This window comes from Quercus lobata, chromosome 6 (genome assembly GCF_001633185.2).
Source record: "Quercus lobata isolate SW786 chromosome 6, ValleyOak3.0 Primary Assembly, whole genome shotgun sequence".
NCBI classification, from domain to species: Eukaryota; Viridiplantae; Streptophyta; class Magnoliopsida; order Fagales; family Fagaceae; genus Quercus; species Quercus lobata.
The window spans coordinates 50,167,980-50,240,068 of record NC_044909.1 but is presented as its reverse complement, the minus strand read 5'-3'; the positions used below and the strand labels follow the sequence as shown (position 1 = coordinate 50,240,068).

At 31.7% G+C, this 72,089-nt stretch overlaps 3 protein-coding genes and 1 non-coding gene across 4 annotated transcripts; 2 read left to right on the top strand and 2 right to left on the bottom strand.

Moving 5' to 3' along the window:
• The first annotated feature begins 20,599 nt into the window (after positions 1-20,599).
• Positions 20,600-24,041, top strand: LOC115994814 (inositol-3-phosphate synthase). The gene is made up of 10 exons (XM_031119089.1): positions 20,600-20,945; positions 21,125-21,193; positions 21,391-21,526; positions 21,611-21,858; positions 21,944-22,170; positions 22,269-22,384; positions 22,586-22,762; positions 23,009-23,197; positions 23,295-23,357; positions 23,690-24,041. The coding sequence occupies exons 1-10, from the start codon at positions 20,758-20,760 to the stop codon at positions 23,807-23,809; spliced, it is 1,533 nt and encodes a 510-aa protein (XP_030974949.1). The 5' UTR covers positions 20,600-20,757; the 3' UTR covers positions 23,810-24,041.
• Positions 24,042-28,424: 4,383 nt separating this feature from the next.
• Positions 28,425-28,497, top strand: TRNAA-AGC. The gene has a single exon. It is a non-coding gene; the product is annotated as a tRNA-Ala (tRNA).
• A 9,630-nt stretch (positions 28,498-38,127) lies between these two features.
• On the bottom strand, positions 38,128-39,835 carry LOC115993997 (FCS-Like Zinc finger 5-like). The gene is made up of 2 exons (XM_031118000.1): positions 39,208-39,835; positions 38,128-38,523 (listed from the first exon to the last, which is right to left on the bottom strand). The coding sequence occupies exons 1-2, from the start codon at positions 39,600-39,602 to the stop codon at positions 38,352-38,354; spliced, it is 567 nt and encodes a 188-aa protein (XP_030973860.1). The 5' UTR covers positions 39,603-39,835; the 3' UTR covers positions 38,128-38,351.
• Positions 39,836-50,186: 10,351 nt separating this feature from the next.
• On the bottom strand, positions 50,187-59,971 carry LOC115995219 (3-hydroxyacyl-[acyl-carrier-protein] dehydratase FabZ-like). The gene is made up of 4 exons (XM_031119702.1): positions 59,649-59,971; positions 59,480-59,540; positions 59,240-59,384; positions 50,187-50,712 (listed from the first exon to the last, which is right to left on the bottom strand). Exons 1-4 carry the CDS (start codon positions 59,848-59,850, stop codon positions 50,461-50,463), a joined length of 660 nt encoding a protein of 219 aa, XP_030975562.1. The 5' UTR covers positions 59,851-59,971; the 3' UTR covers positions 50,187-50,460.
• Between the last annotated feature and the right edge of the window lie 12,118 nt (positions 59,972-72,089).

The window sequence follows — 72,089 nt, the reverse complement described above, 5'->3', positions numbered from 1 at the left end:
AAGATGGTTTTAACTTTTAAGTTAGTGGGTTATTTTTTCGACCATCGCATTCTTTTGCTTCTTTCTATAAATGCTTGGTTCCTGGGAAAAGGGAACAATGATAACTGGCTTGCTCTCAGCCTTAACATGGGTGTATTTTTCAGATTTACAAAATCGTTTATCAATTTTTTTTTTTTTTTTTTGAGATAGTTCTTTATCAATTTGATCCAAAGTGAAGTGCACCAGGACTATAGAGACGGTCGCTATTTAAAAATCAAAACTGGACTTGGCCTCCTTTTTATTTCCCTATCAAAATGCATAGCCGCCTTGATTTTTTAGTATTAAACAATTATAACATTGAGACTATGCCAGTGACAGTATTGCCCAGAAGAAAAGGTAAATAATATATACACGTAGTCTAACTTTTGGGACAAAAAACTTTGAAGGAAAACCAGTTAATTTATTGGGGTCCAGAACTTTGTTCTACAATGATGTATACCAAACTTTTGCGCAGAACACATGCTATAAATTATACATGAAAGCTCCTTTACTTGTCTACACTATAAGCTAAAACGATATTGTTTTCGAAAAGAACCAGAGCCTTCCTTGTCACATGCACTTAATTTTACAGAATAGTCAAGTAATGTGGCCCATTGAGTGTTAAGCCCTTGTAAATTCCAACTTAGTATTTATCATGAATTTAGAATTAGCCAAAAAGCCTTTTGATCTAATGGCATAATCTAGTATTTTCTATGAGGACGGATCGTCTTCATTTGAAATTAATTCATCTTGTGGTTCATATTAAATTTTGTAAATCTAAAAACTCATCTAATATTAGATTTACGAAATACTAAAATTATAACTGTGAAATGGGTTTTATCCATTTCAATTTCAAGTGAAATATAAATAATCCAACTAATAGTGAAGAAAAAAACTCAATACAGAATTTAGGTGAAAAAATTTTTCAAAATAAATAACTAAGGATAATTGTTTTGAAATAATTCGGCCTCTGCTTTAACAAAAAACCTGAGTCTACTTTAATTTCAAACATTATTTTTTAAAATGATTTTACCATAAATTCTCGAAGAACAAATAAAAAAATAAAAGAAGAAGATGATATTAGACCATTTAGTGATATTTGATGATATTAGATTATGTGACCAATCATAACTATTTTTTTGAGGATCCATTATTGATCTCAAAATTTTGAGACTAAGTTTACAATTTAGCAAAATTACAACAAAATAAAAACAAAAACAAAACCAAACAAAACAAAATTTTAAATTTTGAGACTAAAACTTTATTGTTATTATAGTGGGTTTTTTTTTTTTTTTTTTTTTTGAGAAAGATTATTATAGTGGTATGTATTTAGGGTTTAAGTTTAGGGCAATTTCATACTCAGTTCATACCCATAAGCAGTTCGAATGCTATGGGACTTACAAAAGACCAAAAACAGTCCCAAACAAGTTTGAGAACAAACAAGAAGTTTCTAAAAGCTGTCTTCTGAAAATTTTCCAACATCAAAATGTACTGATTTTCTACTTACTTAGTTTTAGTTTTTGTTATGAAAAAACAATTTCAGAACAATTTTATGAGAACAGTGCCAAACATTTTCTAAAATAGTAATGCAGAGCCAGCTAATTAGCAGAGAATGACGTTTTAACAAAAGAAAGAAAAAGTACTAATAATTGGACTGAAAATGAGATTCACGACGAAACTGTACTAGAGCCGAAAAAGAAAAATAAAAATAATGACACCATAGAATATACTACACCTGATTCTATTTCTAATTCTACCTACTAAAGTAAGTGGAAATTAAGCTTATAAAGAAAATGACAATAAAGAACAAACACATCCTACTCTTTCGTTTTCCTACTTCAACCATATAAACATAAACTTCCAAAGCACTTTTTGAAAAGTTTTTTCACTGAAAAATAAAAAATGTCACCTCCTTCAAAATTGTTTCACGTCGTGACTTTTAATTGAGGTAAGCTGCATAATGCAGACTGCATACAGGGAATGCCCTTTGGACGTGAAGTAACAATTATAATAGCATTTCATCTTGTTCTAGATACCCTAAATTCAGGCCGGCTCAAGGCCTAGGCAAGTTAGGCCTAGGCCTAAGACCCCACCAAAAAACAAAAATTTTCTTAGAAAAAAAGGTCTCACTTTTCATAGTTAAAAACCCAAATTTTTATAAAACTATATATATATATATATATTTTTTTTTTTTTTTCTAAAAGTTGTACATTTTTTTATTAGTGATGTTAAGAATACTACAAATTTTACTATTGGCTTACAAATTGACATGTTATTAATCACAAAAAAGTGATATAAACATTCATTAGTTAAATTGATGAAGTTCATCAATGAGAGACAATGTCACATTATATTTTGAACATTTTATAGTGGTTTTAATTAGCACATTTTTCTTTTTCATTTCTGTTAAGACACTCAAATTACGAGACCAATAGAACCTTAACTCAATTGAAACCCTAAAATATTTCAAAAATATGTTGCAAATGTGTTAAATCATCAATTATAAATTAATCTCTCCTGATAGTTTGAGACTTTGATTTTTGTAAACTAATATCCTACAAAGCCACACACTAAATAATATCTATCTCTCTCTCTTAAAATCAAAATATAAAATTAAAAATTAGATTACAACTTTATTTAACTATGCATCATCTTATATCCAAAATAAAGTATTTTTTTCAATCGCAATATATTTTTATTTCTTTTTATTAATATTTATAATTCAACTATGATATTCAATTCTCTATATGAAATTAATATTAGTCTAGTTGGTATTATTTATGTATTTAATGTATCAAATTAACCTTAATTTGATTAGTATTAAATAATTTTGTTTAATTAATATTTACATATTAAAGGCCCCGCATAAATTTTTCGCCTTAGGCCTCAAATTATATTGGGCCGCCCCTACCTAAATTCTAGATAAAAGACCTAACAAAGGAGTGTTGTCAATAGTGCTAGATCACCGTAATCAAAAGAGTGTTGTTAGTAGTGCCAAATCACGGTGAAGTGCGTTGTTCTAATGGATAGAAATGTACAGGTCGATTCTTATGAATGAGCGTGTAGGGTTGACACATGGTTTCCATGGATGGCGTATGAAAGGCCCAAGGATTACATGCTGGAGTTGGAAAAAACTCATAGCTAAGGAATGTGCTAGTAGGGTTTGGTCAAAGCTTACAAAGATGCAGAGACTCACACTGTCACACATGAGGTGGAGATTGTTGGATATACAAGTATAAGCGAAGTCCCACATTGAATAATGATAAGAAGAATGAGTGATTAATATAACATTGTTGAACTCATACTTATTGGGCTTAGGCCTTTTGGGTTAAATGTTTTTTTATATGTTATATTAACTACTCAATGAATCTCCCTAAGGTCTTATTAACCTCCAAATGTACATGGAAACATTCAATATTGACAACATGATGAGATGGTCTTATCTAGTTGAAATAAAATGATCACTTGGTTTTGCTGTAAGTAAATGGATGGGTTACTTGGTACTAAAATTAAAAAATTTAGTCTTTAAGTGTTGTAAAATGGTATATACTACATTCACACACACATAAACAACCACCATTATCAAGAAATTAAAAACTTGAAAACTCATTCAACCACAAAGTTTCTAATGAATTTTTCTTATAATGGGGGAATTAAAAAATCTTACTCCATGTCAGGCAATATCAAATTACGTGGCAGTAAACAACATTTGTATTACATTTGGTTTAAAAAGGTTTGGCACTAATTGTTTTTTCCCCCTTAAAATTCTGTAAGGTAAATTATACTTGGAAACAAGCATTACATTTTTTTTTTTTTTTTTTTTTTTTTAGGGAGAGAAATAACCATTACATGGAATCAGTTCCAGCCAGGGACGAAGTCAGAGCTTTGAGTTAAGGGGGGTAGCTGTTGGTTGTGTGCATCGGTTTCAACCTTTGACTCTACGACTACTTAGTTGCTAAGATTTTTTTTTTTTTTTTTTTTTGTGTTGGTAAGAACAAAATTAATTTTGTTTAGAATTTTTTAAATGACAAGGTTGTTTATTTTAAATTAAATTGATTAACTAAGCTTAATTTTTTTTTTTAAGTTTTACTATTGGTAATTTTTGTTGTTGAGCTATTTTTTTGGGGCTTGTATATTTTGTTTTAGATTTTAGATCTATAAATTTTTTTTATAGTCACTAAAATGAGGAAAATACTAGCACTACAAACTTTTTTATAAATTATTGATGTAGTAAGTGGTTACTAGTAAGTAAAAAAATTATATGAGTGGTGGGTCCATGTGTGAACCAATAAGAATTTGCTACCAAAACAATTTGTAAAAATGTAGTAAAAAAATTTATGAGTATAGCATTACTTTTAAAAGAATCAATGATATTGTTTAAGGGGAAAAAAAATGTAATTTTATAGAACAAAATTGCTAAAATTAGTATACACATATATATAATTTTTTTTTTTTTTTTAAATTAGAGGGGGGCATTGCCCCCTCCCCCCGGATCCAAAGCTAGCTACGTCCTTACTCCCTAAATTTCCCCATTAAAATTTTTAACCATTTTTTCTAAAGTTCTTGAGGTAGTGATGGCTTTATCTCTTGACCTAGGCAAGCATGAATGATTAAGGCGTTGTTAGAAATATGTTAGACATTTCAAGGAGTTGTTAGAGATATGTTAGACATATAATATATCTCTAACAAGGGTAAAGCCATCACTACTCCTGCAACTAAAAATAATGGTAAAAAAATTTAATGGAGAAATTTAGGGAGTCAATTGTCTATTTTTTTTTAAGGTAGGAGTGGTTTAAGGAAACCTTTTGTACTTAATTGGGATTATGTATATATTTTACCCTTTTTTTTAGTTGTTGAGGTAGTGATGGCTTTACCCCTTAATCATTCATCCTTGCCTTGGTCAATTAACTATGTCATTATTTCAATTAGCTTACAACCTCATATACATACATGAGTATATAAAATATTCAATTAGATGCATTTTATCATTCATAGATAAACTAAATAATGGTCATTTATATGTACTGGAACTGCTGGCACCAGCTATTGGGCCGTCGACTCTAGTCGCCGGCTCCGATAACCAAACTAGCGACCCAGCCACCAAATTAAGAGGGGGGGGGGGGCATTATGTGTTTTTGTAAAAAAAAAATAATTAAGTTTTTAAAAATTAATACTTTTTACAACATTTTACAAAGAATTTAGTGGAAAATTTTTAGGTTTTACCAAATTTTACATTAAAACAAACACGATAAAATGTTAAAAATGTTTTTCGTAAAATATTTTACAACAAAATAAGTAGAATGTTAGAGACTAAAACTCATATAAGAAAGTCAAAGTGAGTATATATAATAATTATTTTAATTTGCGCCTTGAAACGTAATAATGACATCCTATGATAATTTTCGGACTTTAAAACCTTTCAAATATGATAAGTGCTTCATATACAACACTTTCATAACAAATTTTAGTGTGTCAGGTTGTTATTAGTTTTAATCTAAACTGACTATGTAAGTACTTTTTGGCCACTAGAAATAACAAGTAATAACTTGCGATCTAGAATTTATTGTGAAAGTATTGTAAAATTGTTGTAGACACAAAATTTCTCTTTAAATATTGATTTCTCTATGGATATAAAAGTTATAATTATGGTCACCCCTGGCTATCTAAGTAGGATAAAAAAATCCAAAATTTTTCTTTTTCTTTGATTGTAAGGGTGAGGGACGATCACATTTATTAGATAGAGAAAATCTAGGACCACAAATTGTTTTGCACAATTTCGATGTGGTTGTGAGTGATGAAGAAAAAATAATGGGTCCTTGTAAAAATGATAGGTAACCACTAATACTCTAATGGTCTACCACATTTTGAGCACTAGCAATGGGGGATGTAAAAAAATATCTATTGTATATTCTCAAACACTATTTTATCTATTTTATCAACTCATCCAACAATACACCCAACATCCTAGTTTTTATTCTTACATACAACCCAATAAAATAATATAAATTACCTTATCAACTCATCCTCTCTCTTCTCTCCCATCTATCTCCTTCATCTTTTTTGTACTTTCATGTACTTTTATATTTTCTTTTATTATGTTTAGCAACCATGAATAGTAGGTTGTATATATACAACCTTACTATTCATGAATCATGATTGCTAAAAAAATTTAACAACTCACACTCAAATGAGCGGATGGGTTGCTAAAATAGCAACTTGGAGGGTTTTACTCCCCCAATATTGAGTTAAACACAAAATTGTGTTAAAAAATAAATAAATAAATATATATGATTCTTGAATATCCATTAAACAAATGGGTGTGGATTCAAATGTTCCAATATAATTGGAAAAAGAATTGTCAATGTCACCTACAGTATTTCGTAATAAAGGTTCTATATTATTTCTGCACAATTTTTACAAAATCGTGTTTCACATATGATGTGCGAGGATTGTTAATATCATGGAGTTTGGATTTTGGGTCAGATTTTGTAGGACCAAAGGGCACCGGACACAACACCTTCCATTTCATGTATAAGTGCATTCATATCACCGTCAATGAGTTTAATTATTTATCCCTTTTTTATTTTATTTTTGACATCACTCATTAAGTTCTTGAAATTGAATATCATGGTACGTAGCAATCATTCAGAAAATATATAAAAATCCATCCCAGCAATCAAATAGCTCTATATTGTTCATAATTTTTTTTTTTTTTAAAGCTCTATATTGGTACAATGATGTTTATGAATTAAAAATGCATTTTTTTTCTTATAAAATGGTGCACGTGATCCATGTATAGTGCCATTTATTTATTATTATTATTATTATTATTTTATCAAAGTGCCATTTTAATTTTTAAAACATAAAGTTCACGACATTGTTATAAAATGTAACATAAAGTTCAAGATAAATATATTAAAATTCGTTTTATATATGACAATTTACAAATTGTTTTATATGAAGTGATATTAAAATATGGTATATATAGAAGACTCCAGAGACTGGAGTTTTGCTTTTTCACGCATTCTCTTCTTTCCCATGGGGACGTGTGACTTAAGAAGTAAAAGGCCAAAAAGAAACAAAAACAAAAAAGAAAAGAAGACACACTTTGATTACAAAATACGACCCATAAATAGATGCATATAATTCATTGCACGAGAAAACTGAAAAGTAGAACAGGCAAAACCTTTCATGTGATGCATGGTCCTTTATCACAACCCTTTAGCGAAGTGGCCCCAATCAAAATGAAAGTGATTGCAATTATAGGGACCAGTGGAAGTTTTTTTCTCAATCAAAATTCAGAAAGTAAACAATATTGAAAAACAATCATGAATACCTATGTATATATATATATATATATATATATACGAGAGAGCCCCTTTCCTCGAGAAATGAAATCAATGGGGGTTTATTAAAAGCAAGGAATGGAGTGGGGACTCCCACTATATATACCTACCACTTTTTATACACTATTACATGGCGATGGTGGATTGGTGGTACAGTTTTTTCTATGAACTTTTCACCGGAGGATGTCCATTGGCCACTCAATATCCACCTGTTCACATTACCACTAATCCGTCTCGTGGTTGTTGGCTTTCCAATTTTCATAGAGAGTCTTGTCCTTTGGATATCACATGCATGGTTCTGACAATAACGTACAGTGCAAGGTCTTCATGTCATGTCTCTATGTATAATTTCTATTATGAGGAAGAAACAAAAAAAAAAAAATTTCACAACAATTAAATTGAAAAGTTTTTACTGATTCTTATTTAGAGCGATACACTACGTTTTTACTTTTTTTTTTTTTTTTAGACAGTTTGAACTTATGGTGTTTGTTTTTTATAATAATTCTTTATTATCAAATCAAGACACTAATCAGTTTTTAGTGTAGGCGGAGATTAAACTTCAGATCTCTTATTTAACAATCAGAGATTTTATTAGTTGAGCTAACTGAAAATCATACATTTTTACTTATTACTAACAGTCTCTCGTATCAGTTTGAGTGTGAAATTTTTTTTGTCAAATTCTCTTCCATTCCTAGCAGCCAATCGATAGGGCAAGTCATTAGTACACTTGTTTAACTTAATGAGTGTTCAGATCCAACTTATTTGCACGTCTACGTTTTACATCATGTTTCATTCTTTTTCTTCTTCTTTTTTTCAAGCCTTAACTTTTGATTATTCTCCTATGAATAGTGCATTCATGCACTGTTCATGTACTATTCACGGATCCCACAAACTTCACTTTTCAGTCATTTTTTATTAAAAATGAGTCTCACAACATTATTCACACATTTAAAAATTATTTTACTATAATATTTTCAGATTTCAATTTCCAACAAAAATAAATTGTATCTAAACGAAACGTTAATTATGACTTGCCTCAAACTTGACAACACGTTGAGGGAATTCATTTGGAGCCATTCTGTTGTGGGTCCGGCCCACGTGAGAGCCCATTCGATGGGCTTGTATTAAGAACTCTACTTCAAGTAGAATTAGGAGTCAGTGAACTTCTAGGAAAGCAAAACGACTAATCCTATTTGAAATAAGAGTATGTGTCTAATGGTTGAAAGACTCCTTATTTGACTTATATTGGGATTGTGGTGTGCGGCCAAGTTATATATAAATATAGTTTGTGCTGAATAAGTGTGTGCCGTATAGTGAAGAAGAAAAAAGAAAAAGGAACACACAAGTGAATTGAGAGAGAGGCCAAGAGGGAGGTGCTTAGAGATAAGAAGATAGTCAAAAGAGAGCTGTGCGTGAAGAAGAAAATAAAAGAGAGAGAGCAAAGTGTTACTGTCTTTGAAAAAGTTAATTAGTGTGTGTGAGAGCAAAGAAAATAAGAGAAAGTTTTTCTTTAGCTGTGAGACATACACAAAAATTATTGTAATTGATTTGATAATAGTAAAATTATTTGGAGCTTGTCCCATGGTTTTTCCTTTCAAGAAGGATTTTTCACTTAAATTTTGTGTTCTTGTGTTGTGTGTGATTGTTATTTTTTATTGTTAATATTGTTGATAATATTATTTGAGACCCAACAATTCGTGACTAATTAGTGATAGTGATAAGTAATAACCCCACACGCCTTATTTGAACTTGTTTACTTGAAACTCCATATTATATGCCCGCTTGGTACATCTAAGTCACTCAAAATTTATGAAATGTATAACCTTAGATGACACGTTTGCAAAACACCCCACTTGAACCAGAACAGAAACAAACCTTTTAAAAAATAAATCCAATTGTTACAATTAAGGAGAAAATGAGATTTGAACCCAGTTTTTTCAATTTTTAAGCTTAATCTCAAAGAAATGAACATTGTGCTCTAAAATAGTTGTAAAAAATTGAAATTGCTTTAACTTGGAAGCAGGTTGTGTATGTAGTGATTACAATTTACAAGTCTGACGAAGTATTGAGGGAAAAAATATACATTGTTTTGGGTACATGTATCTTCTTTTTCACAACGTTGTGAGTCTCATAGATCAGTGAAATCTATTTACTATGAGAGATAAGACAGATATACCTGTAATAGGATCTACATTATCATTGCTATGAAGTTTTTGTTTGTGTAATGTCATGTCGAGGTAATAAGACAAAAGACCAATAATGAGTTCCAATGACTAATGCCACATTTCTGCGAAATTCATGCTAAAAAATAATTCTAGACCTTTTTAGAAGCCCTTAAGCATGGAGGGTAGTCCCATCAAAAAAAAAAAGTATGGAGGGTAGAGGCAATGCATTTTTGAATTATTACTCCAATGGCCCTACCCTCCATTATCATGATCTTACCATTCTCACCTATAATATTTGTCACTGTATATATTTGATCAGAAGGATACCACCAAAAATAGTGTTTGGGGAATGGTTTATTTCTAAATAAAGATAGGGTTTCCCAGCTATTATGGTTTGCCTGTTTAACCTCTTCATAGTACAAAATCTAAAACCGCAGCGCACATAGTTTGCCCCACTCGTATTACACATGCCAAAAATATTAATAAGATTTGTATTCTTATTAGGAATAAATGGTTATTTATTCCAATTTCAGTCTCGAAACAAGACGGGTGAGATTAAATTCTACAATGTGATATTAGACCATTCACATCAGCTCTTTTATAAATGTGTAAAATACACATTTTGACCATTTTTACACATTTAAATCAAAAAACACTCCACATCAGTCCATTTAAAAATGTGTAAAGTCTTCTAAATTTTTCACCAAACTACAGTACTCGTGTAAATTTACACGGGCACTGTAACATGTGTATTTAATTTTTTAATAGTTTTTTCTCTCTCTTGTCTCAACTCTCACTCTCACTCTCTCTCAGATGCACAGCACAGCTCTCTCTTTCTCTCATTTCATCAATTTTTCTTCCTCTAGCTTCCGCCGATCACCATCTCCACCAATGAGAACGAGGTCGACCAAGCCGAGTTGCCAGACGAGTCCATCGCCTACAACACGAACAGAGTTCTCCGATGGGTCTGTCGCCTAGAATCTTATGGGTTTTGATCCATTTTTGGTTGAGCTTGAGGCCGATGGCCGTTGCGAAGAGGTGGCGGTGCTGCGAGGCGTCAATCTCGCTCAGGCTAGAGGCCTTGATCTCGCTCCGATCTGTTGGTTGCTGGGTTTTTTTTTTCTGGTTTTTTGGTTGATTATGGGTGTGGGTCGGTGGGTTTTGATCTTGGTCGACTTGGCTTTTTTGGTTCATTGGTGGGTTTTGATGATCTTGCCGCCGATTGGGTAGGTGATGATTTGGCTTGATTGGGTTTCGAGTTGAGTGGGTGATTAATGGGTTTGGGATTGAATGGGTTTGAGATTGAATGGGTTTAGGATTGAGTGAGTTTTCCTTGATGATGATAGCTGGATGGTGATGATGGTGGCTGGGTGTGGAGTGATCGTTGGTAGTGATGGATTGTGGGTCTGTGAGAGAGAGGGGCAGCAAGGGAGGGAATAATAAAAAATTGTAAATAAATGTGTAGAATAGATAAATCGATGTAAGTGTTTTGTAAAGATAGATTTGTAAAATAGAAAAGGTAGGTTTTTTCGTATAAAATAGACGAGAATTATACACTTGATGTGGATGCTCTTAGAGTGCATTAATTCATAAAGATGACATTAGAATGCATAAAGAGAATTACCACGATGTTGTGTACTTTTGACATAATTTTATAAGTACAATCTTTTGTAAAATGGGAGGAAGGGCCGAGTTCAAGTCTATAGGAGCTTCGAACTAGTAGACTTAAATTATTTTAGAATAAAATTTCGATCTCAAAAAATAAAAAAAATAAAAAACGCAATATGAACCTCTCTTCCTCTACTTCTTCTTCTTCTTCTTCTTTCTTTTTTTTTTTTTTTTTTAAATCCAACAAAATTGAAGTTTTCGAAAAGGACAAGTTCGGAGTACCCAAAGAAGATAAGGTTAAAGTAGTGGTCAACACAAGTATTGCACATCATTCCAAGTTATTACTACGTACCTTCCCAAAGCAAAACGTATTTAATGCATGCTCATGCAGTAAGCCGGGTGAAAAATGGTTTTTTAGCCTTAATTTTTTAAGTATATGTAATTAGCAAAATACTATTTCTTCCTTCTCACTTTTTTTTTTTTTTTTTTTTTGAGATATCTCAAAATATTGTTCTGATTCTAAAAATAAAAATTATTAATTTACTAATATTCTTATTATACCCCTATTAATTTACTAATTCAATTTTTTAATAAATTTTTTAAGAGTAGTTTTAGAAACTTATACATTTTTAAAAGGTAAACAAGACAATAAATAATGTTCCCTTAAAAAATTTGACTTTTCAAACAGGATAAAAAAAAGTAGGACAGAGGGAGTATTGTTTTTGAATTTGATATTATTGATGTCGACTTTTGATTAGAACTTGATATTAATAATGTCAATTTTTATGCATATTTTAAGGGAAAGTCAAGTTCTGCACGAAATTTTCAAACAAATTTAAGTAGTAAAATGTGCATAAAACTTGACATTGTTATTTTCTTTTTCTTTTTCTTTTTAATTCATTATTGCTAATGTTGAGTTCTAAAACAGAGATAGTCTGCTACATAGTTTAAAAATTAAGGTTATTTAACCATTTTTGACCAGTTACTTAGCATATCAATAAGTGATACCAATAAGCAACAATAAAAGCATTAAAAGGTTTTGGGTGTAAGTTATTTATTACCATAACACTCCTAGTAATATTACACTATACATGTAATAATTTTTATTGAATGCTTTATTTTGACAAATGTATAATGGATGGTTGAATTATATTTTCTTTTTTAGGTTCTCCAAAAAAAAAAAAATTACATTTTCTTTTATAATTTTTATGCTTGCAAAATTTCAAATTAAATATATATTAATAACTTTCTCAAATATAAAATGTTTATAGTATAAGATTTTTGTATTTTAAAATTATACATAAAATATAATTTTATGAATTGAATAGTAAATAACATTAGATTAATACAAAATTTGACATGTGTATTAAGAATAACAAGAAGGTTCACCCCAACATTTACCCCAACATTTGATTTTATTAAGTGGTGTAACAATACCAAAGAGTTACACTAGGTATATATCTAGTGACAATTAAAATATTGATTGGATGTTACCAATTTGAAAGGTCCTAAAGTGCATAAAACAGGGAAAAATGGGAAAACCTTAAGTATCGTTCCTTAGGTGTCACAATTAAATTCAAATATCTAGTTACTTATCAATAAAATATAATAGTGTTAAATATTTTTAGAATAATTAAATTCAATGCAACAAAATGTTTGAATTCAATTAAGGAACCTACTTCTAAAAGCCTTGTAACTTGGATAATTGGCACCTTTTGGTGTACTACATTTAAGATAATGTATTTTTTTTTAATTTTTTAATTTGATAATTACAATGGATGATGGGAGATTTGAATTTTACCCCACAAAGATAGTCTACTTCAATTTTATTATACACAAAAAAGTGCACTCACCACAAAAATGTAACATTATGTACCCCTTGTAATGGTATAAGCATAATTGTTAGTATCATATCATACATATTGTACCAATGGCGGAGCCAATATTTGACCTTAGGGGGGCAAAATTTATAACTAATATACATGTGTCTCCATAAACAAATACATATTGTGTATGTAGCATACAACATATGCATCATATATACAAAATATTAACCAAACTTGACAATTAAATGCCAATAATATGAATAGTAAGTGATCATTCAATATTGAAAGATCCCCTAAAATCATTGCATATCATTATTGTGGGGTACATAAATTTAATCATGCCACGTGTCATACCCAAGGACGAGGAGTTCATACACTCAGATGGTAAGGCCGCAGAGGCGAGTCATGGCCACGTTAATGGCATGTTACAGGAAGGGGCCACACTGCAGAGGAAAAGTTTCAGAGAGAGGGTTAGCCCTAACGTGATTGGAGGGATGGTAGCTGCCACCACATTTAATGCACCTCACCAAACACCCTAGCTGCATTTATGTGGAAAAGACCTTTGAACAGTGTTGTTTTGGTTGCCACAACTCACAGAAGACTTGGAAGGGCGTCTGATAGAACAAGTACTCGAGTAAAGGCTTGCATGATCAACAAATGGAGGTTAGGATCAGTGAAAGGAGACTATATAATGTGAGAGATCCTTCGGGGAAGGGGTTTTCATCTGAAAAATGGAGGAAACACTGTAGTACAAAGAGCTGAAATAGTAATCAAGTTTAAGAAGAATATACTCCAGTATTACTCTCCTCGGACTTTGTCGAGGAAGGATTTCTTTGCGTAAAACCCGTTTTCCTTTGTTTTATTTCAATCTTAAACCCATTGTGAGCGTTGTCCCATTCATTGAAGCCTAGATTTTAGCCCACTCTTCACAAATTCATTGTATTGGGCTCTTTGGGTCTTAATCCATTTACCTTTCAGGCTTAAGATCCAAATTGCCCTGTTACAATTATATTGTGTATATTTTATTATTATTTTTTTTAATACATAGCCAATAAAATAATCCCCCAATATAATTTATGGAATTTTTCATGTAATTGTTTCCAAATTTTATTGCTTAATACTTTTGAAAGGAAACTTTTTTTTTTTTTTTGGGTGGTATTTTCTTCTCTTCAATTAAGACTTTTACTTCTTTATTTAAGTTTATTTTTTTATCATTTTTTTAAAAAATTTTGAACTTTAAAAAATATTGATAAAGTAAAAAAAGATATGAAGATATATGATAAATCAATTGAGTTTGACTTTTCAAAAAAATAGGGATATATACACACACACAAACACAAAAAATACGCGGTTGCTTACTGTGGCTCTACACTTTACAATTTTATTTTGAAATGTGTAGCTGAAGGGGTTTTCAATGCAGCTCAATTACTCACGCACTATTTTATCACAATGTCAATTAAATCCCCACCTTTTACTGCTACACACAAAAAAAAGGAAAATTCTTTTTGGGGGGGTGGGGGGGGAGTGTCCTCTGCCCCTGTATTATATGATATATAGATAAGTGGGTTTAAAATAATTTTTTTGTTGTTGAAAATTGTGGTTTTATTTTATTTAAACAAATTGTTAGGCTTTTTTTAACACATAATTATTGAGATACTTAATTGAGTCCAATAAAATAACATTTCCATGATATTTTTCCCCCTTTTCTTTTCCTTTTAGAAAAATTTGGACTACACACTTAATACTTTATTTTGGCTTATATATCATGTATTATCACTTCTGAGTTTAATCAATTTGAATGTGTATATTATAAAGATATGTTAATTTGATTTATTTGGTTAGCCTTGTTAAATATTATTACTGAAGTAATTATTAAATTGGTCATTAGTTGAATATATTCCAAATTTATAATGAAAATACCTTATATATATAAATTTTTTTTATAATTTTATTAGGTATTTGTGTATCTTACGATACACAATATGATATGATTGTTAGGACATATATGGATATTGTTAAAGACATGTTATGTAAACTGGCTAATCTTTTGAATGCATTTTACTTGTATTTAGGTAGATATATGATAAATTTATTACTTCAAGGAACAAGAATTCAAGTTTAGTATTAAAGCCATGCAAATCTGTCCAAGAAACAAGTGGAGAAGTGTTGTTCATTAAAAATTAACAGATAGCTAGATAGATGACATTTATCGAGGTTTAATGTTGATATTCAACAGCAGCTCAACAAAAGCTGTATCTATAGAGAATTACAAAATTCAGATTTTCAAATATGATTTCACACATATCCATATGTATTTGTGTAGGGTTTTTTTTTTTCACAACCCTGGACATATATAAGGATTATTTTTAGAACCGTCAAAGGTGATGCAAAGTGATGCAACTCAATGCAAATTGATTGTGCACGCAAATTGTGACCAGAGACAGAATTTGCCCTACTTCATCATATTCCTTGTAGAAGCTGTTACGCCTTTGCGCTAAGGGTTTTATAACCAAGGAGTTTCTTGATCTTCATCGTTGGATGAACTGAAGAGCTTTGCAGCCAACATCTTCCTCAAGTTGATATGTTAGTCACGTACTTGGATCCATACATCGATTGGCTAGTCACGTATTGGGAGCCGTGCATTGAAAGGAGAGGTTGTCACTACATTACAAATCCAATTAGGTATTAGGGTAAGGGTTCAACTGTAGGTTGGTATTAGATACTGGAATTCCTTTTACTTGTAACCGCTTTATTTTAATAATAGTGGATTCTCGGAAGTAGTGACCTTAAATTCATTTGATGGGGTTTTGTCTCGATAGTTTTCCCCATTCATAAACAAATTACCTATATCAAATTTATTTTTCGCTGCATTTAACTTAGTTGGTGACTTATTTGTGCTACCACGCTTATTGCATAAAATTGAATCTAATTAATTCACTTGACTAATTAATTGATTAATTTACTAAAGGGGTCAATACATTCTTGGCCTATCAATGATACACAATACAAAAAATGAAAAAAAAAATTACAATACGATTCACATTTTTTAGTCTTTTGACAACTACGGTACATGTATTATTTCAAACAGGGCAGAGGGAAGGGGGGGGGGGGGATGGTTGGGCGGCCATGTCCCCCTTGGCTTTCCAAAAATCCCTTTTACTTCTTCTATTTTTGATAAAAATATAAAAAAATTATGTATAAATTTAAGTAATGGTCCCCTAGATTTGACTAATACATTATTTTTGTTTTCTAAAATGACTCTTATACCATTCATAACTCATTAATTCAGTATTTAATTTATTTAATGAAAATAAAAATGTTTATAAATTATTGCACTTTATCTTTCCTTTGATTACTCTTATACTATGATAACTCATTGAACTAAATAATATTTATGGCACATCCTAGAAAAATATAAGTAAATATTTTTAATAAAAATTTTCTTCATTTATTTTTTATAATTTTTTTTAGTGAATTAGAAATAAAAAAAATTTTTAAGAAGAAACCATAAATGTGGATTTCAATATGGTATTAAGAGTTAAAAATTCTTTAATTTTTATTAATGTTATATATATACACTTTATAAATACTCTGTTAAATGTAAGAAAATAATATATGTTTAATCATGTTACAAATATATTTTATGTGTATATACAAATATATATAGGCTATTCTTTAGATTTAATTATGTATATAGCTTGGCTTGAAGAAATTTTCTAGCTCTGCCACTTACTTCACACAATTGTGCTCCTTCAATTCACTCAATGAATGGTATATTAAGATACATTTACTAATCCATTTTTTTTTGTGTGTGGCTGAAATTCACTAATCAAATTAATTTATATAAGCACATGAAAGATATATCATGGGCTCCATCCATTAGAAGAAAAAGAAAAGGAAAAAGTATGAGAAGAAAAAAACGAGATTCCGCTAGGAGACAGAGTACAGTTAAAAACGGTCATAGTTGGACCAACATGGCAGTTAAATAATGCCTAACTGTCGTAGTCTCGAATCTTCTACCACGTGTCCCCCAATCAACACCACACAGACCAATAATATTTCAGCAAAAAAACTTTTTTTTTTTTTGATACTTTCAGCAAAAAAAACTTAAAAACAATAACCTTCGGTCCCATCCACACGTGACACGACTCACCGTTTTCATTCTCTCTTTCTTTCGAGTACTTTCCTAAAATCTGGACCCCACTTTGATCTCATTGAAATCCAACAAAATAGCATTATCCAGATTGCGCCACGTGTTTCACTTTTTCCCAATCCTGCATGTGTCCCACCGTCCTGTGGTCCAATGGCATTAACAAAACATTTTTTTTACAAGAGTTTTAACTTATGTTATCATTCATGATAATAGTTTTTTATTATTAGATTAAGACGTTAATTAGTTTTTGATATAAACGAGATTGAATTTCAAATCTCTTATTCAATGGTTAAAAATTTTATCAGTTGAACTAATTAAAACCAAGAATGGAGTTAAGATTTAGAGTTAAGAGTAGTTTTGCTGTTGGCAATGTGCGGCAATTCTAGCCTCCAGCCCTACTGCTTAATTAATTGCTAAAATATTTTCTATTTTTTATTTATTATTATTTAGTGCTTTTGATGTGTTTATTGTTGCTGGGTAAGAATAAAATTATTTTATTTAAATTTTTTCAAAGGGCTAGTTTGTTTGTTTTTGTTAAAATAGGTTGATTAAACTTAATTATTTTTAGCTTTATTATTGGTAATTTTTGTTATTGGGCTAATTTTTTTGGGACTTGTACCTATAAATATTTTTATAGCCTTTAGAAAAAAGAAAATGCTTGAGTTACAATTTTTATTTTACAAATTATTGATGTGGTAAGTGATTATTAGTAAGTAAAAAAGTGATTTAATTGGTAGGTTTAGATGCAAACCAATAAGAATTTATAACTTCAATAGTTTATAAAAATATTGTAAAAGAGTTTGTAATTATAACATTACTTTAAAAAGAATTAATAATATTATTAAGGGGGGCAAAGTGTAATTTTATATAACAAAATTGCTAAAATTAGTAATTATATTGTGGGGCCCGAAATCTGAGGTCCCAGCCCACTTTGTATTAAAAGCCCAAAGCCCATGCCGAGGAGCCCTACTGCTAAGAACGCGCAATGAAAGCTCCTTGAAGGTCCAAGGATGTGGCCGAGGACGACTTTACGCCCAAATCTCACAAAAAAGCCTAAAGAAAATGACAAATTCAGTACAAGAGCAGCACAAGGGAGAAGGCTGCCAACGCCTTAATGTGGAGCTCATCGCCTGACAAACCCATACTCATACCATGCTGTCTAGCTTTTCCCAACCACTCTGATGTGAGGATTGACAAGACGAGTAACCACCCCGAATAAGGAGAAACGGACACGTAGGTGAAGAATGGGAAGGAAATACTAGTATAAAAGGGAAGTTTGTTGCATTGACAAGGGGGGATCTTCCCAGGAACCAGAGAAAAGGGGGAGGACGAACTCATAAAAAAGGACGGCGAGGGCGAGACGCTCCTCGGACTAATTCCGAGGAGATAGATCCTCACACCACATCTGTGTAAGGCTTAGACATACAGGCCAAATCCACCTTCGAATGGGCTTCCATGAAAATCCTGACTAAACCGTTACCCAACGACCAAGGTCTAGCCTTTTCAAACCCACTCTCTACAAATCATATTGTTCGGGCCTTTTACATACGAGCCCAAAGTCACCTTTGGGTCATTAAAAATCGTGTCCCTACATATATATATATACTAATATTTTTTATTAAAAAAAAAAATTAGGGGGTGCCATTGCCCCCCCCCCCCCAAAAATGCCAAAGTTTACCTCCATCCATGATTAAAACTCATAGAGCATTCTCATCAATTTTCTCATAAAAAATGTCATTTTGACATATCAAAAATCTACTTTATCATTTTACCACATTATTTTACAATATCTCATTTATCAGATGTTCTATTCTTCAATTCTATACATTAAAATAATATATTAATTCCTCCCATCGTCAACAACAACAACACCAGCAACAACGGCACAACCACCACCACCACAGCCTCAACAATGGCCACCAACAACCACTGCCGCAACAATATCGACAGCCACCACCGGCACAAACCCACATCCACCAATGCTACCTTAAAAAAAAAAAAAAAAAAAACACCATAATAACCCACCACATTCACAAACCTCAAAACCCATCCCAAATCAAACAATCCAATCCCAAATCATTGTTATCCTCCAATCCAATTTCTCAAACCAAATCCAACCCCCAAAATCAACCATAAACAATCCAAACAAATAAGGGGAATCGGATCTTAGTGAGATCAGGCAAATTTCGGCAAAGACAGATTGCTTGGAGCGACATCGGCGGAGGTGAAGCAAGCTGCTTGGCGAGTAGCATCGGTGGAGGCAAGTGGCATTGGTGCCGAAGGAGAGGCGAGCTGCTTGGCAAGTCGAGGAGGTGAGCTGCAGGTGGAGAGATCATTGTGGCAAATTGTGAAAGAGGCTGAGATAGAGAGAGAGAGAGAGAGAGAGAGGAGAGAGAGGAAGGCTGAGAGAAAAGTGAGGCAGGCGGACGAGAGAGAGAGAAAAAAAAGGAGAGAGAAAATCATTAAAAAATTAATTTTTGCATATAGCATTTCGGGTTGTACCATTCTATTTTTAGAACAGAATTGTTCATATGTGCCAAATGTTTTGGCATTTGGCATACCTCATGAGAGAGGATTTTTGGTGTTTGGTGTGTCAAATGCCAAATATTTGGCATTTGGCACACTTGATGAGAATGCTCTAAGAGCATCCACAGTAGATGTGCCAAATGCCAAATATTTGACACATTTGACACATCAAACACAAAAAAACCCCTTTATAAGATGTTCCAAATCTCATAATTTTTGCCACATGTGAACAGTACCGTTCCATTTTGGAATGGTACGAACAAGAATGCTAAAAAAGAAGAAGAGTTTTTTATTCATTTCTCTTTCATCCTTTTTGACTTTCTCTCTTCTCTCTCTTTCATTTCTTTTTTCATTTCTCTACTGTTGTTGTTGTTGTTGTTGTGTTTGATGATGATGATGGGAGGAGTTAATATATTATTTTAATATGTAGTAAATATTATTTTAATATATAGAATTGAATGACAAAATATTTGATAAATAAGATATTGTAAAATGACATGATAAAATAATAAATTAAGGTTTTGATATGTCAAAATGACATTTTTTTTATAGAACATCTGCTATGGATGCTCTAACAAAACTATGAATGAACGCTAAGAAAATGTGTTTGCGAATTAAGGAATGATGGGACAATTTTTACTGCAATTTTGTTTTATGGTGATATGTGGGGTAAATTTATGGACCCACATGTACCTATTTTTTTTCCATTATTCACAAATGGACTCATGTGACAAGCTGTTGCAAATATTATTGTAAAAATTATGATCATAGCATTTTCCGTGATAAATTAACATGTATCTAAAAAAAAGAAAAAAAAATAAAAAAACACAGGAGAAAGGAAAGGATGTGTTTTTTTTCCATGGCCAATCTCTACCAGCGGGACCCATTGGCCTCTCAAAACTCGCCACGTTAACTACAGTTTCAAAATTTTATCTATATATACGCTTCATTGGAGCAAGTGGAAGGAGCGAACTGGTGTAGGAGTGAGAGAGAGAGGAAAGAGAGGCACACAAAACTTTCTTTTTTTCTTCTCTACCTCGTTTATAACAAAGTCCCTTTGGTTCACTTTTGTTTAGTTAGTTCACCTCCATTTAACCCCCCCCAAAAAAAAAACCATGTTCATTGAGAGCTTTAAGGTAGAGAGTCCTAATGTTAAGTACACAGAGAATGAGATTCACTCTGTGTACAATTACGACACCACCGAGCTTGTTCATGAGAACAGGAATGGGACTTATCAGTGGATTGTCAAGCCCAAAACTGTAAAATACGAATTCAAGACTGATATCCATGTCCCTAAACTTGGGTTTGCATCTAAATCCTCCTCTCTTCTTTATTTTTAGAAAAAAAATGAAAGAAAGAAAGACATTTTCAAGATTGGTTTTTTACCCATTTTTCTGGGTCAGCCTCGTCATTTTGAATTTCCTTTTCATTTCTTTGCTTCATAATTTCGTATTCACAAATCATAATCTTTCACTTTGGTAGGGTTATGCTTGTGGGATGGGGAGGAAACAACGGTTCAACTCTCACCGCTGGTGTAATTGCCAATCGAGAGTGAGTTCCTTCTCTTTTTATTATTATACTGTTTCAGAATTAAAATCAAAGTTATGTTATTGGTGGGTACGATTTGAATATGCAAAAGCAAAATATTCTTTATTTAAATATGATTGTTCTAGATCGAATATATATATATATATATATATTTTAAATTAATTTCCAAGATGTGGATCTTGATCTTGAATAATCTTCAGAGGAATCTCCTGGGCCACCAAGGACAAAGTGCAACAAGCCAATTATTTTGGCTCACTGACCCAAGCCTCAACAATTCGTGTTGGGTCTTTCCATGGAGAGGAGATCTATGCGCCTTTCAAGAGCTTGCTCCCAATGGTACCCAAACTTTCTCTCATTTAATCACTGTAATTAAATCTGTAATTAAATGGTGTTAGAATTAAATTTTTATGTACAATCCAGGTGAACCCAGATGACATTGTGTTTGGGGGTTGGGATATCAGTGACATGAACCTAGCAGATGCTATGGCCAGGGCCAAGGTCCTGGACATTGATTTGCAGAAGCAATTGAGGCCCTACATGGAGTCTATGGTCCCACTCCCTGGAATCTTCGACCCTGATTTCATTGCTGCTAACCAAGGTTCACGTGCCAACAACGTGATCAAAGGGACCAAGAAAGAACAAGTCCAACAAATTATTAAAGATATTAGGTAGTCCTATTCCTATCATCCTATGTTGTTCTGGTAATTGTTTCAATTGGTTTGGTGCTTATTACTATATGAATGTGCTAATTAGGGAGTTCAAGGAGGCAACCAAGGTAGATAAGGTGGTAGTGCTGTGGACTGCTAACACAGAGAGGTACAGTAACGTGATTGTGGGGCTAAATGATACAGAGGAGAGCCTCTTGGCTTCTGTGGAGAAGAATGAGGCTGAGATATCTCCTTCCACCTTGTATGCCTTGGCTTGTGTTTATGAAAATATTCCTTTCATCAATGGAAGCCCTCAGAACACTTTTGTTCCAGGTTTTTAAGCTCACTAGTCTTTTTATTTATTTATTTATTTTTTTTCCTTATTAAGTTCATTGTAATCAAGTTTGTAATGTTGCTTTTATCATTTTCAGGACTGATTGACTTGGCTATTAAGAGGAACAGTTTGATTGGTGGGGATGACTTCAAAAGTGGTCAGACCAAGATGAAATCTGTGTTGGTAGATTTCCTTGTTGGGGCTGGTATCAAGGTATACAAATAGCAAATCTATCTTTTAATTTCTTTTCCTTCTTAATCATTTTGATGGGTATACTAATAAGTTACTAACTAACAAGATTTTGCTTTTAACGTGATGACATGATATTCTAGTATTTTATGGCTGGCAAAAAGTTTAAATATTCCACTTGTAGAATTTATTTTTCTAAATTTTTATATGTGATGGTTGTGACAGCCAACATCCATAGTGAGCTACAACCACTTGGGAAACAACGATGGCATGAACCTCTCTGCCCCACAAACCTTCCGCTCCAAAGAAATCTCCAAAAGCAACGTTGTTGATGACATGGTCTCTAGCAACTCTATCCTTTATGAGCCTGGGGAGCATCCTGACCATGTCGTGGTCATCAAGGTAATTTAGTGACAATAAGTCTAGAATACAATATTTTTTTTTCCTGATTGTGATTGATATATGATAAAAGTATCAGTGGTAGATGAAGTGATATTGTTTCAATCATAACGAATCATATCAACTGTTGTGAAAAAAGTCATGAAAATTGCGTTGTAGTTTAGTAATTTACTCTTGTCACACTCACTCTGTGGCTTTGTTCTACCTCGGTTCTCACACGCTTATGGTGATATGTGGCTTGTTTTATAGTATGTGCCATACGTGGGGGATAGCAAGAGAGCCATGGATGAGTACACCTCAGAAATATTCATGGGAGGGACGAATACCATAGTGTTACACAACACTTGCGAGGACTCCTTGTTGGCTGCACCCATCATCCTAGATTTGGTGCTTCTTGCTGAGCTCAGCTCCCGTATCCAGCTCAAAGCGGAAGGAGAGGTCTGTTTGTCAATAAACTTTAGCTAATTTAGCACCCCACTACACCACACAAACTCAAATATATTAGTGTGTGACACGAAATGTTAACATTTTGCAGGGCAAGTTTCACTCATTCCACCCTGTGGCTACTATTCTCAGCTACCTTACCAAGGCCCCTCTTGTAAGTCTAATTCTACCTCAAAAATTGAAGATTGTATATGTTTTCCATGTGCATTTAGAAGTTATAAACCAAGTGTAAAAAAAATTGAAAGATAAAAATAAAAAGTCAAATGGGATTTTGAAGCTCAAGTACTTGGTGTGAACTTTGACCACCTCTCACTGGGTTCACAATGAAAGTGAGGGAAAGTGATAGAACAAAATAAAGTTGCGGTCCCAATGTCACAATAATGTGTACTTGGTATCATATGATCCATGGATTGTAATCATTTAACTTTTATCACCAAGCGACAAGCAATGCACTAGTTAATAATGATGTTGGATTGATGGTAACAGGTTCCACCGGGCACGCCTGTGGTGAATGCACTTGCAAAGCAGCGAGCTATGCTTGAGAACATTCTGAGGGCTTGCGTTGGATTGGCTCCAGAGAACAACATGATTTTGGAATATAAGTGAATAAGAGGAAGGGAAGATTGGCTCTAATAGTGTTCAAGAATTATCCCCCTAAGTCTATGTCTCATGTTGATGTTGGTGTGATAGGGTTGTTAGTAGCATTCAATGTTTAAAGTTTCCAGTTTATGTTTTGTAAAGCTTCTCAATTGTGATTCTGTTTGCTCAGTTCATTTCTGGAATGGAACTAGATAATTTTATAAAAGGTTTAGTATAATATATCCTGCAGAATTGTCTAGTGCCATATGTGTGCAATAATATTACTTTACCATGGGCTGAATTTCTATCAACAAGAAAACAAAAGATTAATGGCTCTCTATGCCAACATGGCATACTTGATGCTTCCTTGAGTTGATGCACCATTATTGGGAGGGCTAAAGGAAAGAGTAAAAGTTTTATTGGTCCCATCATCGCTCTAAAGCTCAATTAATAGTGTACTCAAATACTTGGGGTGCTCATATATTCTGGTACATTGGCACATCTGAAGGGCTTAGGTCCACAAATGTACTTAACAATACCTGAGATATTCTATTACCGTCTAAGTGCCTATAAGCACAATCAATTTCGCAACTTGGTTGGGTGCAATTTGTGATTGAATTTCAGCATTTACACACAGAACCACCACAAGAACTTAATAATAATAAAAAATTTATGAGCACTAGTCACAAAATGACACTTATACAGGTTGTCGATTTGGGTGTGGAGTTAGGACTGTTAGTGTCCCTTGCATTTTTCCATTACCGTTGATATTGAATTATTGGTTCCATCATTTTTCTAAAGCTCCATTAATGTAGTGTACTCAAATATGTGGGGTGCTCATATATTTTGGTACATTGGCATTTTCGAAGGGCTTAGATTCACAAATGTATTCAATAATACCTGAGATATCTTATTATAATGAAAGTGCTTACGAGTACAATCAATTTCACAACTTGCTTGGGTGTCATTTTGTAATGAATTTCAACGCTTACACATAGGACTACCATAAGAATTTAATAATAATAAAAATATTTAGGAGACTAGTCACAGAATGACACTTAAACAGATTGTTGAATTGGGTGTGGAGCTAGGGCTGTTAGTGTCCCTAGAATTTTTCTATTACCGTTGATATTGAATTATTGAAATTCTATGATGATATATTGCTACATACTTCTCGACGCTAGTTCCTGCTAACCATAGCTTAGCTTTGAGTGGAGGGTGGCAAAGAATGCTGGAGATGGTGGAGGTTTATAAATCTTAGGCAATCTCGGCCTACAACCATCTTGAGTCAAAACAAAGCCCAGTGGTTCTGTATATGCCAAGAGGATTTCTTTTCATAGACATGGTTTCTTGTTTTACCAAATAGTTGGTCATAAGCCCTGTTCATACTCAATAAGCAATTCTATCAATCATACAATTATTTAAGATAGCAAGTGAAGCAATTCGGGCTTTCGTCGATTTCTACTTGGTAAGGATTCACATTTAGTGCTGGGATTCAAAGTAACAAACATGATTCCCCATAAATTGAGTAGGTGTATTTTATCCTGTGGAAGGAATATCAAAATAAAGCATGGTCCAAATAGGATTTATATTTTCTTTTCATAACTTGTTAGGGTGATAAGTGAAACTAAAATCATCTTTATTTTATATAAAGCCGTTTGTTACACATATACTAACCACATACTTTACCCACATAAAAAATGAACTGAAAGAGTAGTGTTTATTACACACACGCCAAAAATGAATTGAAATTATGACTTGAAGTTGTAATGATTGAACTTTTAAGAGGTCAAAATTTCGCAACAAAGCAATGCAGTATTTGAGCTAATACCATTTTTATTACACTTTTATTACCATATGTCACATCAATAATTGTGAAAAAAAAAAAAAGGTAAAAAAGAATTACTTCCTTTTAAAGCTTTTTCACTTAAGGTGGGGGGCATCTAATGATCTATCATGCACTCACTGTCAAGGGAGGCCAATACATTTATGTAAAGGAACCCTATAATTTATAGGCGAACCTTCCACATGCAAGATGCTATATATCATGTTTAGTAAGCATATGAGTATGACTACGAGATTCAGTTATGTGAACTATAATTCTTTTCTGTTGATAGGGTTATGATGTTATTGTCAATGAACACTGATGTTTTGGAACGGGAAGAGTAAAGACAACACCGAAATTGAGGTCCACCTATTTATCTCCTTTTCCTACCGACTGCATTAATGTCACGAAAATTTCTTTAACCAGCACTTCCTGCCATCCTTTTAGGGTCGGTTTGGTTAGAGGGGTGGAAAAATAAGAGGATAAAAAATAGTAAGAAGATGAAAAAGTGGTCGGATAGAAAAATTTTTAATTTCTCTCATTTTTGTTTGATTGAGAGTGGAAAAATAGAGGGATAGAAAAAGTAAGTTTGTATAAATTTACGCATATACCCTTACTAAAAAATTATGCCCAATTAAACCAAAAAAGTGATTAAAAAAAAAATCAATCACCTAAATTTATTAAAAAATAAAAATCATGTCCATAAAAAAAATCACATCTAAAAAAAAAAACACAAAAGAAATCAAAAATAAAATAAAATAAAATACTGGACAAGTCTGCCCAGTAAATCAAAAGAAAAAAAAATGGGGAGGCAGGCAACGCTGCCCAGTAAATCAAAAGTAAAAAAGAAGAAAAAAAGAGGCAGGCAACGCCTGCCCAGTTAAAAAAAAAAAAAAAAAAAAAAAAAAAAAAAAAAAAAAAAAAAAAAAGAGGCAGGCAACCTAGGAAAAAAAGAAAAAAAAAAAGTATGAATAAAGCAAAGTATGAATAAAACAACGTCAGTGAAGGTGCAATGGAACATGGGCATTTTTGTCCAATAAAAGATGCTCAATTTCTCTAGAGTTTTCTCTCTATTTTAGGGGGAAATTACACTTTACCACCCTAAACTATCCACTAGATTACACTTTGCACCCTAAACTATCTGACTGCACACTTTGCACCCTAAACTATCACACTTATCACGCTTTGCACCCCGGTGTTATTTTTCTATTATATTTAACAGAATCTTGTTGCATGTGACAAGCACATGCTTCTTACTTAAGTGAAACAAAATTAAAAGACTAAAATACCCTTCTCAAGATTAATTAAAACAAAACCTAATTTTTGCTTTCCAGCAATAATTTGCATGTTATTTGTACACTTATTAAGGCCATGGTATTGTATCATACAATTTAGCAATTTGTGACAGGTGGTAAATTCTCAGATATTTGCAGATATTTGATTTGCAATTTGTGGAATTCAAAGCATTTCTGCATTGTGATCAGATATTACATTTTATTTTATTATTATTATGTTTTTTTATATTATTTATTTGGTGGTGGTGGCCCTTGTGGGGGAGACTTATGCTAAAGCAGGTACGAGGACTTTGTGTTTGGGACTTTGTGTTTCTCAAAATCAGTCAAGAAGAGAACGATAAAAAGAAAAAAAAAAAAAAAATCAGTCAAGAATTACATCCGTGAATTTGAGACTTTGTGTTTCTCAAAATCACATCCGTGCATTTTGATTTTGCTAACCTTTAATAGAAGATTTGAACTTTGTTAATGGCCAAGGAAGATACAAGAGAAACTCTAAAGCTGCATGAAGCTGCATTTATTTTTTTTTTAGAAACAGTGCAAATGAAGAGGATGGCCCCACGTGAGATAGAGGGAGATGTGGAAAAATTTAGGTTTTGTTTTAATTAATCTTGAGAAGGGTATTTTAGTCTTTTAATTTTGTTTCACCTAAGTAAGAAGCATGTGCTTGTCACATGCAACAAGATTCTGTTAAATATAACAGAAAAATAACACCGGGGTGCAAAGCGTGATAAGTGTGATAGTTTAGGGTGCAAAGTGTGCAATCAGATAGTTTAGGGTGCAAAGTGTAATTTAGTGGATAGTTTAGAGTGGTAAAGCGTAATTTCCCCCTATTTTAGAGAGAACTTTTTGGTAAGTCTGAAAAGAAAATACCTGGGCCTCATAATTTATTTTCCTTTATCCTCATTCAACCAAACACATTTCAATAAAATTTTCATTCCCATTTTCTCTCCAAAATTTTCCATTCACCATATTTCACATCCAAATAAACAAACCCTTAATATCAGTCCAAACAAAATAAATAACAAGTTTCCCGACCCTTGGTACACTCATTATAACTTATTTATTAATGAAAACAAAGAATGCAAATGGGTCCATTTCATTTGTCATGGGATGGCTTGATGCATCATTCTTTTTACTACAAAATAAATTTGAAAAAATATTCTCTTTTACTCATTATTTTACACAATATTCATAAGTGATGCACAATACATAGAAGTTTTGAAAGATAAAAAGAAAGTGTTCATATTTAAAACATGAAACATGAAAGTGAATGTGAAAAAGTAGATCAGTGAGCATAATTGCCAATAAATAAATAGAAAGATAAAAGCTATCACAAAGATACAAAGTGTTTTTTATTTTTTGGGATGCAAAGAGAGGGAGTAATCGGATTTGCGGTAAGTTTTTAAGACTCATATCTTTAACCCAATAGTTCAATGAACGAAGAAAAGATAGGAATAGAAATCGTAGAACGTTCGAAAAAATAGTAAAATATATTTTTTAACAAACAACGAAATAAACGAAAGGGGATGTAGCTCAGATGGTAGAGCGCTCGCTTAGCATGCGAGAGGTATGGGGATCGATACCCCACTTCTCCACTTATTTTTATTCAATTTAATTTTAGAGCTTAAACGCAATGTCGTTTTCACGTTTTATTTTTGGGTGGTGTTGAACTGTTTTTAAAACTAAATGGGTTAGGCCTATGTCAGTGGACCCAAATCAAAGATTAAAACTATATGCTCAATGTATCGTAGCAGGGCCATAGAAGAACCTGCAGGCCCATGTGAATATGTGGTTCTCTGCAGGATATTACAACTAGCCGACTAGGTTAGGGAGTTTATGAGAATGAGCTTTCATTATTATGGCATGCATAAAATATATAAGCCCAATAATTTACTAATAATACATTCTTCAATAAAGATGAGGAGAAATTTAGGAGCAACAAAAATATTTCCCTTTCTTTTTTTAAACAAATTCAATGATATACATTGAGTAAAATTAACAAAGTACAATCACCAACACACACACACACACACACAAAAAACAACAATCCGCAAGAACATGATATTGAAATTTAGACGGGAAACATTTAAATATGAAGAGAAAAATAATAGGAAAACTGGATAAATCTAGTATTTGCCACTGATTCAAAAATGAATTAATAAGGTTATAATTAATATTTTCTATATAGAGGTATACTTTTTTTTTTCTCAAAAGAAGAAGAAGAGAAGATAGAGATATGAATTTATTTTGTTGGAAATTGGAATATTCACATGTAAGTACTATGGTTGGTTAAATAGTAAAGTCCCACATTAGATACTAATGAGAAAAATTAGTGATTAATATATCATAATTGAGCTCATACCCATTGGGTTTAAACCTTTGAGTTAAGTGGTTTCTTCAAATTTAAATTAAAAAAAAAAAAAAGAGAAAAGAAAAGAAAAAAAAGAGAGAGAGTTAACGTGATACATATATATATATATATATATATAAGTAGAACTCAAGGTTGCTACATACCTAAATAAAAAAATTTAACGCCAAAACATACACAATGATGGTAAAATATATATATATATATTTATATATATATGAAGAAGGAAAAAAAAAAATGAAGTGAAGTGAGGAAGGAGAAGAAAATAGTAAATGATCATTTATATGAAACTATTTTTATTTCAATTCAAATTTTTTAAATATAATGTAAACAAAGGCTATTAAAGGAGGTAAGAGAAGCCATACTATTTAACTGTTTACGAATGATTTTGAATGCTTCTTTTGTAGCATAAGGCATCCCTGTCTTTGGATCACAATACCTACAACATGAAATGACAATTCATTAAGAAGTACAATGGTAGAGTATATGAAGGAACCATTTATTTCAAAATTACATTTAAAAAAAAAAAAAAAAAAAAAAAAAAAAAAAAAAAGAGTTAACATGATACATATAAGAAAAAAAAAAAGTAGAACTCAAAGAAAAGAAAAGATAATAAAGAAGAACTTGCAAAAAATAGAACCTGAAATATCTGCAATCTGAAGAAAAATGAGAGAGAGAAAGTGAGATAGAAACTGCAAAACATACGTGAGTTTGTGGTTTTAAAATGTAAAAGTTTTAATTTACATATCTATCCCTGGTAGTTGAAAACTTGTAAGTGGGTATGATGAGGGTATCTTAGGTATGAAAAATGTGGAATCCAAATAGGGGAAGCCCCTTAAATAGTAGTATAGATAATACATTCTTCAATAAAGATGAGGAGAAATTTAGGAGCAACAAAAATATTTCCCTTTCTTTTTTTAAACAAATTCAATGATATACATTGAGTAAAATTAACAAAGTACAATCACCAACACACACACACACACACAAAAAACAACAATCCGCAAGAACATGATATTGAAATTTAGACGGGAAACATTTAAATATGAAGAGAAAAATAATAGGAAAACTGGATAAATCTAGTATTTGCCACTGATTCAAAAATGAATTAATAAGGTTATAATTAATATTTTCTATATAGAGGTATACTTTTTTTTTTCTCAAAAGAAGAAGAAGAGAAGATAGAGATATGAATTTATTTTGTTGGAAATTGGAATATTCACATGTAAGTACTATGGTTGGTTAAATAGTAAAGTCCCACATTAGATACTAATGAGAAAAATTAGTGATTAATATATCATAATTGAGCTCATACCCATTGGGTTTAAACCTTTGAGTTAAGTGGTTTCTCTATATATTATATTAAGTATTCAAAAAAATCTCCCCAAAGTGTTATTTCCCCCAATAATTATGAATATAATTACTAGCTCACAAATTGCAATTACTTCATCACCTAATAGTTTGATGCCAACAAAATCAACAAAGAGTGAGTTTGTATCTTACCTAAAAGTTATTGCAAACTACAAATTCAAAATGGATTTTAATAAATTATATTTATTAGGAAATGAATTACTTCATCACCTAATAGTTTGATGCCAACAAAATCAACAAAGAGTTAGTTTGGAGTTTACCTAAAAGTTATTGCAAACTAAAAATCCAACAAGGATTTTAATAAATTACATTTTATTAGGAAATGAAATTCTTATTCATGTAAAAAAAAATGAATATCACAAAAAAAAAAAAAAAAAAAAATTCTAGCGCGGGTTTTTTGGGTTGATTAATTTTTAGGTGAGTGTAGTCAGGTCTCACACACACAAGAAGGAATCATTAGAACAATATTTTGAAAGAATTAGAATCATTGCTTAAATAGTTTAAAAAAAAAAAAACCTAATATTTTCTAATTGACTTTTAGGGACATAACAAAAATTCACAATATTTTTAAATTAGACTACCACCTCATGCATGTGTTATAAAAAAAAAAATGCAAATTATGGTGGATCCATGTGTAAAGTCGTAGGCTAATTTAAAAATGTTATGAAAACAACAAAATCAACAAATAGTGAGTTTGGATCTTACCTAAAAGTTATTGCAAACTGCAAATCCAACAAGGATTTTAATAAATTATATTTTATTAGGAAATGAAATTCTTATTCATGTAGCAAAATGAATGTTACAATTTTTTTTTCTAGCACAAGATTTTTGGGTTGATTAATTTTCAGGTGAGTGTAGTCATGTCTCACACACACAAGAAGGAATCACTAGAACAATAGTTTGAAAGAATTAGAATCGTTGCTTAAATAGTAAAAAAAAAAAAAAAAACTAATATTTTCTAATTGACTTTTAGGAACACAACAAAAATTCACAATATTTTAAAATTAGACTGCCACCTCAAAAAAAATTGCAAATTATGGTGGATCCGTGTGTAAAGTCGTAGGCTAATTTAAAAATGTTGTGAAACCAACAAAATCAACAAAGAGTGAGTTTGGATCTTACCTAAAAGTTATTGCAAACTACAAATCCGACAAGGATTTTAATAAATTATCTTTATTAGAAAATGAAATTCTTATTCATGTAAAAAAATAACCATCAAATTTTTCTTCTAGCATGGGTTTTTTTTTGGGTTGATTAATTTTCAGATGAGTGTAGTCATGTCTCACACACACAAGGAGGAATCATTAGAACAAAATTTCAAAAGAAATATAACCGCTGCTTAATAGTCAAAAACAACTAATATTTTCTATTTGACTTATTTTAGGTATAAAACAACATTTTACTATATTTCTAAATTAGACTACCACCTCATGTATGGGTCATAGAAAAAACAATTTATAGATTATGTTGGATCTATGTGTAAAGTCGTTGGCTAATTTAAAAATGTTGTGAAATTGTTATAAATTATTGTTGTGTCCTTAAATTTATTATTTTTGACTAAGCCATAGAATTACCAAGATAGGAAATACTACAAAAGTTGACAATTTTTTTTTTTTTTGATTGAACAAAAGTTATAAATTGATATGACAAGAATATAATGAGTGCTACTGCAAAAATATTAGTTATTATTATTTTTTGTGATTGATAACATTTTCAAGATTCCAGAGCCCACACAACAACATGAGCTTCTCTTGCCATGTCTTTTTTTTTGGTAAACCATGATTAATGCATTAAACTAGGAATTCACAAGTTTGTAACAATACAAGTCTAGTTTATCAAATACCAGGATACTTTCAAATGCAGGCGGTGGATTCAAAAAGACAACAAAAGATGACAGGAACTTGCTCCTAGTCTTTTGTCTTGCCATGTCAAAAGGCTATTCCTCTTTCCTTTTTCTTTTTTCTTTTATTTATTGTTTTTAAATAATTGGGCTGGACACGTCACCTCCATATAAATAGGAGGGACGGCCCAGCAATTTTACTAATTTAATAGGAGGGGAAAGAAATTTTATTACAAGACTTGCATAATTGGACCATTTAGTGGGCTAATTCAACTGAAGGGCCATTGACTCTATTAGAAAATTCTTAATAGGCTTCTCAAAAAAAAAAAAAAAAAAAAAAATCTTAATAAATCTTTGCAGTTTTGATGTTCAAGATTCACTTGCAGTTTAAATAACCAAAAAAAAAAAGGACTGAAAGAGAAATGATCAACTAGTTTTGGTAATGGTGTGTAAGTTTAACGAAGAAAAAAAAAGTTTAATTTTGTTCTCTGTCAAGTATGACCCAAGAGGGACTGACTGAATCCACTGGGCTTATAGCCTTATAATATGTTTGTAAAACACTTTTTTTTGTTTGTTTGTTTTGCATATAAGCATTGTTTAACAATTAACATAATGATAATAAGGAATAATAATAAACAAATTAGGATTCGATTAGAGCTGGATTAATATTTAACTAATATTAGCATTCACTTTATTAACACCTGTTCTGTGCGATCAAAATAGGCGGCATTATCTTTAATCTGTCTCACCAATGCAGAGAAAACTCAATAAACTTTATATAATGAAATCAAACTTTAGGGGTTGGCTTTATATGATGCTTTATTTATTGGAGAAAGCTCAATTAACTTTATATATGAAATCATACTTTAGGGGTTGGCTTTATATGATGGTATTTGTTTATTTATCTGTTGGAGGAAGGTTAGGAACACATTTTGTCACTGCCTTTTTCACCACTTGTTAGTGTGATGCATACTAATTTGTTTATGCACCGATTACAAACATATTGCATTAACAATTATAAAATATATATATTTGTAAAAATTTTGTGCTTTATGCTTGTGTTTGATTCTCAAGATAGGCACTTATGAATTCAATTAAACAGGAAACTAAAAATAAATAAGTGATGACATCTCTAAATTATGCTATTAGGCTGTACATTTATTTAAAATTATTCCTTTATTGTTTTTTTAGACACAAATACTTCATAATTAATATAGATTATAGAAGTTTAAATAGTTTTAGTTAGATGTCTAATCCACGGTGAAATGGACGGATTCAATTTTAATTTGATGTTCCGAATAGTTTGTCCATGGCAACCTGGCAAGGATGTGGACGGCCTTACGCCCTTACATCAAGGGGGAAAAAGACAAGACCCAATTTTTTATTATGAAATATTTAAAGAGAAATAAAATTGTCTATAGAATTGATATTTTTGTAGGAATTAATATGCACAATGGTAGCCGCCCAATTTATATTGGGATTTTTTAAAATATATATTTAGAATTGATATATTTTAGATTAAATATTTCAAATCTGAAGGTGTAACTAGTGTAACGTTATTTACAATTTTAAATAACGTGGCACTTTATACACTATTTGATTTTGAAAAATAAAATCTTAACCCTAAAATAGATTCTCTCCATGTCTAATAAAATTTATATAATTGAACATGGAAAGGTTTTGATCATTTGAAAGAAGTTGGTTGGAGGAAGGGAACCATCTTTCTACTGGAAATGTCTTTTGATCCAAACTAAATGTGCGAAACCAATCAAAATCGGTTTGCTTGAGTCATTTGGGTGGGTTGGATTAATTGGTTTGAAATTTTGAATAGTCTTACTTTCACATTATCACTCAACGCGTCTGCATTGCGTCTGCGTTTTTTGGTTGGGTCCCATGCACCGTTCATGAGATCTACAAGTACGAAAAAACATAAATCTAACTTTAAAACTGGATCTCACGGCACTATTCACACCTTTAAAAATTATTTTGCTACAGTGTTTTTAGCAAAAAATTTTTAATTTTTAGCAATAAGCAGTATCCAAACACACCTTATGTATCATTCTCAAATGAGGATAGTTTCTATTTTTGGAAGTCCCAAGTAAGGTCCATTCCTATAAAAGGGTATATAATACACGTCAAAATTCAAATACACGAATAATTTCACCAATCTGTATGGCCTACAATGAACACATATTCTATGGCCAATAGTGCACATATGAAAATGTTGATAGAATTTGCATTCTGTGGATTTGTCATAATAGATACACCTCATTTTTTTTCTTCCTATTCTGGTCATAGATGCACAGAATGATAAAATTTGATTATTTGGCTATTTGCTTCATGATAGTAGTTCTTATCTTTTAAACAAAATCTTATGAACACAACTAAAGACACTACCCAATTTGTAGGTTGGAATCATTTACAGGGACCTACTCCAGTTTAGCTAGTAGTATATGAACCGACAACACAGGTTGAGTTTGGACCCATTTCATCATTTTCATGTACTAGTTTTTACTAGGAATAATATATATTGAAACGTAATTAAAAAATGAATTGAGTTTGGACCATTTGATACTATGAATCAAGTGGGTGTAATTAATACTAGCACTTCAATTTTACAATTAGAGGTAGATCTGATCTTGATGCCCCAATTGCGTGGTCCCAATTGGTGACAAAAAGGATGGGGACTTTATGTGCTTTTCAAGGGTCCCATTCCCATTAGAAGTTTGCAACAAAACACACCAACCCATAATCCCACATCAATCAACAAAAAACTCCAAATCAAAATCTCTTTCAAATTTTAATTGGGAACGTCCATGCCAATCTGACACTTCCACAGATTCCTCAGCTCTTTCTTACTCCAATCAAAAAACACAAAAATTTCAGAAAAATTTTCTTCTTAAAAAAAAAAATATATATATATATATATTTATATATTTTGGATCACATAATAAATAACATCCGATTGACATAAAAATTGCCATGCATGTTAAGCACATACAGAACATATAATTCAACGGTGGGATTCTTAAAATATGAATTTAATAACAAATTATTGGATAGTGTAACACTATTTAGAGTTATATTAGGTGTAACTTGAACCTAATTATATATATATATATATATATATATATATATATATAAACTTAAGCTGGTCATTATTATTAGTTTTTAGACCACAAGCAGCTTTCACTAGATTTTGCAAGTACCAACAAGTTTATCAAGGTTGGAGGAGAACCAGTGAAAGAAAATTAAAGTGCCAAAAAATGGGACCATGTCCTCCTTTGTTTTAAGGGGCAAGAACTGTGATTATAAAAGTAGGCCTTAGATTGGTATAATAAAGCTGATACTGAATTATTTTTGGCATTTTGGGCATCACCGACGTAGGAATGTGAATGTGAATGTAAATGTGAAAGTTTTACAAGTGGAGAGACCAATGTACGACCATTGAAATGCTAAAAGAGTACTAGTAAATGGCATGTTTTTTCTTGCCTGGAAGAAAAAAAGGTGCAAGAGCGAGAGCGAGACTCCTAGAATGATCCGCAAATAAAGTTTACCTATCTTTTTGCTGAATTGACGTGTGGAAATTTTACCTTCGGTCTCTTCTCTCATATATATTTTTCTTCTCTAGAACTGCCTTTTTCTTTTTCAAATCACTTTCGGCAAGTTTTACTAGAACAGCCAATTAGTTGCACAATAATAAAATTGTGGAGCTCACAATAATTTTAGTTAGCTTAATTGATATGGTTTTCTTTTATTTTATTTTATTTTTTTTTATTTTGTTATTGTATAAAAGATGTAAAAAGATCAAATTATCACTAAAAAGAAAAAGCTATTGGGGTCTACTTTTAATGGTTAAAAACAACCATAATGAAACAATGTCATAAATTATTCGTAACTATAAAAATTTAAAACAAGTGTAGAGAAGTATTTCATGCGTGGGTGAGGCTTAGGTCCAGTGCATTGGACCCGTTAAGATGGTGACATGTGTTTAAAAGTGGACACATGTTATAATTTCAACGAGTCCAGTGTAACTAGACACTAGTGGTTAAACATGAAACATGTTTTAGGATTTTTCTTTAATATATAATTTAACAGTGGGAAAGGAGGGTTCAAGCCTTCTCAAGGAATGCAAATCCTCTTTATGGCTTTTTTTTTTTTTCTTTTTTGTACCACTTTATGTTCCATCTATTACAAAATATCACAGGTTTGATTTTTTTATTTTTTATTTTTTTTGGGTTTTCAGTAAAAGCTAGTTTTCAATCAAATCAATGTATATATATAAAAATAGAGACCTCATGTGGGAAAGTATGAGGTTCTGCCAAGTGGCGTATTCTATGCAAAGAGAATTGAAATATTCTCAAGTACTAGAGAAGAACAAGTTAAATATTGACTTTTTGTTTCATTTGGTTCAATGTTTCAAGACTTTTCTAATTAAAAAATAAATATTCTTTGTGTCTTTTAGTTCAATGTTTCAAGACTTTTCATCTCTCACACATACACACAAAACTCTTTGCGCATTTTAATTCATCATTTTCACCTCTTGCACTTTTACCCCTTTATATATACCCACTCATAGCCCTTCATGTCATCCTGTGTCAAATACACATAGACAAAAAATGATGTCATTTACCTTTAATCCTTCGACGACACCTACCTAACTCTAACATTGTTGTTTCATCTAATCCTAACTCGTGTGAGTTGGTTACAACCAAGAAAGGGGGGCTTGCATTTTATATCGAGTGACAACAGTAATTATGATTTTGATGTTAAGGTCAGGATGTTGTGGGTTTTGTAAATGATGTGATTGACTATGGCGTTTGGGATATGTATTTTTTGTTTTAGAATTAAGGAGAAAAAGGAAAACACATTCTATATCAACTTTTTTTCTATAGTATTCCTCCAAAGTTGGTTTTTTTTTTTTTTCATTACTTCAATTGAATAATTATAATGGATATGTGTGTGCAATTTATAATTATTTCTTTTTATGATGAACTCATTACTATTAAAGTTCTATAACAATTTTGCTATAATACAAATACAACATTCTCCAAAACCATTTTATATAAAACATTACAACATTATCCATGTATCGCACAAGTAACTTACTAATTAATAATAATGTCGTAAATTTTGATGTACGATTTAATAACCTTTGCATTCAATTATTCAATTATGTTACAAAGAATGAGCAATTGTTAGCACATTTTAGTGTTTTTTTAATAAAAACATACAAGATTCAAATTCGCCTACCCAACAATATAATTATATATATATATATATATATATATATATATAAAACACAACACACCCCATGTGGTGTTTGGACCCAAATGCTTAACATGTACAACTTTACAAACCAATGCAAGCAAAGGAGGACTTGTAATCGTACCAAAGTGTTCGAGTGCAAACTAGATTTTTGACTGCGTAATGGATGTTGGATCATTCACAATGAACTTGGCATACTTCTAGTCAAATTGTTGTAAAAAAAAACCATTTTCCCATCCTTGTTACCTATCTTTTTAAATGTACTCGAGTCCTCAATAAATTCTCTATTTTCTTCTCTATTCCAGTTAAATATTTTCTTTAAAGAGTGACAAATTTGTTGGCGACTAAAAACGGGAAAAAAAAATAATTTTCCATTTGCATCCACACAACAATAGATCATTTCATTGGCGTTCAAGTGATTATATAGTGGTAATGACAATTTTTGGCTGTGCTCATGTCTTTGCTCAAACCCCACCTTCCCCTCCCCCCATCATATCAACCTAAAAGAAACAGAGCACTTAATTTGAGCCTTTTTGTACAAAATTTTACACATATAGTAAGTAGCAACCATTGCATTATTGGCACACAGTGTGTATTAGCCTTTAAGCAGCGGCCACAGTCTCACTTTTACTTGAAGCCTTAGTGGATGCCGTGGATGCCGTGGATGATGACCCCTCTTTCTTTGAGGCCACACTAGTCCTGTACTTCTCTTTTCTCTCATCTTGCTTCATTTGTTGCTCCCTGCACTCTAAGCTACAAAACGCTGTATCCCCCCTGTAATTATTTTTCACCCAGAAAAAATTCATCATTAAAATAATGCAACCAACATGAATCCTTTATAATATAATTCTGGCATATAATTATGAAACCAAACTCAGAGAGAGAGAGAGATAGAAGAAACATAGAAAAAATAAATAAAGAGTTTGAGATTCGAGAAGCGTGAGGAGCAACAGTATTAATATTTATAATAAATATACTTGTAATCCTTTGCTGGTTTTTGGATCCAGCAAATATATATGTATTTATAAAGAATGGTTCCAGCTGTGAAGTTAAGAATAAAAATAGAATTATTCCCAAGTTCAGGCTATATTCAAAACCAACTATATCAGATTCTCCTCCAGATAACATAAACAATATTTGCATGTATACCAATTGGAAGACATGGACAAATTTAAGGAGCTACCTATGCTTGGTTTGTTTACACATATATAACCAGGAACATGGAAATTCTTAAACAAGATCCCCACCACCATAGCACTAAAAGCTTTGTTTATATATATAAAAAAAAAAAAAAAAAACATTAAGCAAATGAAAATATTAAAGTTTTAACAAATTTTACTTCAAAAACAAAACTAATGTAGTAAAATTAATTTGTGTTATTCTAGTATTAGTTTTACAAAAATCAAACTCAATGAACATTTTTGCTATGTAAAAAAAGAGAGATTGATATATTTGTACCTATACATGTAGATGTCTCTGCCAGGAGGGAGGCGGCGTTTGCAGAGGCCACAGGTGTGGAGAAAGTGAGGGTCGTTCATGAATTCACCAGAGTTGCTTCTAGTTCTATGGCTTATTGTGCCTCTAGGTGACACCATCGCTACAAAGCGATTGTCGTACTCGTACTCATATCCATTTGGATTTGGAGCAAAGTTCATCATGTTCGTGTTCATATTCATGTTCATGGTCTGATCAGCAGCTGGAGGCTGCAGTGATGATGATGGTGAGTCTGTGATCATGGGGTGGTGGTGATGATCAGACGGGTCCTGGGGTTCCAACATGCTTGGATCCACGGTGATCCCAGTCATGCTCGTTGTTCTCTTCATTGGAGGCCGTGGACGCTTTCCCAGCAACATCTTCTTGATCTTCTTCTTCTTCTTCTTGGCCTCTACAGCTCTATTATGGAGTACAAAGAAACATACACACAGACTAACTGGCACATGAATATAGCTTTAGATTTTGTAGTATTTAATCATAGCTATGAAACAAATCCATTTGAAATGGAAACAATTTTTGATATCACAGAGAAAAAAAAGATAGAGAGAGAGAGAGAGAGAGAGAGGATGGACTGTGGGGAGTGAGACTTGAATGGAATGGAAGGTGGGCGTGAAGATAAACGAAATAAGAAGGGCTCAGAGCGAATCTGGGCCGTTGTTTGCGGCACCAAGTACAAGATGTCCACGTCACGCTTCTTCCACATTTTTACTACTCATTTATTTTTCTAATATATTTCTTTTTGCTTTTTTTTAATATTTATTTTAAAAATGTTAAAGTTCACAACTTTTTCACGCTACTTTCATAAAAAATTTTAAGTAGTGGGTTATTATTAGTGGCTAAAAAAGTAATTTTAGTGATGTGCTCAAACTATAACTAGTAACAACTTATCACTATTTATTGTGAAAGTGTTATGAGCATAGGACTTTTATTTTTTTTCATTTTTCTTCCTTCCTCTCTTTTCTCCTTACATTTAAAAAAAAAAAAATTGACACTAAAAATGTTTGAAGTTAGCTATACATGGTAGGTAGGGTACTTGGGGTGCAAGTTTTTAGCAAAGGAAGTTCAACAAATTTACTAAAAGTGTAACAAAGTGTTGAAGGGGTGCAAATTTTTAGCAAAGGAAGTTCAAAAAATTTACTAAAAGTGTAACAAAGTGTTGAATTCAAATAAAATCATAAAACCAAATTCAATTTGGAAATTTATGGTATATTATATATATAGGCAAAATTTAGGTACAGTACTTAAATGTTATTTCTTAGGTTTTTCTTTTAAAATTCAACTATTTGGCAACTTAATTAAAAATACACTTCTTTTCCATGAGAAAAAAATAACTTGATTGAATTTTAAGAAATTAATCTAAGAAACAGTATCTAAGTTACTGTACATAAGTTTTGTCATATATATATATATATTAGTAGCATAAAAGTATCTAACTTTTTATAATAAAAGAATATTAGTTTCGTCAATAATTATACTTGTGGGTACCTTGGATGTACTGATTTTTAGCCTTTGACTTTTACACAGCATCCTCGGAGTCCCACATCGAAGAAAACTTCCCCCACTTTCTGCCTTATAAGTTTTGAAGCAAAGGAGTAGTGTACTATTAGTTATACTCTGAGGATGCTGTGTAAAAGCCAAATGCTAAAAATCAGTACATCCAAGGTACCCATGGTATGATAACTGATGGTACACTACTCAAAGCCAAAGGCTAAAATTTGTTATTTTATAAATTTGTTATTTTATAAATTTGTAATCCATAAAAACTTCTTCTATATTAGAAATAACTGAAATTTTAATATTTTATAGATTTAAATTTAAATAGGTCTTAGTGATCCATCAAATTTGATATTTTCTAAGCATAAAAGTTGTGGAGGAAACAATATAATAATTTTATTTTTAAATACACAAAATGCGGTGTGATCACTCTTATCCTTCATACTAGTTACGCAAATAAGGTAGTAGTTTTCCAAGTCCTAAGTCCAAATTATGTTGACATCCTAAATATTTTACCCAAAGAAAGTAAATTTTAGACAGTCATCCACTAATTGGGTCCAATGATCAACTGGTCCACTAAAATAGTCTTAGCATATTTTAAAAAAACTAAACAATTTTTTAATTTATTTCGCAACTCTATTATAATGATTAGGTTAGAGTGGAGTGTACACTTTGCCCATGACGTAAGGTTTATAATGTTTTCTGCTTTAATAAAAATAATAAGCATAACAATAACATACTATAAACGTTGCTTGGAACTTCTTTTTCACCTTTATTTTTTTCTTTCTTTTTTTGGAGGAAAATTTTAATAGACGCACTTTATTACACACATTCTTACATGCACTTAAAATGAACTAAAACTGTGACTATTTCAAGTCGTGGGATGACATACAGTAAGAGTTGTCAGATATATTGTCACATGAGATTTTTCCATTCTCTCTCCCCTGATCAAGATATTCCCTTTTTCGTCCAAAAGAGATTGATTGAATTATCAAAGTTTGGAGCATGAAATACAGTTTAATCCTATTTATTTTTTGTAAGGGTATCAGATTATATTATCAATTAGAATAATTTTTAACTCAAAAATCAAGACTTGAAATCATGATTTTAATGTGTTTCAAGTGTGTGCGTAAGAATATGTGTATAATAAAACTTTTGTTTTTTTTTGGTCCACTTAAATTTTATTTTTGTTTGTACTTTTAAAGTTTAACCTCATAGTGGTATGTGATGACATACATACTCCAAAAGCGTATTATTATCTATTAGACTTGAGCTTCTTTAATTTAAAGTTCAAATAGTGTTTGGCCTTTGCTAGCAGCAATGGAAGATGATGTACGTGAAGGACTATAACCTTGACGTTGAGCCATCAAGGATGGGGTGAACTTAGACAAAACGTACACACACTAACACTGTATTTGGGTGACAATGGTTGGACAGCCCTGAATTGTGCCCCAACAACTCCTTTTTCTCTTTTGGGCATGTCTGGCATTTTCTCATGTTTTGTTGTGTTTCAACTTTTTAAACTCTCAGGGCACCCTATCGGTGAAAAAGAATAATCCCACCTGACAAAAAACTCTCAATCTTATTCTTTTTATTCATGATTTGAATTCTAGGTGTTTCCATTAAAAACATCATGAGATCCAGATATGCTTTAATAACCAGTACTCATTCTTGTAATTGGTATCCGATGTGAGACTTTACTACTTAATCAACCAAACCATTCACACTTGAATATTATTATATATAAAAAAATGATATTTTATTTTTTTATGATTTGTTTCTAGAAAAGAGAATCGGACTCAAAAACCTAATCAACCCTTTTAAGACATAATGCCTAATGCCTATTACTGCCAATGGCTTTAAAAAAAGAATGATAATAATATGGTTTATGGTTTATCTATTCAAAGTTGAGATTCAGATCGTTGGATCACAAAGTAAGGCTTTGTCAAGAAATGAATGAAATCCACTCCCTCGGTTAAATTTGCTTAATTTGTCTTGTCCCTCTGGGTCATTTTGTCACCAATACAATTTCTACAATTTCTTCTGAGGTCTTCAAGAGCTGAGGAGGACTTGCTATTATTTAGTTAGCCATTGAGAGATTATTGTTATGTTGTGTTTTTTTTTTTTTTTTTAGAAAGTTGTTATGTTGTGTTTATTGCTTTAGATATGTGTCTTCTCAATCTTTTTAATTCTTACAATCATACTATAGTAGTGGTTCCCATTCTCTAGATTTTAATGCTTCAAATCATGCTGTAGTACGTGGTTCCCATTTCAAGAAACATGAAAACGAAAGCTTAATAATTTATCAATTTTTAGCTAATTTAACTGGTAAACTCTTTTGCCATCCAGAAATAGATTTGAGATTTAAATCTTATCTACACCATAGATTGAAAATCTATTCTATCTATTAAAAAAAAAAAAACCTATCAATTTCCAGTTCTAATATAAATGTGAACATGATGTGAAATAATTTCATTATCCACGAAAGTAGCAAGGCCTCACACTCATGAGACAGTATCTCGTGCGCCGCATACAAGACTTTCGCCACACTCACATAGAAAAGAGAAACCCGCAAATGAGAGATTCCAAATTGAGTGTGAAATCAGAAAGAAGGATCAACCAGTCACCTGCTTGCAGCAGGTGGTGACTCATTTTCAGCTTGCTTCTTTTAATTTGCTAATACGTCCCAGCAATAAGCACTTACATGTATGCACTTACAACTATATGCACTTACATGTACCATTTAATGGGTCCACCTGGTTCATATTCCATAGTTTCTTTTCTTCGTATAATAAATTCAACATTTAATGATGATAATAATAATAAAAGAGTGAAATATTAGGTTTGATATACCAACCAATCAGAGAATGTAGCAGCGTCAAGTGATGGACCCACAGCATCATGCTCTCTAAATCATATTTACAGGTGTTAAAACTTAAATCCTCTCAAGTATTCGTCTCCATCATTTCTACCTTTCAATTGTTTAGTGTTTGGTTTATTGCTTTCTAATGATAAACTTTAAACCTGTCATGTCATTAACTCATTACTATGACTAATCTTATTTTTAAACTGTTTTTTTTTTTTTTTTTTGAAGCCTAAAGACATGAACTAGATCCACATTGTATTTTATCATTATATCATAGAAGAAATATTATTTCTTACCCGAAAAAAAAAAAAAAAAAACCAAAAAAAAAAAAAAAAATTCCACACAATTTGTGTTTGATTGGTATCCCATAGTTTCTTGTAGCTTATTTGTTAAATGTAAAACAAAAGATATAGTTTTTGATACCTTTTAAAACCCGTCGGTTGAGGTACGAAAAAGAAGCCTAAAGTGACGACAATCGAAAACTGAACCAAGCAAAATGAGGATGAGGGGAAAGACTTCGATAAAGCAAAAGCAGATGTCATCTCTGCATTAAATGAACACACTCACCAACTAGTCATAATAAATGTTGAACGATTTATCTAGAGGTAAAAAAGTTGAACCAAACTTGTCCTCTGTTCCTAGAGCTGATGGTGATGGAAGATGATTTGATGAGATACACTACCACAATAAAAGTCTGCTCCTCACTTCTCTAAAGTTATTAGGATCATGAAGAGAAGAAGGGGATCCCAAAAAAGGAAAAAAGTGAGAGAGGGGAAAGAGTTGAATATTGACATTGTTAAGAGAAATACACTGAGTGTTGGAGGGGGGAGGTTTTTCTTAGGGTTATAATTTGCGGGTGTTTATGTAATTGGGAATTCTACATTAATAATATTAAATATCATTGTGTTGAGTTAGATCTTAAATATTTGTTCGCATCCACCACAGTTAGCTTATTTTCATAATAATAATTGTAATAAAACTAGTTTTTTTTTTTTTTTTTTTTTTTAAATTTATATATAAAAATTGAGAGAAGAAGCAACCAATTTTTTTTTATTGCTGTTTTTGTTGCTAAACGGACACTTTAAAATAATGTAAGAGATCTTTTATCAAAATTTGTAAATCAAAATAAAGGGTAAAAGTGAATATAAATTTAATTAGAGTTTACGGACAAAATTTGATAGGTTTATAATTTTGGAATGGCCACACAAGAAAATCTATTAAATCTATTAAAGATAACTGTATAACTGTATTTATTTTTTGACAATGAAAATCTATTAAATTTTTTTTTCTTTTATAAAACAAATGGAAGAAGGAAATTGAAACCTAAGTTCTCCTAATGAAAAGAATCCAGTAATACCATTAAATCAGGAGGTTATTGACTATTAAAGATTGATAATTGATGACTGCATGAGTAGTAGGTATACGAATTTGTTAGATACCCATCATTACTGATGTTGTGTTATCAGATCAGGCATTTTGTGTTGTATTTCATCCTAGCTTGTACTCTTCTATCTGTTTCTTTATTAATAAATTAAAATTCTTATAGTTTTCCATCAAAAAATGCAAAAAGACTCCTATCAATCGGAAAAGAGTTACTATGTACCTTTTAAGCATGCTTAAAGAATAGTTTCTACTCTTTCAATAAAGTATTGTTCTTCTCCCCCTGATGAAAAGGTCATGCAATAAGAACTAAATAGCAGTCACTGTGCAAGTTAAAATACAATCATGACTGTCTCACATTATTTGCATCTCTTTTTAGTGATAGCAATCTCCTTGAAAGTGTGACAACTGAGGCCACGCCACGTATAGATCCACAAATGTAATGTCATATATATATATACTTGCATACATCTGCACAGTGGCGGAGCTAGAATTTCAAGTTAGGGGGGGCAAGATTAAAAGACAAGATTGAAGGTTGAATTAATCTAAGATAAATTAATCGATACTAAATACACACAATTTAAACATGTAATTTGGATCTTTAAAATAAATTGGAAAAATAAAGCAATGTAAAAATATTAAGAATATAGCAATATGCTTATGAAGTTCTATTCAGTTATATGCAACTCAACGCCATGAATGCTTCTAAAATTTCATATAGAGATTTTTACTTTTTTATGTTGTTAAAATTCGAGTTTATAGCAAAAACTCAAGTTTGATATTGAAAAGGTTGATAACTAGAGAAAAAATTGTAAGCTGGAAACCAACTGGTGAGGCACTAAAGTAGGCACATTACACATAAACATAGATTTTTTTCTTTCAAAGTCCAATTCAGTATATATATATATATATATATATATATTCAGTCGTAGTTGGCAAAGTAGTGTGCAAAAAAAAGTATTATTTAGATGGGACCCATTATGTAAAAAAAGTGTTGCCATGTGAATGTAAAATTGTCTGACAATTGTTGACAAGCTAATAAATATAAATAACAAGAAAAAGTAGATTGTCTTTTGTGTCAACTGTCAAGTGGGGACTTTTAGTGCATGTTACACCACTACTGCTAGAGAAATTTTGAGAAGGCCAAAGGGGGCAAGTGCCCCCCCTCGACCCCCCCTCCCTCCGCCCCTGCATCTGCAAGTATGTGGGAGTTAAAAGGATGACCTAATGGTAGACATGCAATGCAGAACTTTTTGTATATATATTCTGCTAGATGTAGAGAATAGCGATACCAAGTACCAACACACTTACAAAAGCTATACAGGTGTGTGGTTCTTGAGCAAGATATTTGGATTTATAGAAGGGGAGGGTTAATAATTGATGTTTCCTGCCGCATTAAAAGCAAGAATACTTTTATCAAAACACGCAATTTCACACCCAATTTTACGGACAGTCTTAATAACATAGATCCATTACTTTCGGTCGATCACTCACCATCATACAAGTTAGCAAATTGTGAAATTGAATGCGAAAATAAGTGAGTCTGTAGTATCGTTATAAAAGCAAAAATAGACAAAGGGGGGGCAGGATGGCTGCATAAAGGATTGAGTCCCTCATGCCATTGAGTCCACTATTGATTATGGGCAAACTAAAGGTAGTTGCACTCATCAGCCACATTATTGGGAGGCAAAAGATGGAGCCCCGCACCAATTATAACATTTCAATACTTTTTATTTGCTTTACTCGAAAGGTTATGTTCTGCGAGAGTGAGAGGTGGGTGTCAACTTGCTTACCTATTAAAATCTCTTATCATGGCAATGACATGTTTGAAATCGAATCTTACATAAATTGGGACAGCCCTTTCTCACATACTCGCTATCTTTATTTGAACATTTCATCAAAGAAAGAAAAACTCATTTGTTGCTGTGTAAATTTTTTTACCCAATAAATTTCTAAAGAATCAAAATTAAGACAAAATAGCTATTTGAGAGGAAAATCTCAAGAACCAACTGATTGTAGGAAAATTAAGTACAAATGCTCTAATCAAATGGAGGTTGCTTTTTTATTTTATTTTATTATTCCATGTACAAATGGATGAAAATTTTCAATGCACTTTGTTTACTACATCCTCTTTGTTCATAATTTGCAAAGCTGAAAAATGCGAGGACCACAACAACTAGAGAAATTGCAACCTGGTCAACTGGTTTGAAATGAAATTGCTAGTGTTAAATTTCAAGTGGAACAAATTCTTGGGAGTTCAAAAAATTCTTTAAATTAAAATTTAGGTTAAACCATCGTTTTCAAAAGTGCTTATGAGAAATGCGTTGAAGCTTAGAGAAAAAGAATGGCTACATCATTGAATTTTATGCCTAATGACTCAACCATAGGCATATTTTTTTATTTCTTCCATGAAAAAGGGAGAGGAGAGAGATGAGGGTTGAGTCAACTTCTATCCTACAAAGCGAATCTCTCTATTTATTATTAAACAAAGAAATAAATATATTCAGCAAAAAAAAAAAAAAAAAAAATATACACACATACAATACATACACATTTATATAATATAGTTTTTTTAGCTAATGTTATCGTATGTTTATGAGTGGCTCTTTTTCCATATTATTAATGATTTCGTTTACTTCATTTTTCTCCCCACTAATTGAGGGTTTTATAGTAAAGCAAACCCCACACTAGGGATATTGAAACTATATTATATTTAGAAAAGATAAAAACTAGTTTTGATGTAGAAATATCATTTTCCCATTGTAACAATTACTTTGCTGAGGGTAGGTTTCTACAATTATTGGATTTGGTAATGAAGAAGGCTACTATGAGCCTATGATAATAACAATAACCCTTAATTATATGTCCAAACAAGGAAATGTGATGAAGAAATATCATTTTTCCATTTTAACAATTATTCTGCATTTTAATCTGCTGAGGGTAGGTTCCTATAATTTTTGGATTTGGTAAATGGAGAAGGCTGCTATAAGCCTATGATAATAAAAATAACCTTTAGTTGTACATCCAAACAAGAAAATGTGATGAAGAAATATCATTTTCCCATTTTAACAGTTATTCTGTATTTATATTTGCTAATGGTATGTTCCTATAATTATTGGGTTTGGTAAATGGAGAAGACTACTATGAACCTATTATAATAACAATAACCCTTAGCTGTATGCCTAAACAAGGAAATGTGATGAAGATATATCATTTTTCCATTTTAAAAATTATTCTGCATTTAAATTTGCTGAGGGTAGGTTTCTATAATGATTGGGTTTGTTAAATGGTGAAGGCTTCTATAAGCCTATGATAATAACAATAACCCTTAGATGTATGTCCAAAGTCGAAACAAAGAAGAAATGTGATGTAGAAATATCATTTTTTCCATTTTAATGATAATAGAGAGGGTAGGTTCCTCCCTATTATTGGGTTTCGTGGATGGTAGGATCTAGACCATATCCTTGTTGAAGAATGGAAAATGACAATAACAATAACCCTTAGCTATATGTCCTAACAAATAAATGTCAGAGAACTTTATTGACATGCATTACTCCTCCAAAGCCCAAAATTGCTCCATTTGAATTGATTTTTTGTGTGGTGTTTTAAAAGATAAAATTGTTGTTGGACTGTAATTGTTTATGTTTCTTGTTTCTTAGTACATGACAAAGATGGTTTTTTAATTTTTTGTAAATCTACTGAAGGTAGATTCCTAAAATTATTGGGTTTGGTCAACGGAGAAGGCTACTATGAGCCTTTGATAATAACAATGACCCTTAGTTGTATGTCCAAACAAGGAAATGTGATGAAGAAATATCATTTTTCCATTTTAAGAGTTATTCTGCATTTAAATCTGCTAAGGGTAGGTTCCTATAATTATTAGGTTTGGTAAATGGAGAAGGCTGCTATGAGCCTATGATAATAACAATAATTCTTAGATGTATGTCCAAAGTCCAAACAAATAAATGTGATGTAGAAATATCATTTTTCCATTTACTTCATCCCCCCCTCCCCCCCCCCCCCAAACTAATTGAGGGTTATATAGTAAAGTAAACCCCACAAGTAGATTTTATTAAAACTCAACCTATGAAAAGTATATTATATTTAAAAAAGAAAAAAAAAAAACTAGTTTTAATGTGGAAATATTCCATTGTAATAATTACTCTGCTGAGGGTAGATTCCTACAATTATTGGGTTTGGGAAATAGAGAAGGCTGCTATGAGCCAATGATAATAACAATAACCCTCAGTTGTATGTCCAAACATGGAAATGTGATGAAGAAATATGATTTTTCTATTATAACAATAATTCTGCATTTAAATATGTTGAGGGTTGGTTCCTATAATTATTAGGTTTGGTAAATGGAGAAGGCTGCTGTAAGCCTATGATAATAACAATAACCCTTAGTTGTATGTCCAAACAAGGAAATGTGATGAAGAAATATCATTTTTTCATTTTAACAATTATTTTATATTAAATCTGCTAAGGGCAGATTCTTATAATTATTGAGTTTGGTAAATAGAGAAGGCTGCTATGAGCCTATAATAATAACAATAACCCTTAGCTGTATGTCCAAACAAGGAAATGTGATAAAGAAATATGATTTTTCCATTTTAACAATTATTCTGCATTTAAATCTACTAAAGGTAGGTTCCTATAACTATTAGGTTTGATAAATGAAGAAGGCTGCTATGAGCCTATGTTGTATGTCCAAAGTCCAAACAATGAAATGTAATATAGAAATATCATTTTTCTATTTTAATAATAATGGGGAGGATAGGCTCCTCCCTATTATTGGGTTTGGTGGATGGGAGGATCCATATGAACCATATCTTTGTTGAGGAATGGAAAATGACAATAATAATAACCCTTAGCTATATGTCCTAACAAATAAATGTAAGGGAACAATAAATGTCAGAGAACTTTATTGACCTGCATTACTCCTCCAGAGCCCAAAATTGCTCCATTTGAATTGAGTTTTTTGTGGTGTTTTAAAAGATAAAATTATTCCATAAAAAAAAAAAAGATAAAATTATTGTTGGACTGTAATTGTTTATGTTTCTTGTTTCTTAGTACATGATAAAGATGGTTTTTAATTTTTTATAATTCAAACGATGAGGGGAGAAAAAGTGACTTAAATTATGTACATCTTGGAAGGAGATATGATTTCATAATTAAAAAAAAAAAAATAGCAACTCTTAACTAGCCAAGCAAAATTCCTATGTGGGTCAGTTTTATAACCCATCTTTCTAATTGGTGAATTCAACAATATCTTTAGCAGCAAAAGAAATTACAAATCTAAATGAAATCCAAATGTAACAATAACCAAGTCCAAGAACTACAAAATTTTGGAAGCCATTGAGTTTAACATCAGAAGAGGACATTGAACTTGCAACCAAAAAAAAGAAGTAAAAGGAAACCAGAAAACAACATATTGGGAGGTAACAGAAAAACAGAGACATTACTAACTGAGCACATCATTCACTCCCAGTAGCCATTAAGAACTCCCCCTCACATACCACCTCACCTCCAACATATGCTTTCCCTTCCATCTTTGCTATGCCAAACCGCTTTTGCAGCTTAACAAGTGTCATTCTCATAACCAAAGTGTCTCCTGCAATCACCGGTTTACGGAATCTCACTTTGTCAATTCCTGCAAAGAAGAAATTTTCCCGGGAGCCTCCCACTTCTGGCTGCAGCATAACCAAACCCCCAACCTGGGCCAATGCCTGTCCGCAGCAACCACATTTTCATCAGTAGTAAACTAAAGTGTTAGAATAATGGTTAAAGTAAACTTCAAGAAATAGATGCATACAAAGAAGTGAATGATGTTCCTCAAAACTTATGTTAAGCATACATTCTCATGATTAAAAAAAGGTGTAAGCTGTCTCACATAAACGAGCTAGTGGAGAGAGACTGGGGAGAATCAAGGCCTCATTCATTGAGAACCAGGAAAATAATATTTTGTCTTAGTTTACTTTATTCTAATGCATTAACCTTTGTGGGTTTCAGTTAGCTCAACTGATAAAGTCTCTAATGATTGAATAAGAGATCTGGAGTTCAATCCCCGCTTATACCAAAAACTGATTGATATCTTAGTCTAATGATAAAGAGCTATCATCAGGAGTGAATGCCATAGGTTGAAAATATTTCTCAAAAAAATATAATGCATTAAACTTTAGACATAAGCCCATGGCAAATGACCATACTAGAACTAGAAAATCAACATGTCATAGTGTCTTTGTTCCTTTGGATGCTAAGTTTTTCACTAGGCAAGCATGAAAAATTAATGTCTTAAAAAATGAGTGGCAAAAACTGGAAATATGTTAGAAAGTCCTAGTGGACGGCAGATGGAGACTCCAAGAAGTATTGTAAAAAAAAAGAAAAGAAAATGTCTTTGTTCTAGATACTTTTGTATCAAAATTATCACAATGGCTTCCACATCACATCAAATCAGTGATTTAGACAACTTATACATTAGAAAGTCTATCTTAGGTGCAATGAAAGAGAACTCAGTGGATCTTCTCTCTAGAATGATTGTGTTCAACGTTTGAGCGGGCGTTCTTCCTGGATAGATCCTTTTACGCCTTTGTTGCAAGTCATGTTGAAACAACATTGGCGAGTACAAGGATGAGGGTGAGGGGAAGGTAGAGGTAAAGGAAAAGAGGTTCATAAGGTAGTCCAAGAGACAATAAATCAATGAAGGCAGAGGATGAAGTAAGACTTATGACGGTTGAAGATACAAGTAGTGGCATGATGCAGTGCAGTGTGGGAGTGCAATTAGAGAAGGATGCTTTGTCAATCAAAATTAATAGCATCAGTAAAGGAATCAATGAGATCTCAATCAATGACCAGAACTCTGTGGCCACCATAGAAACCAAGGATAAGAACAAGAAACCTCTAGAGCGGGTTCGGGTTCTTGGAGCGCATGTCAGTCCACAAACCTCAAGCATGTGGCAGCATGGCAGCGATTGCAATGTAGGAGATGAGTTTGTAAATGCAGTTGAAATTGGTTTAGTTAAAAGCTCTGGTTGCACAAGAAAGTTAGGTATGGAAATTTAGTCTGAGATGGCAAATAAGTCAGTTGTTGATGAGATGGAAAAAGAAGTTACTAATGGTTCACATAATGGGCTTCCTTGCAATGGTCAAGCCCAAGACCAAGCTTTTACAGCAAAGGAAATACAGGCACCAACTGAACTGAAGAGCTGTGTTTCGAGAAGAAAAAAACGAAGTAACCTGGCTACAATTCCATGCTCCTGAGAAAAAGCAAACAGGAAGCCTCCAATTACTGCATTCAAGGGATAGCAAAGTCGTCATTGAGCTTAGTAGGACAGTTTCTGGCGAGTCCTTCCCTTCTCACTTAGTCAAGACTCCAGAGATCAATTGTGTCTTTATGGAGCAATTATGGACAGGTTCAAGTGTTCTCAATAGAAAATGGGATGTTCCTGTTCAAGCTTAAAGATGAGGTTGCTAGAGATGCAATCTTGGAGGACAGAATATGGTACATTGCTAATAACCCCCTTTTTCTACTCAAATGGACTCCCAAGTATCCAAGTTCTTAAATGCTCTTTATCACAAATTCCTATTTGGGTCAAGATCTTGCATCTTCCTTCTTCCCATAGAATACTGGAACCCAATTTATTTAAGCCACATTGCAAGTAAAACGGGCAAGTGTCTATTTACAGATTCTGTCACAGAGGATCCAAAAAGGATTCATTATACTCCAGTGTTTGTCGAAGTTGATGCTAATGCAGATTTTCATCAGAGTTAGCTGTTGATATGTGTGATGGGGTATACCTGGATGTTTCTCTTGAATACCTTTGGTTGTCTGCCAGTGACATTGTGTTTGGTTCGACAGAAAATATTTTCTGACCGTAAAATAATTTCAGGTGAAAATATTTTTAAGTGTTTGGTTGCATTCCTAAAAATGCTATGAAAAATTGGCGGTGATGAAGATCAGTGGCGACTAGCAGTGGTTAGCCAATGGTAGCAGTGGCCAGAGACCGGGGATGTTGGTGGCTGACAGTAGGGCTGGAGGTTCGGTTGATGAGTTTTGGATGAGGCAGAAAATGAAAGCATAAACCAATTTCTACCATAAGTGCCTTTATTTTATGGTCAACCGCAAAACAATTTCCAGTTGACCAACATTTTCAGTCGCCCCAAACACCCACAAATGCGGACAATATTTTGGGACCCGGGGGGGGGGGGGGGGGGGGGGTGATGACTTCCATTTATGAGAATGAATTTGTAGAGTTTTTGTACACAATCAAGGTATTAGATCATAACATCGATGACCCTATTTTAACTTGGAGCAACAAAAGATATAATAGCCAGAAAAATAGACAGTTTTGGGGAATACCGTTTGGTTTGAGAATTATAATCAAGCCACAATTTCCCTACTCTAGTGTTCTAGATCATAGTGCGACAATTATATCATTTGGCGATAAGCCTATTTTTGGCCCTAATCCCTTTAAAATTTTCAATTATTAGGCTGACCATAATAATTTCCTTGATTGGGTTAATGAAGCTTGGTATACTGGTTCAGTTCTCCTATGCTCCAATTATATTTTAAGCTCAAAGCAGTTAAATCTGAGGAGGATGACTATTGAGAAATTTAGCAGCATCACTCATAGAGTCCTGAAAACAAGACTCGAATTGGAACTAGTGCAGAAGTGAATACTGTTGAATCCAAGGCAAACTGATTTTATTAGTAAGTAAAAGGATTCCTTGCATCAATTTTTTTTTTTTTTTTTCCAGTTAGTAATGCCGAGGAGTCTTTCATGAAGCAGAAGTCAAGGAATGCTTGGCTTAATCTTGGATATCAGAACACAGTCTTTTTCTATTAGGTCGTTAGCATAAGAAAGGCCTAAAACGCTATCAGATGTTTACCCAATGACGGAGAGAAAGTAAAGGATCCTGAGTTTCTCAAAGAGCTGGCTGTGAACTTCCACAAAAGGGAAGTTCATGCAAATATCATAACTTTGGGTTCCGAAAGTCCTTACTCTTGCTAAGATGGGGGAGTTTAGACCTATATCCTGCTGCAACATCATCTAAAAGTGCATCACAAAAATCCTTTCAAATAGATTAAGGCTATGCTTGGATGATCTATTAATAAGAATCAATCTGCATTCATCCCAGGCAGAAGCATTACAGAAAATTATCTTCTAGCATAAGAACTGGTAGAGTTATCATAGAGAAAAGGCTCCTGCAAGGTGTGCCATTAAGGTGGATCACATGAAGGACTACGATTTGATACAGTGGGACTTTATCTTGCACTGTCTCTCTGCCATCGGAGCTCTTGTAGGTTTGTGCATTGGGTGAGGGAATGTATAACAACCCCTACCTTCTTTATAGCCCTCAAAGGAAGTATAGCTGGGTTTTTTCAGAGGAGGGAAGGGCTTAAGGAAGGGGAACCCCCTATCACCATACCTTTTTGTCTTAGGCTTGGAAGTCTTCTCAAGAATACTTCAAAACAGAGTCCAAGAAGCTAGAGAATCCTAAGTGTGCAAATCTGAAGCTTACTAATTTATGCTTTGCAGACAACTTAACAGTTAACAGACTTTTCACTTTTCAGGGGCTGATGTAGGTTCCATCAAGATTGTTCAAGAAGCTCTAAATGAGTTTAACAGCAACTCTCAAAATTTTAGACCCTTTTTTTTTTTTTGTGAGAAGAAGAGAATTTTAGACTTAGGTACACAGCTACCGTATATTTTTAGGAATCTAAAATATTAAGCGTTCATTGTTATCTATGTTTGACTTTTGGTTTGAATGTTTAGAAACCATATATAGCAAAACAGATATGGAACTAATACCATGTATAAGTTTCTTGACACATATAATTCTTTTAGGCAAATGAGTGAAAGCATTTCTATTAATGTCCAAACGATTGCAGGACACAGGCTAACATGGGTATCATATCCACAAGTTTCTAACATACTACTTATCAAAAATCAAGTGTCTAAAGCTTCATATTTTTCAATTGCAATTGAGATAGGTTTAATGTCTAAGACCAATCAAATTTCTTAGAATAATAAAGCAGGGCTTAATAAGACCATGTTTACCAATCAATAAGATAATCCTTTTAAACAATTTACAGCTAAGAATGAACCATATATCAGACACCTCATTCCAGGTGATAGCAACATGACTGGCTTCATAGGAATCACATTTTAGCTTATGGTGAGGTCTACCTATCAGACACCCTCTTTCTGTGCCAACAGTTAAAACTATCAAACATCAAACATACCACACTTGCGTATGAACAATATTGGCAGAAGAGATGCAATAGTGAAAATATGGAAATGCTAGGAGAGATGGAATAGAGGAAGAAGGAAAGGTTACTGTTGTACAACTAATAAATTTCAAGAGGATTGTAAAACTTTTGCTCAATAATACCAAAAAAAGACACTTCAGGAGAAGATGATAGATGCTACGCCCAGTTCCTTTACTAAGAAACAAACAATGACCACTATGTAAGTTTTATAAAAGACAATCCTAAAATATAAACCAAAAGGAAAAAATTATAGAAAGGGATAATGTACAGACATCCAAAAAGAGGTTCCTAACAATGCGAAGATCTAACTTCAAAAAAGAAACATAGAACAATGTCATTGGAAATTTACAGAGGACAATTCTGATTTCTAAATTCGTTTATATAATCAAGCATGCATCTGCTCAAAATGACCTTCAAATTAGTCAGATTGTCTAAATTGCAGCTCAATTTTTCAACATTGTGTTCAATTTCTTCTAAGATATTTATAGACTGATGAAATGCCTTCTATTTATAAATTATGTAGCTACTATAATTAATAGATTTCTCACTCTACTTGCCCACATTATATTTTGATGTAATAACACTTTCCATTGGCTTTAAGTTTCTCTCAATTTTCAGATTGACAATTTAAGGAAAAGAAAGGTATGCATTCTGGATTTGTGTTATATGTACAAGTGTAATAGTGAAATTGTTGACCATCTATTCCTTCATTGTCTGGTTGCTTTGGAGTTGTGGGATATGGTTTTTGGTTTATTTGGAGTTTGTTGGGTTATGCCAATGTCTGTTGTTGAGCTTCTTGCTTGCTAGCAAGGTCGATTTGGTCGTCATCGTAATGGAGATATACGGATTGTTGTTCCTCATTGTTTGATGTGGTGTATTTGTTAGTAAAGAAATAGTAGGTGTTTTGAAGACAATGAACGTTCTATGCCTGATCTCAAGCTGCTTCTTTTTTAGAACCTTATTGGACTGGTTCTTAGTGTGGAAAAACCAACCTTTTTCTTCAATTTTGGATTTACTTGATTTATGTAATTTTTGTATTTGATATGTACACCCCTGTATACTCACTGTGTACTTGGGTCTCTTTTTTTTATATCAATAAGTCTTTATTACTTATCAAAAAAAAAAAAATTCAGATTTCCCCACCATTTGCACCGACAAGGCCACAGGTCTGGAGCTAGCATCAAGGAAGAGATGAATTTACAATGCTGGAAATCATCAAGAAAGTTTTCTACTGTAAGGCATTTTTAAGTACTCTTTTCACCAAACATTTGATTTTAATATTTTGTAAGTACCTAATGTTTAAATTCAACCATAAATTTAAAAATGAATGAGCACACAGATAGACACAAATTACCACTTTGTCTTTTTTTATTTCTTAACATGTCCTTTGCAATTACCAGCTAACTCTATTTTTTGTTTAACTTGGTCAATGCTATCTAAAAGAACCAAGAGGGGAAACTTTTTAGTAACTCTTTGTAAGGTCAAAAGCCTTGTATCTCAACTAGCACTTTCTGATGTTTCCAATAGGAACATCTAGAGCTTAAATCCCCCCTCCCCCAACTATCAAATTATCAAAGAACTGTTTGTTAGGTCAAAACAAGTGAAATTGGTGGTTTGGCACACTAAGAATTCATGTTTCTGCATACGTTGAATAATAAACTAGCACGTTACATAGCAAGCCTAACGATGGCAAAACCATTGAGTGGCTAGGGGACCAAAAAAAAAACTGTTCATGGTAGTTAATTTTTTTTTTTTTTTTTTTTAAGAGAATTTCAACCTATGGCGTCCGCTTCTGATGATAGCTCAATCATCAGACCAAGATACCAATCGGTTATTGGTGTAGGCGGAGATTGAACCTTAGATCTCTTATTCAACCGTCAAAGACTTTACCAGTTGGACTAACTGGAACCCACTTCATGTAGTTAATTAGATCATTAATTAGTCGGGTATTTTTATAATTATGTGATTACTAATTGTGGATCATGGTCGTGGGCTTTTGGTTTTATAAATAGGTATGCCTAATGTAGTTTATGGGCTTCTATGTTTGAGTTTTGGCCCAATTCGATTATAATTTTTTTTAAACTAATCAAAGTAGGAATTGTAATCCTATTAAGAAAAGTTAAGATTTAGAGTTCATACAAGTGTGTCATAATACTCAAATAAGAATAGTTTCGATCCATAAACAAATTGCTCCTGGAGTATTGAGGCATGCTGACCTAGCATGTTCTTTCTCCCTTTCTTTTCTCCTTTGACATTCTGCTGCTATTCAATTCACATGCATTGTTCATAGTACCATTCACATGCACTGTTCACACTACCATTCACAGCTTATGAACAAATTTAATCTCTGTTTCTTCTCACCTCTTACAACCCTAAATCAAATCTTTTTCATTTCCTATCGAAAACCCGTATTATTATTTTGATAGGTAACGTAAGAAATTTTATTAAAAAATAGCCTAGTCATTATTATTATTTTGATAATTAAAAACCCTAGTCATTATTGCTTGAACCCTAACCCTTTTTCTAAAGTTCTATATTCTAAATCAGTTTCAACTCTAAGCCAACCAGAGGCACATGTAGACAGATTTCCAATATGTCCTATGTCATCTAATGTGGCAAACTCCACCAAATCTATGCTTCCCTTTATCCCACTCTACACTTACCATCAATCTTCCTACAGATTCACTGTCATCAATACTCCTCACATAATTGTAAACACAATTTTTACTTTAAATATTTTTTACTTATCAAAAAAAAAAAATTGTAAACATATAAATCTAGATTCTAAACTCAATTGAAAGGACATATGTTCTAGAACATGAAATGTCTGTCTTACCTACAGGGAAAGAGAGAGAAATCTACACACCTCAACTTAGCATAGAAGCTTATATCCAACACCTGAGTTCAGTCAACGGAATCCTCTTTCCTCGATCCTCTCCAACCTAGTCCAGGCCAAAATTTCCATTGAACTATAAATATTACGGCTCTTCACCAGAACATGCCATTTTAAACCTTTAAAGATTACTTTGAGCAATCATTGGTCTTCATTGACTTCTAAAAATACTTTACACGAATTTGTCTTGTCTTGCCCCCTCTTGCTGCTAACTCTAGCTTGATATGCATTCAATCATTTCCTCTTTTTTATTTTTTAAACCATTACCACTCATCCATGCCAATTTCCCAAGTCTGGTTAGGCTGAGTAGCCGATTTTATGGGATCCAACTTTTGGGTGTTATGGGATCATAAAGCATAGCTAGCCTGCTTCTCAATTTCAATACAAATTTTATCAACTTCCCCCATTCATATAATCTCTAGTAAACAATAAGCAAATATCACTTCTTTAATTTAACCACCCAAGTCAAATTCCACATGCAACATCCTCTATTATGTTTGTAGGTGATGCTCATTTACACAATATGAATACTTAAAGACTAACCCCCATAAAACCAACATTCAAAATTAACATGAAGCCATGAAAGCTACCACAAACAGCCATGAGAAACCAGGGAAGTTAAAATAATTCCAACAGGCAGATAGTTATCCAAAAAAAAGGGTATTATCCTAGAACAAAAAATGCAACATTCTTTAAATTGCAGAAGTATACCACAGTAAAAAGTGATGAAAGTAGATTAGATGAGGTAGGAAAGTATATAGTTTCCATATTATTGAAGATCAAATCAAGTCATTGATTATACTAGAAAATCATGGAATTGGAATAGATCAAGAAACTGATTGAGAGACAAAATTGTGGGATTGAAGCAATCAATTCAAAATTCGAAAATGTAATTGACTTGCTAATGTAATTCTCATTATAAAAATGAGTTCTATAGTAATGTATCGTCACTTAAGTGAATGAAGAACTTGTAGCCCTTTGGGCTCTTTTTTCGTGTGGCTAAACTACATAAAACTATCATGACATACCTTATCTCTCTCTTTTCTCTATCACAAAGTGAAAAAAGAATGGTTGGGAAAATGATGAGTACCTCAACCATGAGAACACCAGGCATAATAGGCCTTTCAGGGAAATGCCCAGGAAAGAAATTATCATTTATAGTCACATTCTTGATCGCAACAGCTGAAACCCCTGGATTGTATTCAATCACTCTATCCACTAACAGAAATGGAAACCTACAACACCCCACCACCAAAAAAACGAATTCATAAGAAAAACACAGAAAACACATGAAACAAGAACAAAAACAAAAAAATTGACAAAGACCCACCTGTGGGGTAGAATTTCACGTATCTGATTAATATCCATGACCGTAGGAAATGCTGGGTATTCTGCAGAAAACGATCAAGAATTAAATTTTGAAAACAAAGATTTTTTTTTTTTTAAGCTTTGTGCAAAAAGGAGAGAATTTGAATTCAGAAATGTGAAAGAAAACATACTCTTTTCAATGGGTAAGTCTTGGTTGTTGGTGTTGTTTGGTCCATTTAGAGAAGAGCATGTGATGGAATTGGAACGGTGGATAGATTGAAGCGAGAGAGAAAGAGAGGTTGGGGACTGTGAGAGTGAGAGTCTTCTGGTTCTGGGTTTGTTGAGAGACTGAGAAAGAGTGAGAGAGAGGAGGGAATTGGATGTGGCTGCCATTTCTTTTCAGAGAGAGAGAGAGAGAGAGGAGAGCGGAGACTTCGCAGTGCAAGGGAGTGAGAGAGAGAGACAGAGGAAGAGTGTTTTGAGTGAGGTTGGGGATGGTAGTACAAATTCAATAACTCGTTGAACTACTTGCAACTAATATGTCCTGGTGGTGGCCCAACCAAAGAAAAACAAAACGTGTCTCATGTCATATCATTCAAAAATAAGGTACTTCTTAGTTATGATACTACCAAGTCTACCATGCTTGTTATGAGACCTCTTTATGAGAAATGAGTGAATCCCAAATCATGGGAGAGAGGTCTTGTGAGACCGTCTCACAAGAGAGTCTCTCCATTAAGTAGGGAACCAAAAATCGAAAATTTGGGGGAAAAGGGATCGTATACCCAAAAAATAAAAAGTTGATTGCTTGTATGGACCAAGCTTAAATACTATAAAAAAATAATAATAATAAAAATAAAAAACTGTTTAGTTTGATCGAACCGGATTGAAAATTGAGTTTGGTCCAAATTTTAGAGCAATTCGATCAATCACAATCCTCCATTTAAAAAAAAAAAAAAAAAGTTTCGGTCCTAGTCTCGATCTCAGTCTCGATTTTGCAAAAAAATATACCAAATATATATTTTTACAAAAACCCTAATAACCCAACTCTCCTGTTCTTTCCTCTCAGTAAGGTGCGGTTTGGATCCGCGTTTGCATTTACGTGTTTGCACGTTTTGCGTTTTCTCTTTTTTTTTTTTTCTTTTTTTTTTAGTGTTTATGAACAGTAATCGTCACTATTCATGCACGTGATTACACTGTGCGAGAGACAAAGTAACTATTCACGTACTGTTCATGAGACCTACAATCACTTTATTCAAAAAAAAATATTAAAAATGGGTCTCACAGCATTATTCACACATTTAAAAATTATTTTGTTACAGTGTTTTCAGTTTTCAATTTTCAGAAAAATAAATTATATCCAAACAGACTCTAAATTCTAATATAGTTGAACATATATTTGGACTTTTTATAATCAATTACAAATAAGGGCCGGACTAACCAAGACCCAAAAGTCTCAAATTGGTTCAGACCGGTCACTTGTCTAGTCATTTTGGTCCTGGCTTTTGACAAACTGAACAAACTAGTATGGTCCTAAAAAATGCAAAAACCAGACTAGACCAAGTCATTTTCACCCCTACACATTAATGAACTAATATCAATTTCATCGATGGCAATTTTTCAAAATTTTATTTGAGGATCTTCAACTATTAGGACATCAATACTAATATAACAACTCAAATAATTTTATAATTTCAAATTTGAGATTTTTTTTGTGTATAATTATTATTTTTTTTTGTTTAGACCGAAATTTTGGTTTGTCTAAAGGTTATTTTTGTTATTCAGTAGTTTGATTTGTTTAGACTAGATTTGTACTTTATTTTGTTATTAAATTTAGTTTGTCTAGAGATTTTTCTTGTTATTCTTGGGGAAATCATATTCATTTAGACCATATATATACTTTATTTTGTTGTTATTCTTGGGGCAACTGGGCAAAAAGGATAGCAATTTTTTTTTCAAGGGTAAATTTGAAAATGTCTTGGAGGAAGGTGGGGGCAAGAACACATATTTTGGGTTAAATTTCAAGATTTTCGTATATGTTTGTGAGTGTGTGTATTGGGTTCAAGTTATACCTAGGGTAACTCTAAACTATATTACACCACTCAATAGTTTTTTATATTGGATATAATTTTTAACAAATACACCATTAGATTATATTTTCTTCTTACATTCTAGATGCTTGCAAAATTTCAAGATGTTTAGAGATCATTAACTATGTCATCAACGAAATGTTAAATTTCAAGTCTTTGTATTCAAAATCAACCAATCAATCAATCAATATATATATAAAAGCAAAGACCTCATGCGGGAGTGCGTAAGGTCCTGCCAAGTAGCGCTATAATTTTGCATTTACCATTTTTTACTGTTACCCAAAAATTCGAATTAACTTATTTTACTGTTATCTCATTAATATCTCATTAATTGCCTAAGCTTACACCACACCTTTCTCTATTCTTCATGTCTTTTAGCATATCCACTATTTTAATATTTTAGACCTCATGCAGGAGTGCATGAGGTTCTGCCAAGTAGCACTCTAATTTTGCATTTAGCCTTTTTTTTAAACCTTTTTCATTAAGTTTTTTTTTTACTATTACCCAAAAGTTCTCATTAACTTATTTTACTGTTATTTCATTAATTGCTTAAGCTTACACTGCACTTTTCTCTATTCTTCATGTCTTTTAGCATACCCACTGTTTTAGTATTTTAAAAAAATAAATAAATAAGTAAGGACTAATAGTAATAACTAATCAGATAAATAAAAGACCTAAGACTAACAAAACATTTGAAAGAGAGAGAAAGAGGAATTTGAGGGGTTACCACCTTAGTTATACTGGCCTCCCACCACCATCAAGACGCCAAAACCCCTACGGGTAATTTTTTTTTTCTTTTTAAATTAGGGGCTTAAATATGATTTAGGTTTAGGTAATTAAGGGATAGCAATGGGGTGGGGCGGGGCGGGGCCAAAGGATGGGATCTTCATCCCCACCCCGCATGGTTTTGTTTTGCCCTATCCCTACACTGCCCTGCATTACGGGGAAAGTTTCTCACCCTGTCCCCGCCCCTTAGGTCCCCGCCTCTTGGGGCCCCGCGAAGCCCCGCCCCATCCCGTAAAACTCTACTTTTTGTTAATTTGCTGTACAATTAGTACAATTTTTTAAATGAAACCTATTTCATTAATAAAAATATACTTGAAATTACAACTAAATTTATCCCATCAAATCAAATCAATTTTTAGAAAAAAAAAAATTAATAATATATCAAAATGTTTAACAAGACAATCCCAAAAAAAAAAAAAAATTATAGTATAACACATAACAAAATAAAGGTAGAGAACCATATTAGGTAGAATAAAATAAGCTAATATTGATACGTTTGTTTAGTAGGGTTTTAGAGTATGAAAAATTTACAATTATAACCCTTAGTAACACGGGGCGGGACGTGGATAGGGAGGGGCAGGGCAGGGTGGGTTTAAAAAGTCTAAATCCATCCCCGCCCCGCCTTGTGGTGCGAGGCAAAAATCTTGCCCCATCCCTACCCCACCACCTTTGCGGGGTGGGGAAAACCCACGTGGGGTGAAGCAGGGAGGGGCGGGTTAAGTGGGGCAGAGAAAAATTGTCATTCCTAGGTAATTTGGTTGGATTATTTTTGTTTTGGGTATATAAGTAGAGATAATATTTCATTAATTGACTAAGCTTACACCACACATTTTTCTATTCTTCATATCTTTTAGCATACCCAACATTTTATTATTATTTTTTTAAAAAAAGCAAAAAATAATAATAATTAAGGACTAATAGTAATAACTAACCAGATAAGGTCCTGAAGAGAAATAGAGAGACACAAAAATGTTGTGGATTGTTAAATAAAACACATTGTTTCACTATATATTACCAAAATAAAAGACCTAAGATTGACAAAACATTTGAAAGAGAGAGAAAGAGGAATCTAAGGGATCACCACCTCTGTTACACAAGCCTCCCACTACTATCAAGACACCAAAACCCCTACAGGTAATTTCTTTTTCTTTTTAAAATTAGAGGCTTAAATATGATTTAGGTTTGGATAATTTGGTTGGATAGTTTTTGTTTTGGGTAAATAAGTAGAGAAAATATTTGGTGCACAATGTAAAGCCATATTCTACCATGGTTTAATTTTAAATCATCTATAAGATACAATTATTTTATTACCTTGAGTTTTGAAATTGTGGATTTTAATAACATTCCAAACATGTTATAATACTAATTTTCAGGGAAAAATTGAATTAAATTTTTTTTTGTAATATTCAATAATGTTTATACCTTCAACAATAGTTTTTATAACTGCTCTTACATGGAACCTATAGTAGTGGTTGTTTTTTGCGGCAATAACTAATTTATAACAAAGTGTATGAATGGGAGAACTAGTGGTTTTTATTTTATTTTATAGCAGTGTTGTATAAAACTATTGTTAAAGAATATCTAGTAGTAATTCACAAAACCCCTGTTAAAAATAATTCATGCTAGAAATAAAGGAAATGAATACCATATTTTTAATTTTGTTTAGCAGCGGTTTATAGAACTGCTACTAAAGAATTTATAGTAGCAGTTACATAACCATTGGTATAACTAATTAATTCCAAAAGGAAGGCCCTATGTACTAGCGGTTTGTTAATTCTCTAGCAACAGTTCTATGAATTGCTGCTAAATAATCTATAGCAGCAGTTACATAACCGTTGGTACAAATAATTATTTCCAAAAGGAAGGGTCGTGCGTACTAGCGGTTTTTAATTCTCTAGCAGTAGTTCATAGAACTGTTGCTAAAGAATCTCTAGCAGCAGTTACATAACCGTAGGTATAAATAATTAATTCAAAAAGGTAAGACTGTGTGTACTAGCGGTTTTTAATTCTCTAGCAGCAATTCTATGAACTGCTGCTATAGATGTCTTCTATACTAGTGATTCCTAAAACATTACCTATAGTGACCTATAGTGATGAGAACTTAACAGCGGTTTAGAAATCCGTTGGTATAGACCTATCTGACTTTTAGCAGCACTTTTTAATAGTTTTAGTAGTGGTTAAAACCGCTGCTAAAAATCAAGTTTTTTGCAGTGTCCACACTCTAAATAATAATTTTTATCTTAAATATTTATAATCCACTTAATAATATAAAATTTACAAAAGAAAAAAAAAAGTGAAAAAAATACCTAGTACTTGATTTCTTGAAAGTAAAATAACATTAAAAAAAAAAAGATGAAGATAAATCACTCCATAGTCCACACTCTAAATACTAATTACTATCCTAAATATTTATAATCCACTTAATAATATAAAATTTACAAAAGAAAAAAAAAGTGAAAAAAAATTTACCCAGTACTTGATTTTGTGAAAGTAAAGTACCATAAAAAAAGAAAAAGACAGAAAAAGATAAAGATAAATCCCTCCACAGTCCAAACTCTAAATACTAATAACTATCTTAAATATTTATTATCCCTTGAATAATATAAAATTTACAAAAGAAAAAAAAAATTAACCCAGTACTTTATTTCTTGAAAGTAAAAAACCATACAAAAAGAAAAAGAAAAATATAAATTACTTCACAGTCCACACTCTAAATATTAATTAATATATTAAATATTTATAATCCACTTAATGATATAAAATTTACAAAAGAAAAAAAATGAAAAAAAAAATAATTTACCCTGTACTTCATTTCTTGAAAGTAAAGTTCCATACCAAAAAAAAAAAAAAAAGAAAGAAGAAAGATAAAGATAAATCACTAGTACCATACAAAAAGAAAAAAAGATTAAAAAAAGAAAAGATAAATCACTTCACGGTCCACACTCCAAAAACTAATTACTATTTTAAATATTTATAATTCACTTAAGAATATAAAAGTACAAAAGAAAAAAAAGTGAAAAAAAAAAAATTTACCTAGTACATGATTTCTTGAAAGTAAAGTACCATACAAAAAGAAAAAAAAAAACAAAAAGATAAAGATAAATCACTTCACAGTCCACACTTTAAATACTAATTACTATCTTAAATATTTATAATCCACTTTGTAGGGACATGTTTTGGAGCCCAAACCTAAAATGTAAAGGGATATTGACCAAGTGAGCCCAGTACAATAAATTTGTAGAGAGTGGATTAGAGAACTACGCCTTAATGAGTTGAACAATGGCCAGAATGGGTTTGAAAGATAATCAAACAAAAGCAAGAAGGATTGATTCAAATAAATTCACTCTCGGCACGGTCCGAGGAGGTAAGTTCTAATATAAATTAGTTGAACATATTACTAATACAATTTTGATTGCTACCGTCCTTTTTCTCTCTCTTTCCGATCCCTCTTCCATGGGTCTCTTACATTATATAGTTCCTTTTTGATGATCTTGACCCTACACTTGTTGATCATTTAAGCTACTACTTGAGTGTCTGTCCCATCAGACACCCCCTTAGGCCTTCTGTGAGTTGAGGTAGCCAAGACAACACTATTCAGGAGGTCTTCTCCATATTAATGCAACCAGAAAGTTAGCTGCAGAGCATTTAATGCGGTGATAGCAGCTTTCCCTTAGATATTTCTGAGCTCCTATTCTTCCAGTGCGTTTATAAGGCACATCCCTCTTAGTGGCATTTCCTGGAATGTCACTTTGAGTGATAGAACATACATTCGATCCGTGCTTTGTTTATCCGAGGAGACAATCCTCCTCGGACTACCTTTCCCAACCTTTTCGCTTGCACGTTACTCATGGGATTCTAAACTTAACACCCTCACAACTGCTTATTTGTCCTCAGACTAATCAACGTCCTCGGCCAAAGCTTAAGACCCAATATACAATTTTTGACCCTAATCCCTACACACTTAATAATAAAAAATTTACAAAAGAAAAAAAATTTAAATAAAAAAATTTACCCAGTACTTAATTTCTTGAAAATAAAGTACCACACAAAAAGATAAAGATAAATCACTTCTCAATCCAAACTCTAAATACTAATAATCATCTTAAATATTTATTAACCCCTTAATAATATAAAATTGCGAAAGAAAAAAAAAAACCCAGTACTTTATTTCTTAAAAGTAAAGTACCATACAAAAAGAAAAAGAAAAAAAGAAGAAGATAAAGATAAATCACTCCACAGCCCACACTCTAAATACTAATTACTATCTTAAATATTTATAATCCATTTAATAATATAAAATTTAAAAAGAAAAAAAGATTGAAAAAAAAAATTACCTTGTACTTGATTTCTTGAAAGTAAAGTACCATATAAAAAGAAAAAGAAAAAGAAAAAGATAAAGATAAATCACTTCATGATCCACACTCCAAATACTAATTACTACCTTAAATATTTATAATCCACTTAATAATATAAAATTTACTAAAGAAAAAAAAAAGTGAGAAAAAACTTTGCCTAGTACTTGACTTCTTGAAAGTAAAGTACCATACAAAAAGATTAAAAAAAAAATAAAAAAAGATAAATCACCCCAAGCTCTACACTCAAAAAACTAATTACTATATTAAATATTTATAATCCACTTAATAATATAAAATTAAACAAAAAAATTACCTAGTACTTGATTTCTTGAAAGTAAAGTACCATACAAAAAGAAAAAGAACAAGAAAACAAAAAGATAAAGATAAATCACTCCGCAGTCCATACTTTAAATACTAATTACTATCTTAAATATTTATATTCCACTTAATATTATAAAATTTACAAAGAAAAAAAAAAGTGAAAAAAAAAAATTTATCCAGTACTTGATTTTTTGAAAATAAAGTACCATACAAAAAGAAAAAAAAAAAAAAGATAAAGATAAATCACTTCATAGTCCAAACTCTAAACACTAATAACTATCTTAAATTTTTATTATCCCCTTAATAATATAAAATTTATGAAAGAAAAAAAATTTACCTAGTACATTTTTTCTTAAAAGTAAAATACCATACAAAAAGAAAAAGATAAAAAAAAAAGAAAAAGATAGAGATAAATTACTCCATAGTTCACACTATAAATACTAATTACTATCTTTAATATTTATAATCAACTTAATAATACAAAATTAACAAAAGAAAAAAGAAGTAAAAAATAATAATTTACCCTGTACTTGATTTCTTGAAAGTAAAGTATCATACAAAAAGTAAAAGAAAAAAAAAGATAAAGATAAATCACTCCCCGGTCCACATTCTAAATAATATTATTATCTCAAATATTTATAATCCACTTAATAATATAAAATTTACAAAAAAAAAAAAAAAAAAAAAAGTGAGAAAAAAGTTTACCCAATACTTGATTTATTGAAAGTAAAGTACCATATAAAAAAAAAAAAAAATCACTCAACGGTCAACACTTTAAAAACTAATTACTATCTTAAATATTTATAATCCACTTAATAGTATAAAATTTACAAAAGAAAAAAAAGTGAATTTTTTTTTTCCTAGTACTTAATTTCTTGAAAGTAAAGTACCATACAAAAAGAAAACAAAAAGATAAAGATAAATCACTCCACAGTCCATATTCTAAATACTAATTACTATCTTAAATATTTATAATCCACTTAATAATATAGAATTTACAAAAGAAAAAAAAATTACCTAATACTTAATTTCTTGAAAATAAAGTACTAAAGAAAAAGATTAAAAAAAAAAGATAAAGATAAATCACTCCGCAGTCCAAACTCTAAATACTAATAACTATTTTAAATATTTATTATCCCCTTAATAATATAAAATTTCGAAAGAAAAAAAAAAATTACCCAGTACTTTATTTCTTGAGAGTAAAGTACTATACAAAAAGAAGAAGAAGAAGAAAAAATAAAGATAAAGATAAATCACTCCACAGTCCGCACTCTAAATACTAATTACTATCTTAAATATTTATAATTCACTTAATAATATAAAATTTACAACAAAAAAAGTGAAAAAAAAAATTTACCTTGTACTTGATTTCTTGAAATAAAGTACCATACAAAAAGAAAAAGAAAAAGATAATGATAAATCACTCCATGATCCACACTCCAAATACTAATTATTATCTTAAACATTTATAATCCACTTAATAATATAAAATTTACTAAAGAAAAAAAAAGTGAGAAAAAAGTTTACCTAGTACTTGATTTTTTGAAAGTAAAGTACCATAAAAAATATAAAAAAGATAAATCACCCCAAGGTATACACTCTAAAAACTAATTATTATCATAAATATTTATAATCTACTTAATAATATAAAATTTACAAAAGAAAAAAAAAAGTGAAAATTTTTTTTTACCCAATACTTGATTTCTTGAAAATAAAGTACCATACAAAAAGAAAAAGAAAAGACAAATCACTTCACAATCCACACTCTAGAAACCAATTACTATCTTAAATATTTATAATATAAAATTTACAAAAGAAAAAAAAAAGCAAAAAAAAAAAATTTGCCCAGTACTTGATTTCTTGAAAGTAATGTACCATACAAAAAGCAAAAACAAAAGATAAAGATAAATCATTCCACAGTTCATACTCTAAATACTAATTATTACAATATTAAATATTTATAATCCACTTAATAATATAAAATTTACGAAAGAGAAAAAAAAAAGTGAAAAAATAAATTTACCCAGTACTTGATTTCTTGAAGGTAAAGTATCATACAAAAAGAAAAAGAAAAAGATAAAAAGATAAAGATTAATCATTCTACAGTTCAAAGTTTAAATACTGATAACTATCTTAAATATTTATAATCCACTTAATAATATAAAATTTACAAAAGAAAAAAAAAATTCCCAATACTTTATTTCTTGAAATTAAAGTACCATACAAAAAAAAAAAAAAAAAAAAAAAAAAAAAAACCTCAACAGTCCACACTATGAATACTAATTACTATCTTAAATATTTACTGGCAACTTTTGGGCCCTTTATGTGTGGCAATAGGAATCTGGGCTTGATTTGGAATAGTCCTTAATTTTAAAGTGGTTTGGACCCCATTGAATTTCTCATGTACATGCGAATTCCTCCTAAGTTGTCTAGACGGTGAGGGAGCTACGAGTACTCCTTACAGTGGTTGAGCCATAACCTAGTCTTAACCTCACCCAAAGTCCCAAGGATACACACATATTTCCTATAAATAAAGAGAAGTGTTATGTCTACTACATCTTTATAATATTTTTACAACAAATTATAAATACTAAGTTTTATTGGTTCTAATTTGAATTCATAAATTAAATTACATTTTTGTCCATGCATAACAACTAATAATAATCTATCATATAGGATTTGTTGTGAAAATGTTGTAAACATAACATATTTCATAAATAAACATATAGAAGAATATTCATTCCTATAAATGTGTGGCTATAGGAATCTTGAATAGGAATAAAAATAGGTCTAAGTTAGATGATAATTTGTATAACAAATTATGCTTGGCAATAGGAATCTTGGCTTGGTGATAAAAACTTAAAAACTAACTGTGGGGGCCGGTTAATCAATAATTATTAAAATCGTGTTAACTGGGCCTATGGCCCATCCGAGGACGTTAAACCATCCGAGGAGGCCCATATAAGGTTATAAGGGGAACCAAATGAAAAGAGGAGTAGATGTCACATGAGATGGGTCCAATATTCGTCCGATGACAAAATCATTCTCGGCAATATGTGTCCGAGGACGACCTGAACGCCATATTGTTACAAACACACTTCAGAGCTACATTACCACTAAAGGTGGGACATGGAACCAAGGGTAAGAAAGAAAAGATAAACAAATATCTTTAACAATTACTGCCTCCGCATTAATTGCCTCTCAACCAACTCTCTGGTCGCATTAATGTGGAGGTGATGTTTGAACAGTGATGAAGCAGCCTTACAGTTGCTGGTTGAAGGTTCCAGGAAGTGTTGGATGGGACAGGAAGGGATCCCCCGAATCCAACCTACACGTGTGTGGTGAAGATGATACCAAGAGAGCAGTATATAACATGGAAGAATGCATTGAGAGAAATAATTGGAACTTCTGAACAATTGATGCTTAGAAGAAAATCTTATGAAATAAAGAACTTAGCTTGCTTCAATGATAAATTGATTGTAATATTTGTATTAATCCATCTAGAAACGTTAAGTTTAATCGTTTTTCTTTTGAAGTTAATCTAGTTCTTTTATATCCACGTTCTACAAAATTTATTGTTTGGTCCTTTAGCGTTCGAACCCAATACAAGTTTGGGATCGTTACAAATTGAGTCCTTACACTAACCATTATAAAGTGGATACTATGGGTTTGAATTATGTCGTATAACAATATTATCTTTATTTTTTTTAGAGTCAATACCCATATTATCTAATCGAGAATGATTTGACAATAAGATAAATTAAGGTTATAAAGGTAAATTGAGAAATCTAAAATTTAAATTCTACAAAATTAAGACACATATTTTATACTTAAACTATTAGTATTAATTACTCGCTGTTATTGTTTAAATTTGTATTATTTTATTAAAATAAAGCATAAGAACACTTGCATTGTGTGTGTGAAGAAGCTAGTATACTTATTAGCCTCTTGACAAAAAGATTATATGCAAAGTGAAATCTGGATACAATGACTTTGGAAAATATGTAACTTGTTCTACTTCTACAGTTCTACACCTTTTGCGGGGTTTTTTTTTTTTTTTTTTGGATGGTTTCGTTTTTTTCATCACTTCCGATAACCCCTATGGACTATGGGTTGCGTAAGGGTTGCATGCAGAGGGTGACAGTTCAATCCTATCAAGTTTTATTCAAACAACAATAACAATCAGATAAAGCCAAAGAATAAGTAGTAAGAGAATGTACGCAAAGGGAAGTGAGATAGGAGTTTCTAACAATCCAAACACTCATCCTCGACTGATTCAACTCAAAGTCACATGCATTTGCAAATATATATAACTATATATATATATATATATATATATATATCTACACTACCTTCTGAGCACGCCCTCACGCTCGTGCTCATGAGCTTGTGCTTAGAGGCTCTTTCTATCTTTTTGAATAAATGTTAATAATTTGTATCTATTATAATTTAGAAATATATTTTTAAATTTTTATTTTTCAAACAAATAAAAAAGATAAACTTTAGAGATAAGGAGTAACTACAATTTCTTTTCTGAACGTGAAAGGAAAAAAAATCATAAATTTTAGGAATTCTCTTTTTAAATTTAAAATGAAATTTGTTATTCAACATTTATGACTCTATTTCTAAATAAAGTTACCCTTCATTAATGAGGGTATTTTAGAACCATATAAAAGTTTAATTGAAAAAGGGGAATCCTCTTATATATAATATAGATAATCCACTTAATAATATAAAATTTACAAGTTAAAAAAAATAATTTACCTAGTACTTGATTTCTTGAAAATAAAGTACCATACAAAAAGAAAAGAAAAGAAAAGATAAAGATAAATCATGCCACAGTCCACATTTTAAATACTAATTACTATCTTAGATATTTATAATCCACTTAATAATATAAAATTTACAAAAGAAAAAAAAAGTGAAAAAAAAAATTTCCTAATACTTGATTTCTTGAAAGTAAAGTATCATACCAAAAAAAAAAAAAAGATAAAGATAAATCACGCCACAGTCCACATTTTAAATACTAATTACTATCTTAAATATTTATAATCCACTTAATAACATAAAATTTACAAAAGAA

What these genes read in the sequence shown, in the direction of transcription:
- LOC115993997 (XM_031118000.1), bottom strand. Translation starts at nt 39,602, where the DNA reads ATGTTGCTGGGAAAGCGTCCACGGCCTCCAATGAAGAGAACAACGAGC. An exon ending in AGAGACATCTACATGTATAG is followed by an intron (nt 38,524 to 39,207) that starts GTACAAATATAT and finishes AAATAATTACAG; the next exon opens with GGGGGATACAGCGTTTTGTA.
- LOC115995219 (XM_031119702.1), bottom strand. Translation starts at nt 59,850, where the DNA reads ATGGCAGCCACATCCAATTCCCTCCTCTCTCTCACTCTTTCTCAGTCT. An exon ending in AGACTTACCCATTGAAAAGA is followed by an intron (nt 59,541 to 59,648) that starts GTATGTTTTCTT and finishes CGTTTTCTGCAG; the next exon opens with AATACCCAGCATTTCCTACG. An exon ending in CGTGAAATTCTACCCCACAG is followed by an intron (nt 59,385 to 59,479) that starts GTGGGTCTTTGT and finishes GGGGTGTTGTAG; the next exon opens with GTTTCCATTTCTGTTAGTGG.
- LOC115994814 (XM_031119089.1), top strand. Translation starts at nt 20,758, where the DNA reads ATGTTCATTGAGAGCTTTAAGGTAGAGAGTCCTAATGTTAAGTACACA. An exon ending in ATCCATGTCCCTAAACTTGG is followed by an intron (nt 20,946 to 21,124) that starts GTTTGCATCTAA and finishes TCACTTTGGTAG; the next exon opens with GGTTATGCTTGTGGGATGGG. An exon ending in TCAGAACACTTTTGTTCCAG is followed by an intron (nt 22,171 to 22,268) that starts GTTTTTAAGCTC and finishes TATCATTTTCAG; the next exon opens with GACTGATTGACTTGGCTATT.